This window comes from Petromyzon marinus, chromosome 69 (assembly GCF_048934315.1).
Source record: "Petromyzon marinus isolate PM22_M1 ecotype Great Lakes invasive population chromosome 69, UKy_Petmar_22M1.pri1.0, whole genome shotgun sequence".
In the NCBI taxonomy this organism is placed as follows: Eukaryota; Metazoa; Chordata; class Hyperoartia; order Petromyzontiformes; family Petromyzontidae; genus Petromyzon; species Petromyzon marinus.
This window is the reverse complement of record NC_133735.1, coordinates 1056188-1128276: the sequence shown is the minus strand read 5'-3', so window position 1 is coordinate 1128276 and position 72089 is coordinate 1056188. Positions and strand designations below refer to the sequence as shown.

General features: G+C 46.1%; 1 protein-coding gene across 3 annotated transcripts; it reads left to right on the top strand.

Moving 5' to 3' along the window:
• The first annotated feature begins 24175 nt into the window (after positions 1–24175).
• LOC116957061 (uncharacterized) lies at positions 24176–60258 on the top strand. Of its 3 annotated transcripts, none has more exons than XM_032978980.2 (5): positions 24177–24971; positions 35770–36013; positions 36402–36474; positions 52939–53034; positions 57552–60258. In XM_032978980.2, exons 1-5 carry the CDS (start codon positions 24812–24814, stop codon positions 57648–57650), a joined length of 672 nt encoding a protein of 223 aa, XP_032834871.1. In that variant the 5' UTR covers positions 24177–24811; the 3' UTR covers positions 57651–60258. The 3 variants fall into 3 exon arrangements, with proteins under 3 accessions (XP_075911078.1, XP_032834871.1, XP_032834872.1); XM_032978981.2 differs by having other exon boundaries at positions 24179–24971; positions 52939–53028; XM_076054963.1 differs by lacking the exons at positions 52939–53034; positions 57552–60258 and adding an exon at positions 48374–49823 and having other exon boundaries at positions 24176–24971.
• The last annotated feature ends 11831 nt before the right edge of the window (positions 60259–72089 follow it).

Below are 72089 nucleotides of genomic sequence, written 5' to 3'. Positions count from 1 at the left end.
TCTCCCCCAACTCGCTCTCTCCCCCCACTCGCTCTCTCCCCCCACTCGCTCTCTCCCCCCACTCGCTCTCTCCCCCCACTCGCTCTCTCCCCCAACTCGCTCTCTCCCCCCGCTCGCTCTCTCCCCCCGCTCGCTCTCTCCCCCCGCTCGCTCTCTCCCCCCGCTCGCTCTCTCCCCCCGCTCGCTCTCCCCCCCGTCGCTCTCTCCCCCCGCTCGCTCTCCCCCCGCTCGCTCTCTCCCCCCGCTCGCTCTCTCCCCCCGCTCGCTCTCTCCCCCCGCTCGCTCTCTCCCCCCGCTCGCTCTCTCCCCCCGCTCGCGCCCCCCCCCCCCGCTCGCTCTCCCCCCCCGCTCGCTCTCTCCCCCCGCTCGCTCTCCCCCCGCTCGCCCTCTCCCCCCGCTCGCCCTCTCCCCCCGCTCGCCCTCTCCCCCCGCTCACCCTCTCCCGGCTCGTTTGTGTGTGTATGCTGTGGTCGTATTAGAATCACACCGTACTCTTATGTATGTTATATGTGTACCGGAGGTCAGATATGCGACCGTGGGCGGGGGGGTGGGGTTCAGATTTGTAATTAATCAAATCGCTTATGGTAGTATTCGACGAAAACTATCCACAACTGGATGTATGTGCCATCTGAATGGAATCGAAAAACTGTATCCTGTATATTCTTTGGGTCTCTCGGTAACGTCACGGAGAACAATAAAAAATACCGAAAGACCCAGATAATGTGAATTCCTGCAGTCACGAAAGCTTTAAGACAAGATATATACAGTATTTAATACAACATCTACCACACGAACCAAATCAAAACGCGTGGAGCTGTTACTCGTTACAATTATTATAAATTATAGAAGAGCTGTTCCCATTCGTTTGGTATTCCGCTGCCACGAGTAATTTCCTATGAAAAAGTACAGTTCATTCACCTGCAGCAATAACGAGGATCAAACCGCCAACTTCGTCAACCACCTGACGCCCTTGAAGTGCAAATGCCTTGACCCACAGAGCAATGAAGGGCTTCTCGCCAGTGTATTTTAATTAGCAAATTAACACGATGCACGAAATTATGCAGAGAGATGCAAATTTTAATTCAAACGGAAGCGTACAACTATACAGTGAAATGTAAATACGCATTAAGGTATAAGTACAATGGCCAGATTAGGTAAGCTATGTTGCTAGATATGCAGATTGTAAATGTAAAACTTTACAATTGAATGCAAAGTTCATGATAGGCCAATTCGAGAACAAAGGATTTGGATGCAAGAAGGGAGTAATAAGGGGCTTAAAATCGGACCTCAAGACCATTTGGAGAGGATTTTACTGAGGATAGACGCTCGACTCATCGCTCTGCAGATTACCCTTCTCCTGCGAGACCCAGCCGAGCGAGCACGATTGCGTGGCGACTGGTTGTCGACTTGGATTCGGGAGAGTTAGTGGCGATCTCTTCAGACAGGTTACACGGACATCGATAAGCCCTGCATCACCAGGTAAAGTGTCTATGTTAGTGGATGAACTGGTAATCGCGTGTGTAGTCCGACTTACGGGACCTAATTTGTCTTAAATAGAATTGAGTGAGTTCGTCTGGCAATTAGTGAAAACACATCCAGAAACTCCAGACATCCACGCAGCTGATCAGTGTCATTTAACTCTCACAACGACTTTTACTCTGCTCTGAAGAATCAGTCACATGGAGAAAATACACTCTCGGCGCCACGTACACACGGGCGAGAAGCCGTTCAATTGCACGGTGTGTAGGAAAGCATTTGCACGGAAAGCAACTCTTTACCGTCACCAGAAAAAAACACACGGTCGAGAAGCCATTCATTTGCTCGGTGTGTGGGAAGGGGTTTGCATGGTCTTCAAATCTCCACCAAGACCAGAAAACACACACGGGCGAGAAGCCATTCAATTGCTCGGTGTGTGGGAAGGCATGTGCACGGAAATCAAATCTTCACACTGTGTTTGTGAAAAACTAGGAGTCGCCTGTGGATGCCGTTGGATTCTTCTTCTCCACACACTGGTAACTCACGACCCAAAAGTGTTCGATAATTTCAGGATTATAACAATTTTATATTTCGACAGATCGTTGGCGTCGTCTAGTAGCTGGTTTATTGGGGCTGTCTAATGTGTGGTGCGTATGGTAGAAGTGTTGTCATGTTCTCAAAGCTACTGACGTGGGTGTGCTGTCTTGTTTTAGAATGTGTGGTCCTATCGGATTACTTGTTGACGTGGTGTGATGCCCAGCAGTTGTGAGCACACATTTTTTTTTTAAGTTTTACTTTTTGTTATTATTTCAAAATAGAAAACTGCTTCAAATAATCGTTTGTAGTATGTTTGTTGATGTCGCGTTCGCTTTTTCCAACGTTTGTTGGCTTGGATTTCTGGACGAATTGCTTCAATCGATAAGGAAGTCAATGGCGAATCATAATTTGATGTTTCCGTTTTGATTTTTAAACTGATTTCGTGGAAGTGAAAGGCTTTGCCTGGAGCATGCCTAAATATGATTTGAAAGTGATACAAGTATGGGCACGATTCCTTCAACAAAGCTTCTAGGTTTTTATCTGCTCCAGATTATGAAAATGAGAGTATTAAAAAAAGGCAACACAAAGACCACTTTTGGGGAGGCAGATAAATTAAGACTCACACGGCAGGAACATGAACCAGTCATCAGCCAACCCACCACCAGCAGGAAGGACTGAACATCTGTCGGCGTGTGGAACAATCAAACCTAGTGCAGCAGGAGGGTGTGGTCCGCTGCTAGAATATAGAGGAACCACACCCACTGCTACAGGAGCCTCGTGCAGTGCCACCCCAGAAACTGCGAATGCCATACCCCGAGCTGAGTGTACTGTACGGAGAGGCATCGGAGCAGTGTGTCCACTGCTGGAGCGCGGGGACACGCCACGCCGAGGGCCACAGAGTCTCTTTTGGCTGCGAGTTGTGAGAAGGCCACGCCCTCTCTATCGTGACCACACTGAGGGGCAAAAGAGCCACATCCACTCGTGTCGCCTCGCAAACTCCCACTTTTATAGGTAAGACTCTAGATCAAGGGACGCTGTTACCAAAACCCCGAATAGGGTTCTGCAATGCACCTCACTCCCGATCAAGTGGCTAGTGTCAGGTGGCAAGAAATGCATGGCAGAAGCATACCGCTCCTTCACACAAAGGTGGATCTGGCCAGGCCAAACGCTATGGAACTGTGGGAGAAACCGCTCTGCCAACCTATCCCCCTCCCCCCACTAAAAGTAGGCACAAATTGGGTGTTCCCCTTCGACAAGCCCTAGATGGCACCCACTAAGAAAACGAGTTTAAATATACGCATGGAATATACGTCACTAATGAGAGGAGAGAAAAATTATCTAATTCCAACGGACTGCCCCAGGTGCCCATAAGGCACCGCCCCAAAATATATTTTCATGCCCCTTTTGGACATGTCCTGACATGGCAGAACCCTACGCAACCATCACTCGACGCGTTCACAGAGTCAGCAACACAAACTCTGTACCACCGCTCGACTCCTCCCTCCTGGGGCCAAAAAAAAACACCTTTTATTTCAAAGTCACACCCCACTTCAGGCCTTGAAACATCTCGACTTGGAAGGTCATACTGAACAATTGGAAGGACCCTAAAACATCGGTAACATTGGTTGTACACACTGGCCACAATGGAACATCTCGGTTATAAAGGGGACAGAATCGAAAACAATCTTGAAACCACTTCCTTTTCTGCCCAACCCAATCGAGCCCCTCTCCGGATGTACCACGGAGAAGGAGCCGAGACAGAGGAGAGCAGTAGTTCACACCGGGGCCCCCCGATATTGGCGCAGAGAGGGGGCGGTGTTGACGGGCAGCTGGCAGGCTCACGGCACCCTAACTCATCTAACACGTGGCAGCTAGTCCATAGCACCCTCCCCCCACTTACGCCTCCCAAATAATGTTGTTCTTCCTATGCTCCCTCTCACCCTCTCCCCCGTTAGAAAATGGCTCCCTCTCCATAAAGCCCTGCCCATATAATGGAACTGTAAACCCAGAAGACCCTGGCCGTTCAGCCCACCGCATGCACCCTCCGTGGAAGCCGTGTACTGTCAGTTGCGGACATGTAAAAATGCTCAATAAAAAATGTATACATGGAAAAAGTGCACGTAGCCTGGCAAAAAGCTCCGTGGTAACGTCACCACCACTCACTAGGGAATGTGCGTGAGTGTGTGTTTGGAGCGGTGGTTCACTGCACTATGAACCAGGCAGACCTGAGTTCGATTCTCGCTCACGACTACCACTATCAAGCCCATCAACGAGAATCTGAACCCGCTCCTAGACCGCCCATAGGTTGACTCAAATGAGTATCTGATACGATGTGTAAATATTTATGCTGGGGAGACAAAGGCGATCGGGCGTGGTGCCGGTCACGCACCCCCTCTCTTGCCGTGCCGGCCTTCATAGGTGCTCCTCATTAACAGCACTTGTCCCACATTGTGTGGGCTACACAGGGGAGCTTTGCATTTGTCTGTGTCTGGGTCTGCTTCAGTCCCGGATGTAATCGATATTTCCATTGATTTTTTTAAAACCAACTTCAACTTAGTTCAACTTACAACGCCAAACGGATTGTCAACATCATCAGACATCAGAAACATCAGCAGCAGCCTTATATACACTGAGAACAGCATCAACACATCAACAACATCATCATCACATGAACAATATCATCATCACCATCACATGAACAATATCATCAGGTGAAACTAAGTCCGCATCATCGCAAGAACTATCAATACAACAATCACCAACATCACCATCTGGACAGGTGAGCCATTGTGTTGTTAGTGGTTGCGATATCGATAATGATTAGCACGGTGGGCTACGTACTGGGCGAAAGAACGTCAAGATACTTAAATGCATGATGATACTGATGATGATGTTGTTTAACTGCGCTGATGATGCTGAAACAGACGTTGATGATGATACTGATTTTGTAGATTGAGGTTGTCGTTGCTACTGCAGTGCTTACGATGTCGATTGTGTTGATTATGATAATGTTGATATTAATGATGCTCATGATACTGCTGATAATGTTGCAGATGATGATGATGTTCGTCATGTTAGTCAAATAGAGCAATCATGAGTGCATTTGTGGAGAAAATAAGCAACACAGCAGTAGAAAAGCAATCGAATCACCTATTTTTATATTAATAGTATGTGTACACATCCCATCAGCCCAATGAGATTATATGAGTGCGTGTATTAGCAGCGTTTATTAAATTAGCGTAAAACTCTAGAGCGATATCTACAAACAGTGTATCAACGGCATCCAGGCTCTCTTGAATATGTGAATAAGTAGGTGGATGGATAGGTGAGTGGGCGAGTGAGTTGATAGATAGGTGAGTGAGTGAGTGGGTGAGTAAGTGGGTGGGTGACTGAGTGGGTGTGTGACTGAGTGGGTGGGTGACTGAGTGGGTAGGTGGCTGAGTGGGAGGGTGGCTGAATGAGTGAGTGGGTGAATAAGTAGGTTGGTGGGTGGAAGGGAGAGTGAGTAAGTGGGCGGGTGGTTGAGTGAGCGGTTGGGCAAGTGAGAGAGTGTGCGAGTGGATCGGTGAGTAAGTGGAGCTTGTGAGTGAGTGGGTGAGTGGGTGGGTGGATGAATGAGTAGGTGCGTGAGTGAATGAATGAATAAGTGAGTGGGTGGGTGAGTGTGTGAGTGTGTGATGCGCTTAGTGCAGTAATCATGATTAGCTTAGGTGCATGCCAGCTTGCTTGCATGCCTGCCTGCTGCTCTGCTTGCATGTTTGCTATGTTTTGCTACACATGCTGTCAAACGCTGCCGTTGCCTAGCCGTCATGGTTAAACAAGAAGCCGAGTGTGTAAGTCTTCCTTGCCAGTACAGAGCCTTCCCATCACCAAGACTCCTACTGTGCCTCCCCGTTGGCAGCCCATGGTTACTGGTGTACCGCGACACTAGGCCAAACCAGTAGGGGATCCCGGAGCTGCAGTGGTCCCCAGAGGCATCTACAACTTGCCAACCACTGCCCCACTGCCTTGTGGGCAAACTTTGGCTGGGGGAGAAAACCCCTGACTCCAAGTCTGTGGTGGGGACCTGCAATGGCGGTGCTCAACAAATCGGATTTCCGGCAGTCCCCTGCAGCTCTGGCCAGACGTCTGTTTGCTTTGAGCGAAGATGACAGGCGTAGGTACTGCACACCCCTAGCCTCACCTTAATCCACTCCTAGCGCAGGCTTCTTGCTCCAACCCCCCTTCCCCCCATTTTTTAAAGTCCTGCGGCAACAGCGAATGGCGGAAGGTGCAGGTCAAAGGATGTGACTGGGAGCATCTAGCGAAAACTCTGCAAGTAGGCGGCAATGGAGTGTAGGTCGCCGAGACATGGGATGGGACAGCGTCGAGTCTCCTCCGCAGCTTCCATCGTGTTTGAGCAACCCCTTCACTGCTCACACCTGATGTGGAAGGACCTAGAAGAGGTGGACTAAAAATTGTCTGTTCCATTCACTCCGGGTGGTTAGCTGCTACCACTGGAGTGTCCCATTCAGTGGCCGAAACTCAAGCAAATCCAAGACTGGTTTGCTCCTTCAAGTTGTTTATTGGAATTTCCGCACCCTCCTGAACTCTAACGAAAAAAACTGACATAACAGAAGGACAGCCCTCGTAGCCCATGAACTCAGGTAATACATCAACATTGCAGCACTCAGTGAAACTCGCTTTAATAGAGAAGACTCTCTCAAAGAGGTTGGTGAGGTCTACACCTTCTTCTGGAATGGTGTTCCAGGAGATGCTCGCCGCCTCCATGGAGTGGGTTTACTTGTGAAAACCTCAATTCTTCAATGTGTCACTGAATCCCCTGTTGGCATTAGTGAGCGGCTGATGATGTGGCACATTACCTTGGCTGGGGGGGGGGGGGGCGGGGGCACTTTGCCACGATCATCGGTGCTTATGCTCCTACACTGGACGCAGACAATTGCGCTAAGGAGGCTTTCTGTAAAGCTCTCGACGCTGCCATTTAAAAACACACCGCGTATCGACAAGCTACTCCTCGTGGGAGACTTCAATGCCGGAGTGGGCCCGGAACACCCGATCTGGGACCACGTACTAGGCCGCCACAGGGAGGGTAAGCAGGACAGCAACAGGCTGCGGCTACTCTCCCCATGCTCTGAACAACACCTAGTGATCTCCAACACCCTGCTTTAGATGAAGGATCAAACACAAGAACCCATGGTAACACCCCCGCTCAAAACACTGGCGCCTGCTAGATTAGATCATCGTCTATCAGTGCAACCAAAAGGAGGTGCTAGTGACCGGAGCCATGCGTTGGGTAGAATGTTGGGACTGATCATCGTATGATCAAAGCCAAGCTCCGCATTTATATCCATCCACGCCATCGAATGTAGGCCCCAGATAAGAGCCTCAACTGCAATGCCCTAAAAAATCCAGCTGTCATTAACAAGACTGCGGCATATCCCCACCAACAACATCCCGCAACCTCCCCAGACTCCGACCCCAACACCTGCATGGAATGAGTTGTGCATGGCCATCCTTGAGGCAGCCTTCGAATCGGTCAGGTACACCAAAAAAGGGTTACCAAGACTGGTTCTATGAGAACGCTGCTGACATCCACACACTGCTGCAGAACAAATGCCAAGCCAACAAAGCAGTTACTTTCCCACTCATACTCCCCTACTCTCCAGTCCTCCCTCTCCAAGGCCAAAGCAGAGTCCCAGCGTGCTCTCCGTGCCATGGAGGACACCTGGTGAGTCCAAAAGGCAGATTAGATCCAAAGCCTCGCAGACACAAACAACACCCAAGGGTTGATGCCATCAAAGCCCTCTATGGCCCCCCCAAAACAAGCCACCGCCCCAGTCAGGTCTGCTGATGGCAACACTATTTTCAAGGACTGCCAAAAGATATTTGAGAGATGTTCAAAGCACTTTGATAATCTCCTCAACCACACCAACCCCACAGACCTGCTCATACTCGACGCCCTCCATGATATCCCGCCCATTCATGAACTCAACACTGCACCACAATTTTCTGACATCCACCAGGCATTCACAGGCGATTGGGTGGATGAGTAAATTGGTGTGTGATTGGACGGTTTACTGGGTGAGTGAATGGGCGTGTGATTGAGTGTGTAAGTGAGCAATTGAGTGAGTTGTTGGGTGGATGAATGAGAAGGTAAGTGGATGAACGAGTGAATAAGTGATTGAGTGGGTAGGTTGGTAATTGGGTGCATGGGTGAATGAATGAGTGGGTGGCTTACTGGGTGAGTGAATGGGCATATGATTGAGTGGTTAAGTGAGGTGAGTGAGTTGGGGAGAGAGTCGTGGAATGAGTGTTTAAGCACGTGGGTCAGTAAGTAGGTGAGTAAGTGGGTAAGTTAGTGGGTGAGTGGGTGGATACATTATTGAGGGCGAGTGCATGAATGAGAAAGTGAGTCAGTGGGTGAATGAATAAATGAGTGCGGGAGTAGATGAGTGGATGAGTTGGTGAGTGTGTGAATCAGTGGATGATTGGGTGTGTGAGTGAGTGGGTGAGTGGGTGAGGGAGTGGGTGAGTGGGTGGGTGAGTGAATGGGTGAGTGACTGTGTGAGTGAGTGGGTGAGTGAGTGAGTGGGTGGGTGAGAGGGTGAGTGAGTGGGTGACAGGTTCAGTAACTGGATGGGTGGGTGGTGAGTGACAGTGGGTGGTTGTGTGGGTGAGTTACTGGGAGAGTGAGTTGGTGAGTGAGTGTGTGGGTGGGTCGGTGTGTTAGTGGGTATGTGGTTGAGTGAGTGAGAGAGTGAAGGAGTGGGTGGGTGATTGGGTGGATGGGTGAATGAGTGAGTGGGTGGTTTATTGAATGAGTTAATGGGCATGTTATTGAGTGCGTGGGTCGGTGAGTAAGCAAGTGGATGATTGGATGCGTGAATAAGTAGATTGGTGAATGAGTGAATGAGTGAGTGAATTAATGCGAGGGTGGGTGAGTGGGCAAGTCAGTGGGTGAGTAGAGTGAGCGAGTGATTGATCGTTTGAATGAGTGGATAAGTGAGTAATTTAGTGAGAGGGTGAATAGAGCAGATGGTAGGAGAGTGGGTGAATGAATACGTGAGTGAGTGTATAGGTGACTGAATGAGCGTGCGAGTGAGTGGATGGGGTGTTGGTGAGTGAGTGAATCAGTGATGTGTGGTTGGGCGGGTGAAATACTGGGACAGTGGGTGAGTGTGTAGGTGGGTTGGTCCGTGGGTGGGTGAGTGAGTGGATGGGTGAGTGAGTTGGTAAGTGAGTAAGCTAGTGCGTTGGTGGGTAGATGAATGAGTAGGTGGATGGGTGAATGAGTAAATAAGTTATTGAGTGGTGGTTGGCATGGTTGGTGAATGAATAAGTAAGTGGATGCGTGAGGTTGCGAGTGGATGAGTGAATGGGCGATTGACTGGGCGTGTGGAGTGTGACTGATTAAGTTATTGAGATGGTAGATGGATGAATGTGTAGGTGAATGAGTGAATACGTGAGAGAGTTGGTAGGTGACTAGGTGTGTGTGCAGCTGAGTGAGTGAGTGGGTGAATGAGTGAGATTGGGTGGCGAGGTAAGTAGTTGAGTAGGTGAGTAAGTGGGTGGGTGAGTTAATTGGTGAGAGTGGGTGGTTGGGTGGATGAGTTACTGGGAGAGTGAGTGGGTGATTTGGTAAGTGAGTGGGTGGGAGATTGAATTATTGGGTGGTCGAATGAGTGGGTGGATTAGTTTATGCATACGTGGATGAATGCGTGAATGGCTTAGTGAGTGGTTAGGTGATTTTATGGGTGGGTGGATAAATGAGTGAGTGGATGGGTCATTTCGTGGGTGAGTGAATTGGCACGTGAGCGAGTGTGAAATTTTGCAATTGAGTTAGTTATTTCGTGGATGAATGAGTAGTTAAGTGGGTGAATGTGTGCATACGTGATTGAGTCGGTGGGTAGGTGAGATGGTGCGTCGGTGAGTGTGTGAGTGAGTGAGCAAGTAAGCATCTGGCTGGGTGAGTTGTTGAGTGCATGCATGAGTGAGTTAATGGGTGATTAAGTGAGTCGGTGGGTGGATGGTGAGTGCGTGAGTGCGTGAGTTGGTGAGTGAATGGCCTTGTGAGTGAGTGGTTGAGTTCTTGGGTCACTGAGTAGGCAAGAAAGTGTGTGAGTAAGTGGGTGGGTAACTGGTGGGTTGGTGAATATGTGAATAGGTGGGTGGGTGGGTGAGTGAGTGAGTGAGTGGTTGAGTGAGTGGGTAGTGACTCAATTAGTGAGAGGGTAGGTGGATGAATGAGTAGGTGAGTGAGTGGGTGACCGAATTAACAAGTGAGTGAGAGGTTTGTTAGGTGAGTGGGTGAGTTGGTGAGTGTGTGAATGAGTGGGTGAGGGAGTTGTTGGGTGGGTAATTTGGTAAGTGAACGAGCGAGCGAATCAGTGGGTTCGTATCGGCGATTGAATTGACTATGTGAGTGACTGGGTACGTGAGTAAATTAGTGAGAGGTTGGATGGACGAAAGGGTAGGAAATTGGGTGAATGAGTGAATAATTTAGTGGATATGTGACCATGTAATTGCGTGAGTGAGTGGGTGAGAGAATGGTTTGGTGGCTAGATGAGTGACTGGTTTGGTGGGTGGAGGAGTGCATCGGTTGGTGAATTGAGTGTGTGAGTATGTGAGTGATTAGGTGGTTGTGTGGCTAGGTAAACGAGTGAGAGAGTGGGTGGGTTGTTTAGTGTGCGAGTGAATGAGGAATTACGTGGGTGGGTGAATGGGAATGTACGTAATTTGGTAGGTGAGTGAGTGTGCGTGGGTGGATGAATGCATAAGTAGGTGAGTGGGTAAGTTCGGGAATGGGTGCGTGAGTTAGTGCATAAGTGAGTGTGTGGGTTCGTGTGTGAGTGAGTGAGTGGATGGGTGAGCCTGAAAGTGCGTGGCTGAGTGAGTATGTGTGAGTAAATTGGTGAGTTGGTGAATGAGTGAGTTCATGGGTGAGTATGTAAGTAGGGTGGGTGAGTAACTGAGCTGGGAATTGGTTAAGTCATTGAGCAATGAGTGAGTGCGTGGGTTTATTAATGAGTAGTTGAGTGGGTGAATGAGTGAATAAGTGAGTGGATAAATGAGTGAGTTGGTAAATGGGTGAATGGTGAGTAGGTGAATGGGTGAATGAGTGAGTGAATGAGTGTGTGAATGCGTCAGTTGGTGAATGGCCTTCTCCGATGATCTCCACCTTGCCGTGGTGGAGCAGCTTGTGCATTCTTGAGATTACATCAGCGATGCCGTCTGGAGCTTAGCAACCAATATGGGCTTACGCTCCTGGTAGAGTCACCCATAGCGGTAATGTCAAGGGGGAAGTGTCCAGACAAAGACATAAAAGGTGGAGCAGGCAGACGATGACCTCAAGTCGACAACGGTTGTGAAGGCGGAGGAAGGCTGCAGCAGAGAAAGGTTGCCAATCGTTGTGGCCTCCATGCCATTGGACTCTGATCTATCTCTGTCAAGGACCATGTTTGTGGCTGCATGTGCATCTGTCTCCCCAGTTTATCAGATGTTACACGCAGGCGTCCTTTTGAAAGGGAACAAATCTTGCACATCTTGGATTCAAAGCCCTGCGGCGATCAGCAAAGGGTGACGAGAGCATGCTAGTGATAGACTTGCAGCTCCGAGCCAGGAACTGGCACACAGGCGGTGGGTGTTTGATTCAGTCGTCTTGCTTATGGACAGAGGCAGATAGAGCTTTGAGCGGCTGCACCCATGACTGAGCAGCCCTTTTTGAGATCGGCTTTGCTCACCTCAGTAGGGGAAGGGTTCTGGAAAAGTGCCCTAAAAACAGGCTGCCTCAAAATTCCCGACTGGATTACCACGTCCAGTGGGATTACCTCTTTGTGGTCAGAAACAAAGAAAACATAAATTTGGAGCCTGGAATGTGTGAACCGTGATGAAAATTTCAACCAGTGATCGACTTGAAAGACGAATTGTGATAATCGTAAGAGAACTGAGAAGATTTGTGATTGACCTCTCTGCACCCTTCTGAAACCCGACTCGCATATGATGGGGAACGTAAGGAGGAGAAAGGCGTTTACACCTTCTTCTGAAAACGTAAACCAGCTGACGAACCCAGAAACCATGGAGTTGGTTTCGTTATTAAGAAACTCCAGTATGCAGATGACAATGCCATCATTGCCCAATCAGAAGAAGACCTGCAGTGCATCCTGGATGTCTTCACAAAGGCATACAAGCTCCTGGATCTGGCCCTAAACATGATAAAACTCAAATTCTCCACCAAGCACCACCTGACGAGACACTGGCCCCAGCAATACATTCTGACAATGTCACCCTCAAAAATATGGATCACTTTTCCTACGTTGGCAGCCTTCTCTCCTTTAAAGCACGCATCGACACGAAAATACACCACCGCCTAAACTGTGCCAGTGGAGCCTTTTCCTGACTGAGGAAAAGTCTTTGAAGATCATGGTATCTAGGTCAAACCTAAACTTATTCTCTACAAAGCCGTACTTCTTCCCACCCTACTGTATGGGAATGAAATATGGACCACGTACAGTAGGCACGTTAAAGCCCTGGAGTTGCACGAACAAAGGTGTCTCCACAAAATCGTGAGGATCATTTGGAAAGACAGGCACACCAACGCCAGTGTTTTGGAGGAAGCAAACATTAACAGCATCACCACTACCATCACCCACCATCGGTTCAGATGGACTCGCCACGTTGTTAGAATGCCCAACTCCGACCTCCCAAAACAGGTCCTGTACTCCCAGCTAAACAAAGGATAGCAGGTCCCCAACTGGGAGGACATTGCAAAGGACAGAACCACGTGGAGGAAGACCGTCCACGAGGGGGTCGCACTCAATGAAAAAGACATTTGCCGTGCCACAGAGGACAACCGATAACAATATAAGGAGAGGCTTACTATCAAAAAGGCCCAACCATCATTCACCACCACCATCACATACCCTTGCACACATTGCAGCAGAATCTTGGATCGTCCTCTTCAACCATCTGAATATCCACAAACAGGACCCACCAGAAGGACAATCATGCTCGACCCCGAGTGATTGCCAATGATGGCTGAATGGCTGAATGAGTGAGTGAGTCAGTGAAAAGGTGAATGAGTGAGTGGGCAATTGAGTAAACATGTTCTTCAGGACAAAGAGCGCTACAACGAGTCACAGCATTCTACGCTAAGCGAGGACTGCCTGTACTCTGACAACTTTGCAGAACCCTCGTGAAAAAAAAGTTTTGACACTCAGCGAGGCTTTTCTGGGTAAATAACAGGATATAATAAGCATTCTGTGTACCACCCCACACTCCTTTCCACCCTCTCCAGGCATCTCTAACACACCGCTATCCTAGTTCCGGTCGTATCTCTATTTACGATCTTCCTCTGTTTATTTCAACTACTCTACCTCACCCTCCCCCCTGCCCCATGACTATTGGCGCCCCTCCTCAAGGATCTGGCCTAAGAATCTTCTTCTTCCTTTCATTTGTCCCAATCACTTTTTCGCTGACGAAATCCAGATTCGTTGTCCTTTCCCTCCCTTACTCCTGACCTGCCCTTGCTTTTTTTCTGACTGCTTAACCACTGGCCAGTCCTGTATGTCATGCCACTACCTCTCCATAAATCCTCATAAAAATGAAATCGTTTTCTTCTCTCCGCTACCGTCCACCCTGTCCTACCTTCTAATTTCCTCCCTTCTCCCTCACCCCTATCCCCTCTGCTCGCAACCTCGTGGTAATCTTCAACTCCACCCTCTCCCACCACATCTCTGCGACTACCCACACTTGCCGCTTTCACCTATTCAATATTTGCAAAATCCATCCCCTCATCTCACTATCAGCTCCTAAACTACTGATTCACTCCCTCGTTCTCTCTCACCTTGACTACTGCAACTCTTTTTCTACATCTTCCTTCCTACTCCTTTACTCCTCTCCAATAACATCATCCCGGATCAGTTTAACCTTCCCCACAATTCGCTGACGTCTACTCTACTTTCCCAACTTCATTGGCTCCCTGTCGACTTTCACTGTTTTAACGTCTCACTCTCGTCTGTAAATCCCTCCATTGGCTTGCCCCACTAAATATTACTTATTGTATATCTTACTACTCCGTCCCATCCCGTCCTCTACTCTTACAGTTTCTACCGTCCCTCTCTGTGCTTCCCTCGCCGATCTTGTTCCAGTTCCTGCTCCCCTTCACGAGAACCAACTCACACTGCAACACACGAAGCAATGATCTTCACCATAACAACCTGCAGCTTCCCTTCCTCCCTTTAAAATAACCCCCATCTCTTCTTCCCTTGCCCATCACTCTGCCATCCCGTGCTTCTGATACTCCCTGTCCCCACCCCCCAGATACGACCATGCCTACCCCATCCCCTATCACTACCCCTATCGCAAAACCTATCACTACTCCAACCCCTCCTTAACCACCCCACCTGTCCTAACTGTCACCATAACTACACCACCAATTTTAATAACAACCTCACTCTTTATTTTAATTACTATGATATCGTGTACAATTTCACAATTATTGTAAAGCACCTTGTACTAAGGACATTTACAAATATCTCACAAAAAATGTATACGTTTTATTATTAAGTGTACACGTATTTTAAAATTATCCTTTTGTTTTCCTTAGCGGAGCTGCATCGGCCATTATGCACCTCACCACACTCTTGGCCATGTACCTCACTGTGGCATGGCACGTGGTCGCCTCCTCTGACGTCACGGGGTCACCCCAGGCTGCCGCCTCTGACGTCACATCGGACGCGGAAGTCGTCTGGGAGAACATGAGGGATGAGGCCGTGGCGTTTTGGCGGGAAAACCGATGTGAATTCCCGCAAAAGGAATTTTATCCCAGGCAAGGCCCCACTGCAATATACAGTCGTGCCTCGCTTAACGAGCGTTTTGTGTTTGTTTTGTTACCATAAAACGCCATCACAAGCTATTGAACTTCGCTCAATTTGTTCGCAAAACGAGTGGTTGGCACTCAGGCCTGACCCAGAGTGCCATCCAGCAGAACCTCCAATTTTTCTGGATTAAGCAGCATTTTGTGTATCAGAAGAATATTGATTGCAATAGATGTCATACCATGAGATGAAATTGGTGATTTGAGAAACGTATATTGAAAATAGGAAGGGCCTGAGGATGTTTACCTGTGGTGTGCCAAGTAGGCATGGCAAAGACAATGGCTGTTCGTAACCCAGTTTGACGATCTGTAATCGACCAATCCACCCCGGTACCCTAACAGATACACAGAACCTTGACCATAGCCACCAAATACGTGTCTCATGATCGATGGTGTCAAAGGTGGTTGAAAATTTTAGGCCAACCAACGCTGATCTTGTAGAGGTCATCAATAATCTTTAGTAGAACCGCCTCGGTGATATGGAACTTCTGATATGCCGACAGCAGTGTTGAATCTGCGCATCGCAGCAACGCTATATGACCTTTGGAATCTTACTCGGGTATCTATGCATGTTGAACTTATTTCGTACTGTACGAAACCAACCACGCTAATTGGAGGTGTAGGGAAAGGACAATAAGGTATTCGTGCAATTTTGAACCAGTCTCAGAAACGGCCCTCGCTGAATGAAAGATTTGTCAGGTGGACAATCAGCAGTGCAAGCACGTCCGAGCATGAATTGAGAATCCACGTGTGGATTAATTATTAGTTGGCAGTCATGTGATGAAAATCGACACTTCTGCCACCGGTGTTGGTGCTCGGGTCTCGATTTTTGCGTTGGTTTCAGGCTTATCAAACTCAGATCGCATACCAAGTGAATGGATTTCGTTCAAGTTAGAAACTGCCATCTTGATCGTTGCCATTTTATTGGCAAAGAATGTCGCAAGTACTCTGCAGAGACCTGGTTGACAAGTTAATGGGTGGTTGGAGTGCAGCAAAGCCATCCCGACGCCCCACAGTGCATGGGGGTCCTGAGCTGACTCATTGAAGTGCAGAGCATAGAATGATCTGCGAAATTGAATAATACGTCGTTTGTCAGATCTGCATGTGGCTCTGTAAGCGAATCAGAGAGTCTCGAAACCAGTTTTCTAACAAAGACGCTCCACCCTGTTCTGCATCGCAGTGATCGCCTCTGGTAACAGCCAGTTCCAGCATTATTTTCCCATTATCTTTGTGCTTAATACGGATGGTCTAGTCGTTTCCAAGTTGCACGTCACAAGACTCTGATCTGAAATACCTACGTCTTCAATTACAACTTCGATGACAGTTGCAGCATCAACGGATGTGAAGATGTGATCAAGGATATTTCCCAAGAGACATGTTGCACTGTTGATTTTTCAGGTGAAACTGTAACTGTCGATAATGTTGGCGAGATCGATACTGATTTAACCACAAGAACCAGTCGTTTCGGTACAGTTCTGGTCACCACAGATAATGAAGTGAGAGCCAAATGACCCACAGTCTGGCAAACCGGAAAGCTTGGAAAATTATTCTGACAGCGGCGATGATGGCTGTCGATAGATGACAGCGATCGTTATTTTCACAAGCAGCAGCTCGATTGACGTGATTGTTAATGAGTCATTCAGAACTTTAACGCAGATGCCTTTATGGTGAATCAGTGCGATCCCACCACCATGCAGGCTGCCAGTGCCAGGCTTCCCGAAGATGATGCACATTTGCAATAGCGTATCCATTACGTGGAGCCTCACACTTAATTATGCCTCGTGAGTCGCCATATACCCAGGTTTCGGTAATGGCCAATATGTCCAGTCCACAATCATTGATCAGATCCTGAATCAGTGTCGTCGTGTTGTATATGATGCGTGCATTGACCTATCCAAAGTTGAGGATACCCGACATCAGCAGCAGTATGATGAGGTGAGTGCTCTGTCGTGATCATGTGGATGTAGGGTAGAAGAAGAAGTGACCAGATCTGCAGTACAACCATGTAATGTGACTAACTCGGAGATGGTAAGACTTGGAAGGACTTCTTTATCAGCGAGCACCATCGGGATTAACCCATGCAATATTTAGTCTGTCTATTATCAGCAACGCTACTCAGTCAGGACAGTTGGTAGGCTGTCTTACTGACGGCGCCCCGACATGGTAGAGATGGAGACGACAACGAGAAGAACGGCGACGATGGACTTCAGCAGCACGACGGGGATCCCACTCCAACAACAGCCCCGAGGTCCCCCACAGGGGCCTCTCTCATACTGTCAGCTTGGCCTCGCTCCGCCCTGGCCACGCCCTCTTTCTGGAGCATACTTTCGGGTTACTGGTGTGCCCCTTCTGTGACCTTTCCCCGCGATGCCCCTCTCGTGTATATCCTGGCTTGCTGACGTCAGGACTGCCGTACGCCGCAGATCCCCTTTTCTTCCAGTAGCCAGCACTATGCCACTACACATGTATGAGGCATTGTAACAAGTGACGAATACGGTCAGGTAGGGGTCGGCATGCTCACAGCAGATCATAGGACGAACGGTGTGGAATCTCAATGGTTTGAACTGAAGAGCTCGCCGATCAGTGCTTCCTTTTGCACGTAAGATGCTGAGCCGAGTATGGTGGAGAGTGCCACCTCGGTATCAGCGACGTTTGGATGAGATTAGTATTGGTTTGTCGATCAAAGTCAAGAGAAGTTCCAGGTATGGCCCTCCGTTATCATTGGAATAGGGGATGCATTCCTTAACCAGACCCCTTGGCTCGCTCAGCCGGAGTCCAGCGAGAGATGGGCCCAGCCGCAAATAGCCAGGCAGCAACAACAGAAGCAGAAGTCGCAGGATCGCCATTGTAAGGTGTTGTTGTTGCATCTGTTGTTGCTATTGTTGTTGCTGCTGTTGTTTTTGTTGCTGTTGTTTTTGGTGCTACTATTCTCGTTGAGGTTGTTGCTTGTGTTACCAGTGTAAACGCAGCATGCTCGCGTCCCTTGATGGTGTAACGCCTTTGAATGCCTGTAAATCGACGCCTTTGCTTAACGCCTTTAATTGATGCCTTTATATCAACACCTTTGATCGATACCTTCAAATTGACGCCTTTGATCCACTCTAACACTGTAAACTCTCACACTGTAAACTCTAACAGTATAACCTATAAACGATACCACTATAAATGATCACACTATTAACTATAACACTATAAACTAAAGTGATATAAACTTTTTATATTTCTACCTACGTCGATTTAACGAAAGACCCAAAGAGTATGGATTCCTGCAGTCACGAAAGCTTCAAATCAAGATTGATATAAACTATAACACTATAAACTATACCACTATAAACTAAAATACGATGACACAGTGCTCGTATTGGAATCGCATTGTGATCACATTAGAATCGCACTGTGCTCATTACAGGAGTTTTATTTTTGACTCAAACATCTCCATTTTCTTCTAACATTCGCTTTATGTGCAAGACTGCTTATTTTCATCTCCGTAAAATTTCTTGTATCCATAACTGTCTCTCTTATACGGCTGTGCATAAACAATAATTCATGCATTTGTTATCTCCAGGCAGGACTATTGCACTTTTCTGTTATATGTTATTTCCTTGTCTCTCATCTAGCGTGTACAATATGTGCAAAATGCAGCTGCAAGAGTACTCCCTCATACCCAAAAGCGTCATCATGTTGCGCCCATTATACGATCCCTCCACTGGCTACCTATTCAGTCTAAAATCACTTTCAAGATTAGACTTAAAATTATTAATGGGCTAGCCCCTGCCTATCTTCCCCCCTCTCATTTCAAATTATTCCTGCACCTCGGGTTCTCCACTATGCTTCAATCGAGGTTTGCTGTCCACTCCAAAAAAATAACACAAATCGATTGGTGGACGAGCGGTCACATGTGCAGCCTCCACAGTCTGGAACACTATCCCCGCTACACATCCGACAAATCAAATAAATTAACTTATTCAAATCGAAACTGAAGAGCTATTTATTTGTCCAAGAATACGCTAGAAAGTAGGCATTTATATTTTGGTTCAACTGGCTCACAACTCCTTTGGCCACTCGATCACCCCCTCTTGCGAAGGTTCTCCAAAATCTGGCGAAATGTTGGGATTGTGGTCAGGAGTTTTGAGACTGAACGGATTTATTTATTTATTTTCTCTGTGATTATATTTTCTTGTTACATGTATTTATTTATCAATATTTATGTATCTATTTTTAGTTTTTGATTCGCTAAGTAGTGGGGTTTTGTTTTTTTGTATTATCTTTGCAAGGGACTGGTTAATTGATGTGCAGTGTTGATGGGATACAATGGCATTAATTACGCTATTTCAATGCTAAATTCTATGCTAATTCCTTTGTCAAGGGGTGCCTTTGCGGATGTGTATGCTTTAACTTTAACATAGCCATTTCTGTGACCAGTCACAAGCTAATCACTCAGCCATTTCAATGCTAAATGATATGCTAATTCCTTTGTCAAGGGGTGCCTCTGCGGATGTGTATGCTTTAACTTAGCTATTTCAATGCTAAATTCTATGCTAATTCCTTTGTCAAGGCGCTTTGTTTTTTCTCACACAGCTTAAAGGTCGTGATCTCAGTGTGGCTTTCTCACTCCAGCGCTGTCCTCCAGACAGTCTCGTCCCCTTCACCTGATGAAGGCCGCTTGTGTTGTGACCGAAACGTCGTGAGAATATTATTGTGTTATTTTATTTTATCAATGTATTATTTTATTCTCATTCTACGTGACTTTACCGAAAGAACCAAAGAAGATGAATCCTTGCAGTCACGAAAGCTTTAAATCGAAATTTACGCTATATAAATTACAATATTCTTACTTGTCATCTGTGAAAAGAGCTAAATATCTAATCAGATTACTTAGAAATCTGGAAACGGAAAGAGACACCTAGATATACATTGAAATATATAGATATTCATAGAGACCCACAGAGATGCATAGAGACCCATAGAGATACATAGAGGGCCATAGACATACACAGAGACCCATAGATGTATATATCTAAACACAGACAGGCTCACAGAGACTCGTAGAAATACATAGCGACTCCCAGAGACCCATGGAAACCCGTAGATGTACAGGCTTATAGAGATGTAACTTACTGAACTGCCTCTTCTGGATGTCTGCGAACAAAAAGATTCACAGCTCATCGGATTCATCCAGTCTAAATAAAAATTCTGAAAATTAAGATTCTGATATCTGGATGAGACCAACTGAGTATTCTTACAAATTAGACTATCCTGGGAACTGAGTTTTAAAAGAGTTCCAGAAAACGCTTCTCTTTGGTATTGTGTGAGAGTGTATGACGTGCGTGAACGTTTACAATGTTGCTGTGTGACTTTACTCTGTGTGTATGTGTGAGTTTCAGAGGGGGGAGCATATATACAACGGTCAGTGGGCTGTGCTATGAACCCGGCAATCTTAGTTCAATTCCCGCTTACGACCACCAACATCAGTGACGGTTATCTGAACCGGTCTTGACCCTCCCCTAGGCTGACTCAGCCTCAAATGAGTAGCTTGTGCGACGTGAAAACATCGCTACTGGGGAGGCAATGTCGGTCAGGCGTAGTGCTGGCCACCCAGCCCCTCGTGTACCGTGCAGGCCTTTATGGCTGCTACTCACTGACTGACTTTGTCTTTGTCTGTGTCTATAGGTTTGACGTCTGCTCACGTGTCTACGTCCCAGGAAACCAGGTCATGTCGCTGTGCCGTGCTCTCTTTAACATAACACGCGCACTCTGCCACCCGCAAAGTGCCAACTCGGATCTTCTGGACACGTTGCTGCACATTGAGGACCTGGTGGGCCAGGAAAACACAACGCAGGTGGCTATGGTCTCTGTGATGAGTCTATGGGTCTCTGTATGTGCCTCTATGGGTCTCTGTTTGTGCTTCAATGGGTCTCTGTATGTGAGTCTATGGGTATCTGTGTGTGGGAGTCTGTGGTTCACTGTGTGAGTCTGTCGGTCTCTGAGTGGTGAGTCTATGGATCTCTGTGTGATAAGTCTATGCGTATCTGTGTGGTGAGTCTATGGGTTTATGTACGAGTTTGTGGATCTCTGTGTGATAAGGCTATGCGAATCTGTGTGGTGGGTCTATGGTTTTATTATGAGTTTGTGGATTTCTGTGTGATAAGTCTATGCGTATCTGTGTGGTGGGTCTATGGGTTTATGTATGAGTTTGTGGATCTCTGTGTGATAAGTCTATGTGTATCTGTGTGGTGGGTCTATGGGTTTAAGTATGTGTTTGTGGATCTCTGTGTGATAAGTCTATGTGTATCTGTGTGGTGGGTCTATGGGTTTATGTATGAGTTTGTGGATCTCTGTGTGATAAGTCTATGTGTATCTGTGTTTGTGGATCTCTGTGTGATAAGTCTATGTGTATCTGTGTGGTGGGTCTATGGGTTTATGTATGAGTTTGTGGATCTCTGTGTGATAAGTCTATGTGTATCTGTGTGGTGGGTCTATGGGTTTATGTATGAGTTTGTGGATCTCTGTGTGATAAGTCTATGTGTATCTGTGTGGTGGGTCTATGGGTTTATGTATGAGTTTGTGGATCTGTGTGATAAGTCTATGTGTATCTGTGTGATGGGTCTATGGGTTTATGTATGAGTTTGTGGATCTCCGTGTGATAAGTCTATGTGTATCTGTGTGGTGGGTCTATGGGTTTATGTATGAGTTTGTGGATCTCTGTGTGATAAGTCTATGTGTATCTGTGTGGTGGGTCTATGGGTTTATGTATGAGTTTGTGGATCTCTGTGTGATACGTCTATGTGTATCTGTGTGGTGGGTCTATGGGTTTATGTATGAGTTTGTGGATCTATGGGAGAGAGTGGTGTTCATTCAGTTTGTTGCGCCAGCCGAGCCAGGATTAATAAAATAAAACTTCGCACACTTTTCACCCATGCAAACGGAGAATAGCACAGACTAATTGTGTTACTAATCTAACATGCAAATGAACACAATAACATATTTCAGAATAACAATTAAGGGATAAACAACATTATATGTAGGCTCTTTAAAAGAACGATTTTTTTTTAGTTCTTAAAATGCCATTCATTGATTGGGAGGGAGCGGTGTCCCAGCTAAGGTTGTGGTGGGTTCGCCATCCAAACTTTGCGTCAAAGTGGATTTTCAAAAATACCTCTCCGTATGTGAAGCACCCACTCACAAACCCACTCATCCACTCACCAACACAAGACAAAGGTCTACCATATAGCCTTAACTGACTGTTTAGGCAAGTGCTATTAACCAGCACCTATGAAGGCTAGCACAGCACACAGGGTGTGGGTGGCCAGCAACACGCCCAACCGCCTTTGTCTCGCAAGTGGCAATGTTTACACACCGCGCCTGGTACTCATTTGAGGCCGAGTCGACCTAGGTGAGGCCTAGGACCGGTTCAGATAATTGTATCTGATTGGTGTCCCTGAACAGGAATCCAATCAGGGTCACTGGATTCGTAGTGCAGCACGCTAACCACTACACTACCGCTCCCTACACACCGACTCACTCATCCACTAAACTGATTAATTCCCCCCATCAGCCATCCACTCACTCTCCCACCCTCCCACCGACTCACCCACCCAACTCACCAACCCACTCATTGCAGGCATGTATGTTGAACTTCTTTCACACAATGTGTATACAATCATGCTAATCGAAGGTATGGGGAAAGGATAACAATCTAACACACAAAAAGCATTTCTGAGGAAATTCGTTTGTAATCTAGATTATTTAAAAGTGTGACAGCTCCAGTCGCTTTCTAATGTCGTAAGGAAGAGCGTTCAAGACGGCCGCAGAAGCGCATCCGAACATGCGAGATGCAGTGACCGTCTTTTGTTTGACGGCGAGCCAAAAGCCGCTGCGAGGATGATCGAAGGTGGCGTGATGATTTATGCTCCTTAACGATATTTGGCAGCTATTGTGGTTCTTTTGTGGCGAGCACTTTATGTATAATGACTGGCACCTTATTATGCAATAATTCGGCAACTCGAAGCCAACACAGGTCAGCGAGCCCTGTACAGACGTGCCCAGATCTTGTAGTACCCGTCATGACAGATGTCAAAGAATTGTGTATACGCTGCGGCTAGGTAAGCACATCGGACAGGAGATCATAAAGGACATCTGACTCATCAGCCGTGTCTGCAACCGCCACTGATGTTCATCTTCAGTGGGGGCGTAAGCCAACATCACAACCATCGCTCCCCTCCTGTTGATGGGGAGGCTCGCCCACAAAAGCCTGGGACTCACGGATTCTACACATCGCCTCTATGCTCCTACGCCCCTTCATTAATTTTTTTTAAAAGTGCCACTTCCTGTTGTTTGGCAGTTTCTTGCCCTGAGTGAAGAATTGTTTTGACTGGAGCCAAAACCATTCCACCAAACCTCCTGTATATCACGTAAGTCCAAGCGGTACTAGTCCAGCTCTAGACAGAGGAAAGGAAGTCTCTCCTTTGCAGTGAGTGTACAGATATTACCTCTGGCCGACCTCAGCCTTTTCCAAACCCCGAGGGGATCGGTACAGTCTGGCTCCGTCAAGTGTGGTTTTGAAAGACGGCGTCATGCCTTTCCTCCCTGGGGACTCCAGCACAAGTTTAAGTGGATGTTTCCATCATGGCTACTGGTATGAATTAGTGCTAAAATGGGGGAATTTCCGACTCCTGGTACACACTGATCTTGGTACACAAATACATACAGACATATGCATGTCCTACTCACACTCAATTCAGCATCACCTTCGCCTAAATGCACTCACTCACCGCAACTCACTCAGGTCTGCCTCACCGTATTTACCCTCTCACTGCACTCTCACATATATTGACTGTACTTTAGACCGAACCAAGCCACTACACTCTATACCACACACACACCAAGTTACACCAAATATGTATCAAACACTACGGTAAACTATTCCACCCACTCACCAAACCAGTCACTCATCTACCAATCCACCCAATCGTACACCAACCCACACACCCACTAAATTACTCACTCACGAACTAATTAACTCACCCACTCACTGACTTACCCACCCACTCACTCAATCGCTCTCCCAAATCCGTATTTAACCATTCACGCACACAGCCACCATATCACTCATTGAAAAATCACTACATCACTCACTCACCAACCAATTACGTGACTCACCCACTCAATCACTCACATACTCACCCACTTGCATACTTACTCAGAAACTCACCCACTCATTAATTCACTCACCTACTCATTCACCCACACACACTCACTCACCCACTGAATCATCAACTCACCTAGTAACTCACCCACTCACACACATTCACTCATCCACACAATCACTCATCCACACAATCACTCATCCACACAATCATTCATCCACCCAATCACTCAACCATCCACTCACTCAGCCAGCCACCCACCTAATGAAAAAAAGAATCCCCGTATAGCCGTAACAGACTGATAGTGCTGTTAGTGTGCACATATGAATATTGATCTGGCACACGACGGAGTGGGTGGCCAGCACCATGCCCGGCCGCCTTTGTCTCCCTAGTGGCAATGCTTACACACTGCACCAGGTACTTATCTAAGGCTCAGTCGATATAGGGGAGGCCCAGGACTGATTTAGATAATCATCTCTGGTGTTGGCCGTGACCAGGAATTGAACTCAGTTTGCCGGGTTGGAAACACAGTGTGATAACTGCTACACTACCGCTCACCTCACCCACTCACGTGCTCACCCACCCACTCGCTCACCAACTAATCAACTCACTCACTCACGCATCCACCCACTTACCCACAACTCCTCTCACCCTCCCACCCACCCACTCTCTCACCCACCGTCTCACCCACCCACTCTCTCACCCACCCACTCAACCCTGTCTGCTCACTACCCCCACCCCATTCGAGGTCTGCTCGGCTCTGGAGCGGCTGGACTCGATGGGCGTCATCCCGCAGGGCGAAGCTTGGTTCGTTCCTCTGAGGGCGGTGCTCACGCACAGAGCCATCTGCTCCAAGTTCTGCGCCTTTGGGCAGGCAAGGCCTCTCTGCGTCTCTCTACACCTGGCCTACAACTTCATCGCACAGGAGGGCTGGCCCGGTAAGGTTCTGATGGCCTGAGCCACACACCCACACACACACCTATTCATTCACCGACTAACTCACCCACACACTCACCCACCCACTCATCTACTCACACGGTCGCTCATCCAGTCACTCACCCACCCACTCACCCATTCACTCACCTACCCACTCTCTCACTCACCCCCTCACTCACCCACTCACCCACTCCTTCCACTCACTCACTCACGAGGTCCTCATCCAGTCACTCACTCACCCATTCACTCACTCACCCATTCACTCACTCACCCATTCACTCACTCATCCAGTCACTCACTCACCCACTCACTCACCCACCCACTCACTAACTCACCCACCCACTCACTAACTCACCCACCCACTCACTAACTCACCCACGCACTCACTAACGCACTCACCCAGCCACTCAAACACTCACCCACCCACCCACTTACTCACCCACCCACCCACTTACTCACCTACTTAGCCACCCACCCACTTACCCAGCCACCCACTCACACAGTCACTCATCCAGTCACTTACCCACCCACTCACTAACTCACCTACCCACTAACTCACCCACCCACTCACTAACTCATTCACTCAATCACCCACTCATCCACTCACCCACTCAATGACGTACTCACACTCGCCCAGCCACTCACCCACCCACTCACACAGTCAATCATCCAGTCACTTACCCACCCACTCACCCAACAACTCACCCAACAACTCACTCACCCACTCAACCACTGAATCACTCACTCACTCACTCATACAATAACTCACCCAACCAGTCACCCACTCACTCGCTCACCAAGTTACCCAACCAGTGATCCACTCATCCACTCACCCACTCACTCACCCACACACTCAATCAACCACTCACTCACACACTCATCCAGTAACTCATCCACTCATTCATCCACCCACTCAATCATTCCCTCACCCACTTAACTTACGCACCCAGTCACCCATTCCCCCACCCAGTCAACCAGTCACCCACTCATTCACCCAATCACCCAAACACTCACTCACCTAATCACCTAGTTACCCACTCAGTCACCCATTCACATACCTATTAAGACACTCACCCACTCACACAGTCACTCATCTAGTCACTTACCGACTCGGTCACTCACCGATTCAGTCACTCACCCACCCATTCACCCACCCACCCATTCACTCACCCAGTCTCTCACCCACCCAGTCTCTCACCAACCCAGTCTCTCACCCACCCAGTCTCTCACCCACCCAGTCTCTCACCCACTCACCCACCCACTCACCCACCCACCCACTCACCCACCCACTCACTCACTCACCCACCCACCCACCCACTCACTCACTCACCCACCCACCCACCCACTCACTCACTCACTCACCCACCCACCCACTCACCCACCCACACCTCCACACACCCACCCACTCACCCACACATGCACTCACCCACACACGCACTCACCCACACACGCACTCACCCACACACCCATTCACCCACACACCCACTCACACACCCACTCACTCACACACCCACTCACTCACAAACCCACTCACTCGCACACCCACTCACTCACCCCCTCAATCACACAGTCACGCATCCAGTCACTCACCTACCCACTCACTCACCCACCCACTTACTCACTAACTCACCCACCCACTCACTAACTCTCTCACTCACCGACTCACCCACTCACCCACTCAATAATCCACTCACTAACTCTCTCACTCACCGACTCACACACTCAATCACCCACTCAATCACTCACTCAAACACAAAAACAACCGCCATTCGCCACTAAGTGGCAGTGACAATACCACGACGCTTGTGCTAGGATATGTGCACGTTGATGCCACCTGAAGTATCGAACGCCCACTGACAGGAGGTCACGGGGCAGACCCATGTGCCACGGGTCGACTGACTGAGATGACAGGCTGATGCACCACCTGTGCCCCCTACTGTGCCAACTTCCTGTGCTTTAGACACCCGGCGCTCCGCTCATTGTTGTGAGCGTCGCTCCTCCACGCTCCGTTGTTGTTGGAGGGCGACTGCCTCCAACTGCCAAGTAGCGTCCTTCATGAGCCTCCTCCATAGAAGCCGATCTTGACACCACTGGTACCAGTCATTGGCAAGTCCTATCAACTCCACATCCTCCTGTACCACATCACTCCATCTTTTCTCTTGTCTGTGCCGTGCCCGTTTAGCCCCCTCTATCCAGCCGAACAAAAGCTGTTTAGGCATGCGGTCGTTGGGCATGTGGGCTACATGACCCAGCCAATGCAACCTTGCCCACTGGATGAGCTCACCAATGGGACTTTTTCCAGATATTTCAAGGATTTGTAAGCTCCTCACACAATCCAACCTGGTAAAACTCAGGATGGATCGTAGGCAGTTCAGCCTAAATGTTTCTAACCGGCGAAGATGTTCCATTTGGGGGGGTCCACGTTTCGGAAGCAGAGAGAATGTAGGGAATGACTGTGGCCGAGAAGACCTGAAGCTTCGTGTGGAGCGACAGACCAGGTTGCTTGCACACAGCGTTACGCAGCCGATGAAAAAATAATACTGCTCGACTGATTCGGAGTGAGACTTCTGCTGTTAAACCGGAGCCGGTCATGAACACACTGCCAAGGTATGGGAAACTCTCCACTCTCGCCACAACTGCCCTATTACCAATTGGGAGTTGTGTGGGTGGAGTGTCCGATGGTGCAAAATACCCAGGCAGGTGCTTAATTTTGGTGGGGCTAATGGTAAGGCCCCACCTCTTGGTGGCAAGCTCCAGGTTCAGCAGCAGCGCCTCCAACTCCTCCTCACTCACTCACCCACTCATCCACTAACCCACTCACTCTCTCACTCTCTCATCCACTCACTCAATTAGTCACTCATCCAGTTACTCATCCACCCACTCACCCACCCAGTCACTCACTCACTCACCCACTCACTCACCCTTTAACTCACCTACGCACTCACTCACCCACTGACACAATCACTCATTCAGTCACTCACCCACCCAGTTACTTACCCAGTTACTCACCCAGTTACTCACCCAGTCAACCACTCACTCACCCACTCACTCATTCAACCACTCACTCAATAACACAGTCACTCATACAGCCACTCACCCACCCACTCCTCCAACTCCTCCTCATCCACTAACCCACTCACCCAATCACTCTCTCATCCAATCACGCAATTGCAGTTACTCATCCAGTTACTCACCCACCCACTCACCCACCCAGTTACTCACCTACTCACTCACTCACCCACTAACTCCCCTACCCACTCACTCACCCACTGACACAATCACTCATCCAGTCACTCACCCACCCAGTCACTCACTCACCCACTCACTCACCCACTTTGAACAATGCAAATTTAACCCCTATGAAGCTTGTGAAAGATCCAAAGCAGAAGATCCCTGGTTTTGATCTTCCACGAAGTTCATGGTACACCCTAAATCGCATCCGCACAAACCATGGCAGACGCAAATACCTGATACACAAATGGTAAATTATAAAAACCCCACTCCAGTGTGCGACTGTGGTCATCCAGAGCAGACCATACAACACAACGACACAATGCCCAATCCACAAAATACGAAGGAGACATCACAGCGACGATGATGCACTCCGCTGCTCCTGACGCGGTCGTCTGGCTTGACCAACTGAATTGTGAAATTGTAGTTGTTGCTCTGCATCTACATCAGCCGTACAAAAGAGGAAGTAAGTTACATCACTATGAGCCTGTATATATTTTCATGGGTCTCCATGGATCTCTCTGAGTCTTTATGTATCTCATGTGTCTTTACAAGTCTCTTGGTGTTTCTATGTATTTCTAGGTGGATATATGTATCTTTACATCTACATCAGCCGTACAAAAGAGGAAGTAAGTTACATCACTATGAGCCTGTATATATTTTCATGGGTCTCCATGGATCTCTCTGAGTCTTTATGTATCTCATGTGTCTTTACAAGTCTCTTGGTGTTTCTATGTATTTCTAGGTGGATATATGTATCTTTACATCTACATCAGCCGTACAAAAGAGGAAGTAAGTTACATCACTATGAGCCTGTATATATTTTCATGGGTCTCCATGGATCTCTCTGAGTCTTTATGTATCTCACGTGTCTTTACAAGTCTCTTAGTGTTTCTATGTATTTCTAGGTGGATATATGTAGCTTTCTGGGTCTGTATGTATATTTATGGGTCACTATGTATCTCTATTTTCGTGTGTCGCTGTGCAATTCTATGGCTATATATGTCTCTATCAGTGTCTACATATCTCAGAATCAGAATCTGCATTTGAATTGGATGAGGAGGAATCCGATGAGCTATAAAGCTCCATTGTTTTTCTATTTACATATTTCCAGTTGGGGATGGGTGGTGAGCAAGTTACAACAACAATGCAAAACATCTATAGGAGTGCAAAATAGAGGAAAGGTAGCACGTAACTACAAAGGAATAATTATAAATCAAGTATATCAGATACAAATTGCACAAGTACATTAATTTATGCCGTTTTATCAACACTAACTGCAAGTTTGGGGAAATGCATGAAAACAATCCCGGGTCTGTCGATTGGGCCATAGATTGCTGCAGTCAACTTATGTCTGCTGGGGGGGGGGGGGGGGGGTGAACTCCTTCCCCCTGTTCTATAGAGGTGAGAGTAAATAAAATGGAGCTTGTATTTTTTTCCCCCTGTTTTGCAGAGTGAGAGATGGGGGGTTTGCATGATTTCATCTGAACCAGCCCTGAGCCTTCCCAAGGTCAACTCAGCCTCAAAAATGATACCTAGTGCAATGTATATATTGCCACTGGGGAGACAAAGGTGGCTGGGCATAGTGCTGGCCACCCACCCCCTCGTGTGCCTTCATAGATGCTACTCACGAGCCGTACTTGCCCCAATAATTTGTTAATGCTGTGTGGGGGATCTTTGTTTTTGTCTTTTTGTATTTGCTAATACCGTGAAAGGCAATGGTTTGCTGTACTTGTACGTTCTAATATAAACAGAAACACCTCGATATACTTTTCGATTTAAAGCTTTCGTGACTGCAAGGATTCATCTTCTTTGGTTCTTTCGGTAAAGTCACGTAGAATGAAAATAAAATAACACAATAATATACGTTCCTGGAGCTTTGTTCATATATTGAAATTTCGTATCTTCTATATAAAGACCTTAACCTGTATCTCAAAAACCTCGAGTGTACTTACCCACAAGGTAGAAAGATGACATTTGCTACATAGTCTTTGGGTCTTTCGGTAAAACCACGTAGATAGAAAAATAATCAAATTAATAACAATATCACGACGTTTTGATCACAACACAATCAATCGTCATCATGCGAAAAATATAGCGGGAGAGCTGCTGAGGCAGGAAAGAATGTCGGGAGCGCTGCTAAGGCAGGGTGTTATAAAGATTTGAGCTGGGTGTAGCCCAATGGTCAGTAGACAGGGCTAGAGATGGCATTTTCATGTAAATGTAAGATCGGGTAAATCTTGACAAACGAAGCTGTAGGGGTGGCCATTGTATTGTGAGAGATTAGCATGTTAATGTAAGAAATTTCATAATAAAGGTTTTTGAGTTAGATCGTGTTATTTATAAATGTGTCGTAACCCTCCTCCACCCGACACGGCCAATCAGCAAAAAAGTGTCACGTTGACAAAAGACAAATAGTTCACTACTTTAGCCCACCGGTGTGTTGAAGAGTGAATCCACAACATTTACAGTTTGAGTACGACGTTTCGCTGGTAATTACATCCAGCATCATCGGGCAATTTGCCAGAATGGTAAAGCCCTCACTTGCTCCCGGTCTTAAATAGAGCAGCAGGGTGACGTCATCATTTAACTGATTCAACTCATTCAGTTGCAGTGATTTGAGGCGGACGGGGGTATTGTAATTATATTATCGATTGGTAATCAGTCAATGGTTATGATTAGTAATGAGTTGCAGATTAGTAATTAGTCTGAATGTGTGTTATTGTGATTATATGCTACGTTAGTAATCCGTTAATTAGTATGTGTTTCCCCTATAAGGAATTGTAATATGTATTATTTAATAATACGCTTCCAAGCCGCACTAAGCCTGTAGCTGTCAGAGCGATTAAAGTTATTTATATTTCTCTCAATTTCAATGGATTCTCTAATTAGTCTTTGCCAGTAATAATTAGTTTTACACAACACTTCAACGTTATCAAATCACTTGAGTGTTCTTGTTGACAAGCATGTTCTGCCACTGCCGACAGTTGTGTTTGAGATCATTTAATATTTCTTTGGTGTTCTTTTAGTCTTATGCTGATGTTACGTCCCGTCTGTCCAATATAGCATCTGCCACATAAACAATAATCCGATATACACCTTCTGTTGATAATTTATGTAATTCGTTTTTAGTGCAAGATACTACATTTTGATTTAAAGCTTTCGTGACTGCAGTATTCATATTCTTAGCTCTTTCGGTAAAGTCACGTTTACCAAAAGAGCTAAGATTATGCAAGATACTAGTTTTTTTTTATTTTGTGTACTGTACCAAATCTTACTGTAATGTTTTGCTTTTGCAAAACACGGGGTAATTTGTAAGTTACTCCTGAGATATATGGAATTTTAATTGTTTTAACAATCTGATCGCTTTCAGCAGTGTTGCTTTGCGATTGTGATTTGGCATTCAGTGCTCTGTTAATTTGAGTATTAGTGTAGCCATTTAGCCTGATGTATGAGCGTCTTGATAAGAGAGGATTTCTGAGCTGGATTTTGATGCGAATCTGCATTCAGATAGGCATCAGTGTGCGTTTGCTTTCTGTAAACGCTGTGTGTTATTTTACCGTTTAGACCATGTCCAAGCAAAATATCTAGGAACGGGAGTGTGTTATTCACCTCCATTTCCATGGTGAACTGGATGGCCGGGTTTTTGTGCATTGAGATGATTTAGAAAATAATTAAGTGTATCTTTACCATGTGGCCAGACAACCAAAGTGTCATCCACATATCTAAACCAAAAAGATGGTTTTAACGTGCTCGAGGCAAGTGCAGATTTGCTATAGCAGGAGATGAAGGAGAGCCCATTGCTGCTCCTTCCTTTTGTTTAAAGAAATCTCCTCACCATAAGAAGTGAGTGTTATTTAAACAATGGTCAGCAAGTTTCGGAATATCTTTTGGTAAACCTGTATTCTTTTCTAGTGTATCAAGTAATTTAAGCGATGCGTTCACTGGAACCTTAGTGAATAGAGAAATCGCATCAAAACCTACCAGAATATCATTAGGATTAAGTTTAATATCTTTAATCACATTCACAAGATGTTCTGAATTTCTTATGAATGACGATGTCCTACCGATGTAGGGCTGTATTTGTTTAGTTATATATTTTGCTAATTTATATGTGGCAGAGCCAATTGTACTGACTATGGGTCGTAATGGGATGCCGATTTTATGAATCTTTGGTAGCCCATACGTCTAGGTGGGTTTGAGGCCCTTGGTTTAATTTGGTATTTCTCATTCTTAGGGATTAATGAATTTGCAATTATTGCAGTAGTATTGCGTTCTAAAGTATTAGTTGAATCTCGTTTAATTTTAATGTAGGTACTTTCCTCTAGTAAATTTCTAATTTTATTATCGTAATTAGCTCATGACATCACTACAGTAGTGCGGCCTTTATCAGCTGCCAGGATTTGGATATCTTTATTTACACGGAGCTCTCTTAAGGCTTTTGCTTCGTCAGAGCTAATATTAACTTTTGGAACTTTGCTATTCTCAATTATTTTGGCAACCTCGTGTCTAGTCATCTCTGCCTCATTATGTGGAAGGAGTCTTACTGCTGATTCTACCTCAGCAATTATCTCATCCACTGGAATTGTGCGTGGGGTAACGGCAAATATAAGGCCTTTAGAAAGGACAGAGATCATGTCACTGGTTAAAACAGTGTTAGTCAAGTTCATTACGGTTTTGTTTTTAAATTGTTCGTTTTTAGTATGGATTTGTTTATTATGAAGTCTAAAAAATGTATTCATTCGGTTAGTTTTTGTTAGACTAAACACATTATCAGCAGATTGTTGTGTTATGGTATCGATTATATTCCAATAATGCATGGATACATTATTGCTCATATCTAAGTGTAACTGCTTTAGCGATTCCGAAATGTAAGATAATTCACTCCTGTTGTGCTGTATTCTCTCTATTAATAATAATTCGCTGGCTTTGTGTAGTATTTGGTTAGCTTTAGAAGACTTTATGTGATGTGTTATTTTAACTGCGTTTGGTATTACCTTTGAATCTCTGCACCTTTTGAGGAACGCCAGTGAAGATATCAATTTAATCCGCTTAATGCGGAGCTTCTCCAACTTTCTGGTTTTAAGAAAAGTATCCTCCCCATAGAGGTTAGTCAGTTTAACACGTAGGCTTTCGCGACCAATATTATTCATAATAAAGGTTTTTGCTTTAGATCGCCTTATTTATAAATGTGTCATAACCCTCCACCACTCGACACGGCCAATCAGCAAAAAAGTGTCACGTTGACAAAAGACAAATAGTTCACTACTTTAGCCCACCGGCGTGTTGAAGAGTGAATCCACAACATTTACAGTTTGAGTAAGAAATTTGCTTGTAAATGTAAGCTCGGAGAGAGCTCGGAAAGAGCCATCGCCACATGGAGATGGAAAGGGATGGCCAGCCATCACTTACTAACACAGATAACGGTGGCTGTGTTAGTGAATGTAACTCAGAGTCAAAAATAACTGCTAACATAGGTAGGTAGGAAGGGAACAACACAACCAGTTATGACCTAAGCTGGTAGATAACGTCCTTCCAATGATTTCTCAGCTTGTACCCATCTTCTCGATTGAAATTGTCTCCGTGTTTATATATCTGGATGGCTTCATGAACAAATCTTTGCTGATAGCCAGTGGGTTTGCAGAGTACCTTCGTCGTAGAAAAATTGGTGCATCGGTAGCTTTTAGGACAAAAACAATCTGAAAATCCGAGATTTTTTTTCAAGGCACCCAGATCTCGATTTTTAGTGCTCCATAAACATGTTTGTGCGTATCATTAGCAAACCTGTGAAAACTATGAGATTTAGTTTTTTTTGGGTTGATAGAGCATTAAACGGCTAACAATATTAAAGCGAGAACCATTGTATTATCTTTTATTGTTTTGAAATATTTCGGATTCAAGCAGTTTCGAACGAACAATACGCATGTTTGATGTTTAAATCATAATAATTCGAAAACGGTAAAAGAAAGGAGCTTCCTCTCAAAGTATTAAGTCCATTAATTTGTGTTATTTCTGATGATTTAAATCGAGCAGTTTCCAATGGGTACGGCTTTAAATCAGATGAGTTTTTTGTTTGGATTAGATCGTGTAAATATATAAATGTGTCGTTTAAAACGTGCCATCACCCGACACAGCCAACTAGTAAGGGTTGTCACGTAAACAAAACATGCCAATTCGTCACTAGTACAGCACTAGTGTATAGTGCAGTGTATAGTGGCCTGTGTAGCAGTGTATAGTGTACAGCACACCAGTGTGTTGGAGAGCCAAACCACAATATTTACAATCTGAGTGCGACGTTTATATATTTACGCGATCTAACCCCCAAAACAAACTCTTATGGATGATATTGGTCGCGAAAGCCTACGTGTTAAATAAGAAGTTGAATTAAGTCGTCAATAATAAATAAATAAAATTGCGTACAAATGAATAAATTTGGAGTAGTTGTTAGTGTCTGATCGTGCATACAAAAATTTGTCAAAAATAATATTAGGTCATATTTCTTGAAAACGTTTGCCTGGCGAAGACAGGCTTCATGAACTAGTATTTAATAATTATTGGTTCTTTCGGTAAAGTCACGAAGAAGGGAAACAATACAATTCTAAAAATATAAAACACCTGATGATGATTGCTTGTGTTGCAGTCGAAACGTCGTGAGAATTTTATTGTTTTATATTTTTACTATTGTATTTTTTTCCCTTCTACGTGACTTTACCGAAAGAACCAAGAATATGAATCCATGCAGTCACGAAAGCTTTAAATCAAAATTTAGTATTTAAACAGTTATAACATTAGTATTCTGAGGATGCATTCCCAGCCTCTGTAACATACCATTAATTCATAAAAAACTTCATAACTTACCATTCACATTGTAAACAAATGCAATTTTATATTGAAAATAATATTTTATTTCATACAGCACACCATTACAATGAAAAATTATACAAATAAAATAAACATAGTGCACTATAAAGTATATTCACACTTACCAGCGTAGTCTTGTAAGTGTGAATATGCATTGCTGGCCGAGACGACTATCAACACTCTGACCTTCGCGATCCGCAACGCTCAAGAAACCATATCTTATTCTAATTTAATTATATATAGTACCGTAGATTGGTTATTTATTATTGATTGATTTCAGTGTATTTATGTATTACTTTACTTTAATATTTTACCGTTCAAAAATGGTAATACATCGAAAGTTCGCTCCAATGAAACTTCACGCATCAAATATTCGCACATCAAGGTGTTACTATATATACGTTATTCATGATTTTATAAATCTATTTATTTTTTCGTGACGTGGTTACCTTTTCTCTATGTTTATTCCTATCGTTTTTTGTTGTTGTTGTAACATGCTGAACCGTCCCCTACTGAATATCTGTGAAAAAGAGCTTCACAGCTCATCGGATTTCTCCTCCAGTCTAAATGCTCGTTTCTGATTCTGACATCACCAGCACTTGCACGCCAAAATCCCCGATGTCAAAGGCTATGGCAGGACGTGTCTGAATTTGTTGATATTAAGATTTAAAATCAATGATCACTCTGCCCTCCCCCCTCTTTCCCTAGCTGAATATGGACTCAATCACGCCGCAGTGAAAGTCACCGAACAGCCGCTCCTCAACCCATCGGATCCGAACTTTGAAGAGGAACTCATAGACATGGTCATTGACGAGGTGGAGGTAGCACAAGAAGAACTAGGCACCTCTTCTGCCCTATCGTCAACATCATCACAGTCTTCACCACCACGACCATCATCATCGTCATCTTATGTGTCTGCGCAGGATTCTACAGTCATGAACGCTGATGTCAAGTACGCACTGTGGGCTCGATCCCCTGCACATTGATCAGCACTGCCCATTGACTCAACATTGCATATAGACTCAGACTCCACACTGCCCATAGACTCAACAACGTTGCACATAGACGAAACACTGCACTATTGACTCAACGCTACCCATAGACTAAGCACTGCCCATAGACTCAACAACACCGATCATAGACTCACCAGTGCCCATATACTAACACTGCCCATAGACTCAATGCTGCATACAGACTCAACGCTGCCCATATACTCAACATAAAGTGGGTGTGCAATTGGGTGAGTGGGTATGTGGGTGAGTTGATGAGTGAGTGGGTTGGTTTAATGTGAGTTTTTTTTTTACCTTGTGTGTGTGTGCGCCGTGTCAACCCCTCCACAGAGAGCTCGCCAAGATCGTGGGAGAGCCTCCAAAGCAATCTCTCCGTGGCACTCACATTGAAACCTCCAATCAGGTTTGTTCATCAAAACCTTGCCCATCGCGGTTTTTCCCATCGCGGATTTTGCCGTTTGTGACAATTTTATTGAGGTGCAGTTCACAGATCACGCTCCTTTGGCTCGTACGTGTACGTATGTTGAACTTCTTTCACCGCCATACGTAGCCAACGTGGTTGACCACGAGATTCCTGCACCGTAATGGATCGTAAATAAATACTGGGCAGTTACTCTATCTGTACTGCTCGCGGTAACGCTGCTATGGAAGAATACACGAACTATCTTGTCTCCAATTTCGATTTAAAGCTTTCGTGACTGCAATGATTCATCTTCTTTGGTTCTTTCGGTAAAGTCACGTAGAATGAGAATAAAATAATAAATTGATAAAATAAAATAACACAATAATATTCTCACGACATTTCGGCCACAACACAAGCGGCCTTCATCAGGTGAAGGGACGAGACTATCTGGAGGACAGCGAATATTATTGTGTTATTTTATTTTATCAATTTATTATTTTATTCTCATTCTACGTGACTTTACCGAAAGAACCAAAGAAGATGTATCTTGCCTCCGTCTTTTCTCCCCAGCGGTCAATCACAGTTCCCAGGTCAAGTGGTATTCCCAACCTCCATTGAGGCCGCCCGTGACTTTTCAGATTGTTTGTATTTCACATATTGTGTCTTATATACTGTGTGCCTGGGTATTTTGTACCATCGAAAACTCCACCCCCATAACTCCCAATTGGTGATGGGGAAGTTGTGGCGAGAGTGGAGAGTTTATCATACCTGAGCAGTGTGCTCATGATTGTCTCCAGTATTACAGCAGAGGTCTCACTCCGAATCAGTTGAGCGGCATTATCTTATCATCGGCTGCGTAATACTGTGTGGAAGCTACCTGGTCTGTCGCTCCACACAAAGCTCCAGGTCTTCTCTTCCATAGTAATCCCTTCCCTTCTCTATGCTTGCGAAACGTAGACCACCGTAATGGAACATCTTCGCCAGTTATACACATTTTGGCTGGCCTACCTACGATCCATCCTGGGTTTAACCAGGCTGGTTTGTTTGAGTAGCTTACAAATTATTGAAAGATGTGAGACAAAGTCCCATTGGTAAGCTCCTCCGGCAGGAAAGGCTGCATTGGCTGGGTCATGGAGCCTGCATGCCATGCCATCAAAAGCCTAAACAGCTTTTGTTCATATACTGTTCAGCCAGATAGAGGGGGCTAAACGGGCACGGCACGAGCTAGAGAAGAGATGGAGTGATGTGGTACAGGAGGATGTGGAGCTGAGTGGACTGTCAAGATCGGCCTCTGTGAAGGAGGTTCGTGAAGGATGCTACTGGCAGTTGGAGGCAGTCGCCCTCCAACAACAACGGAGGGTGGATGAGCGATGCTCACTACAGTGAACGGAGCCTCGGGTGGCTAAAGTACAGCAAGTTGGCACAGTAGGGAGCACAGGTGGTGCATGAGCCAGTCATCTCAGTCAGTCAACCCGTGGCACCTGGGTCTGCCCCGTGGCCTTCTGCCAGCGGGCATTCAACACTGCACCTGGCCTCAACGTGTACATAGCCTGGCACAAGGACCGTGGTGACATTACCGCTACTCAGTGGCGAATCACGGATGTTGTTGTTGTTGCTACTTGGTGGTAAAGGCTGTTTAATTGGAGCAGTCTATGTGTGCGTGTCGGCCATGGTGGTGAGAGTAAAGGGAATGTATGTAGCTAGAACAGTGTGTGCAAGAGGCTGGTAACCCTTCCATCTGGTACTTATTCTAAAAGGCACCACAGTAGAAATACCAAAATAAGCTCGTGCAGGAGGCTGCAGGTGGACAGGCGTTTATGATGCCTTCTGGCCAAGCTGCATCTGGCCAAGACAGACTAAACCCCTCCCCTTGGGGTTCCTCTAGGAATAGGATACTACTGCGATTAGCCATGTTGGGACTATCATTGCGGAGAAGAGGCTACCACTCATGTGTCGGGAGATGGACCGATCCGAACCTGGACCTTTGTGGAATACAGGATGTCTGACAGTTCGGTTATGGCTCCAGTCATCACGCGTGGTGGACAGTTCTCTATACGGGACAGGAAACTGCTAAAGAACAGAGAGTGGCACTTATTTTTAACAAAGAAGAAAGGAGGTGTGAGAGCATGGCAGTGTGGTATGGAAATCTTTAAGTCCCAGGCTACTGTAGGTTCACCTCCATATCAATAAGAGGCAATTAATGGTGGTGGTTGCTTATGCTTCCACCGAAAATGAACGTCAATGGAGGGAAGTAGACAAGACCGATGAGTCAGATGCCTTCCTTAACCTCCTGTCTCAGGTTCTAGCAAAGTGCCCCCCACGGCATAGTCATCCTGTTGGGTGACTTTAACAATGGAGTGGGTCATGATGCAGACACCTGAGCTACAGTGATCAGAAGACATGGGGCAGATCAGGTAAATAAAACGGCAGGAGGCCTGCTATGCTTCTGTGCAGCCCATGTGCTTGTAGTTACCGACACGGTGTTCCGGCGTCGGCGCAACCACACCACATCGTGGAAGCACACCGGGTCCAAGCAAAAAACATCTGTTGGACTAAATAGTAAGGGCCTGGTGTATGAGGATCCATGTCCTTGACACCAGGACTTACCGTTGAGCTGATCTGCCCACTGTCGATCGGCTTGTTATCTCTAAGATGTGCCTGCCATTCTTCAACTCCGGTGGTTGGTGTCCATCTTGTACCCCATTCAAATCCACGGTGGCCTGGTCTCAGCTAGCTGAGGACAGTTGCAAGCAGACATTTCAACATCAATTACAGCTGCTGAGGGTGGCATCGTCCTCCTCTTGATGCTGAGGGGAAATGGGTGAGTTTCAGGACTGCGAATCATACAGCTGCAATGGCCGGATTATGTATGCAGTCCAGACATCCCCAAGACACGGACTGAATGAGATTTTCCCGTTGGTTGAGAAAAAATAACAGTCCAATTCCCATCTTCTACAACATCCAACATCGGAAAATGGGGAGACTTACCGCAGCCTTCGCTCGGAGGTCTGGAGATCCGTGCATTGCTGCCAGGGGAGTAGTGGACGTGCGTTGCTGTGGAGATGCAATCTACCTTAGTAGCCCGCAATAACAAATTACTCTTTAATTCCATTTAAAAGTAACGTGGAGCACCTCACCTACACCATCCTTAAGTAAGAGAACGGCAGTCCAATCCTGGACCTCTAGGAAACTGGTCTGCAGGGCAGCAGAGCATTTTTATGAGGTCTTAAAAAAGGGGAATTCCCTCAGTCCAGAAAATCCTGCTCGGGCTGCTTTGCCTCAAATATTGGCAGGAGTAACCATCCCTTCTCAGTGGCTGGCTGAGGTGCCATATGTGGAGGATTACGTGGGGCGATCCAGAGTCTGAGACAAGAAAAAGTGCCGGGCAGAGATTATCTCTCAAGCTAAATGCTGAGGAAGGGTGGCATCTGTGTGAAGACTGCCCTACATGACATCAATACAACTCTCTGGACCACAGGACGGGTGGCACATGATTGGAAGGATGCCCTGGTGGTCCCATCTCTTGACAACTACAGTGTGCTGGGAAAAGTCTTGGCAAGGATTATTCAACATCGCCTTGCCAGGCACGCTGAGGAGAGACTTGCAAAGCCCCAATGTGGTTTTATACAGGGGAATCCCTGCGCGGATGCCATATTCTCTGTCCGTCTGCTACAGCAGAGGTACAGGGAATTCCAACAAGACATATATCCCTGCTTTATTGACCTGGTTAAGGCATATGATACCATCAACAGGCCAGGGCTCTGGGCTGTTTTTCGTGCTATCGGAGTCCCTGACTTTCTGCTCAAAATAATTAAGGACCTTTTTGATGGTGGGCAGGCCCAGGTACTGCGACACGGCCAGGAGTCGGAGCCATTCCCTGTTCACCTTGGGGTGCGACAGGTATGTCCTCTGGCTCCCACATTATTTAACATCTATTTCGACCAGTCATGCCGTCATTTCTGTATGCTTGTGAAACCTGAACCCCTCTGATGGAACATCTGCACCGGATATAAACATTCAGGCTGGCCTGCCCTGCCCTGCCCACGATCGATCCTGGTTTTAACCAGGCTGGAATGTGTGAGAAGCTCACAAATCCTTTAAAGATCGGGAAACATTCCCATCAGTGAGCTCCTCCGACAGGCAAAGCTATGTTGGCTGGGTCATGGAGCCTGCATGCTCAACTACTGCATGCCCAAGCAACTTCTGTTTGGTTGGATAGAGGGGTCTAAGCGAACACGACACGGGCTGGAGATGAGATGGACTGATGTCATGGGGAGGATGTTGAGCTCTGTGGACTTGCTAAAGACTGGTACTAGCAGTATCAGGCCCATCCTCTGTGGTAGAGGCTAATGAAGGATGCTCTTGGGCAGTTGGAGACATTCTCCCTCCAACAACAATGGAGGGCAGGGGAGTTACACAACAACAGTGCAGCTGGTGTATCTTCCAGTCATCTCAGTCAATCCATGGCACCTGAGTCTGTCCTGTGACCTCCTACCAGTGGCCTCAAAGTGCACCTGGCCTGGCACAGCAAAGGTGGTAACGTCACTGTCACGTAGTGGTGAATGGCGGGTGTTGGTATTTGTTGTACACAGGTACTCACTAACAGCAGTTGCCATAAAAGTATGTTCAGGCTACATTGGGGGTGTTTGTCTTTCTTATACACATTCTGCACAGCCAAGTGAGCCTGAGCTGGTAAGGTGAGGAATCGTGTTATACTTTATTTATATTATGAGACGTCCTTTGCCAGTAGCAAGATATAGTAATAGGTTTTTACCCTTTTATCTGGCACCAAAACTGACACCTTTATACAAGGGATCATGTTTGCAATAACCACAACACAAGCAGTCAAAATGCAAACATTTTGCATTTTGACTGCTTGTGTTGTGGTTATTGCAAACATGAAAGGGAGTGCTCCTAATCTCAGCTTGTTACCTGTATAAAAGGCACCTGTCCACAGAAGCAATCAATCAGATTCCAAACTCTCCACCATGGCCAAGACCAAAGAGCTCTCCAAGGATGTCAGGGACAAGATAGAGACCTACACAAGGCTGGAATGGGCTACAAGACCATTGCCAAGCAGCTTGGTGAGAAGGTGACAACATTTGGTGCGATTATTTGCAAATGGAAGAAACACAAAATAACTGTCAATCTCCCTCGGTCTGGGGCTCCACTCAAAATCTCACCTCTTGGAGTTGAAATGATCATGAGAACGGTGAGGAATCAGCGAAGAACCACACGGGAGGATCTTGTCAATGATCTCAAGGCAGCTGGGACCATAGTCACCAAGAAAACAATTGGTAACACACTACGCCGTGAAGGACTGAAATCCTGTAGTGCCCGCAAGGTCCACTGCTCAAGAAATCACATATACATGCCCGTCTGAAGTTTGCCAATGAACATCTGAATGATTCAGAGAACAACTGGGTGAAAGTGTTGTGGTCAGATGAGACCAAAATGGAGCTCTTTGGCATCAACTCAACTCGCCGTGTTTGGGGGAGGAGGAGGAATGCTGCCTATGACCCCAAGAACACCATCCCCACCGTCAAACATGGAGGTGGAAACATGCTTTGGGGGTGTTTTTCTGCTAAGGGGACAGGACAACTTCACCGCATCAAAGGGACGATGGACGGGGCCATGTACCGTCAAATCTTGGGTGAGAACCTTCTTCCCTCAGCCAGGGCATTGAAAATGGGTCGTGGATGGGTATTCCAGCATGACAATGACCCAAAACACACGGCCAAGGCAACAAAAGAGTGGCTCAAGAAGAAGCACATTAAGGTCCTGGAGTAGACTAGCCAGTCTCCAGACCTTAATCCCATAGAAAATCTGTGGAGGGAGCTGAAGGTTCGAGTTGCCAAACGTCAGCCTCGAAACCTTAATGACTTGGAGAAGATCTGCAAAGAGGAGTGGGACAAAATCCCTCCTGAGATGTGTGCAAATCTGGTGGCCAACTACAAGAAACGTCTGATCTCTGTAATTGCCAACAAGGGTTTTGCCACCAAGTACTAAGTCATGTTTTGCAGAGGGGTCAAATACTTATTTCCGTCATTAAAATGCAAATCAATTTTAACATTTTTAACATATTTTTTCTGGATTTTGTTGTTGTTATTCTGTCTCTCACTGTTCAAATAAACCTACCATTAAAATTATAACTGATCATTTCTTTGTCAGTGGGCAAACGTACAAAATCAACAGGGGATCAAATACTTTTTTCCCTCACTGTGTATTGGTATATAGTTGATCGTGTTATAGTTTATAATAGTTTTGTTTATAGGTTATAGTTTTTAGGTCATAGTGTTAGAGTTTACAGTTTTAGAGTTGATATACGGCGTCGATCAAAGGCGTTTGCTCAAAGGCATGTATTAAAGACACTGATCAAAGGCATCTTTCAAAGATATTGATCAAAGCGGTGATCAAAGCTGTTTTCCCATCATGGAACACCAGCCACGCTGCGTGTATAACAGCAGCAAAAGTAAGAACGGCAGCAGCAACTGCATCAACAACAATAGCAACAACTGCAGCAACAGCACCTTGCGATGGTGACGCTGCAACTTCTGCTGCTACTGCCTGGCCGTTTGTGGCCAGGGCCTGCTCTCGCGGGATTCTGACTGAGTGAGTTGATTGGTCTGGTCAAGCAATGCCTCCTCTCTTCCTTGAAGAATAAAGGGCCATTCACGAAACTTCTCTTGACCTGGATTGAAAAACTAAATCCGTCTCATTCAAACGTGACCGACACTGCAGTGGGACTCACCAGCATCCAACGTGAAGAAGGGAATGCTGATCAGCCGAATTTTCGCTTCAAACTACTCGAGTTCAGAACCCACTGTGCTATGATCTACTGTGGAAACGCTGAGCTCTACCCGATTGTATTCGTCACTTGTTACAATGCCTCAGTTGTTATTATGATGCCCTGCATTTACACGATCATGGAAGAGTTGTTTCATCGCCATGCAGTTTGTTGTCGGGTATTGAGCCAAACTATGGAAGAGGGCTCCTCTTTGGATTGATCAATGCACACTCCATAGTCAACAAGACTGCGCTGATCCATGATCTGATCGACGATTGTGGACTCGACACACCAGCCATTGCTGAAACATGGGTACGTTACGACTCACCAGGTGTAAATAAGCATGTAACTGCACCTAAAGGATCACTTTTGTACATCAGTACCATCATGTGAAACCTGCACCGGCAACCCGCATGGTGGTGGGATCGCACTCATTCACCCTGAAGACATCTGCGTGAAAGATCTGACCGGCACATTAACAATCGCGTAATTTGCGCTGCTGCTTGTGAAAGTAACGAACAGCATGTAGGTGTAATCTTACTTCCTCTTCAACGTGACTTTACCGAAAGAACTAAGAATATGAATTACTGCAGTCACGAAAGCTTTAAATCAAAAGCATGTAGGTGCTTACGATTGCTGTCATTTATCGACCACCATCTTTACCGGTCGAAATTCTTCTCTAAGATTTACATTCTGCTAGACTGGTTGTCACTTGGTTCTCGCTACATCATCAGTGGTGACCTGAACTATCAGTGGTGACCTGAACTATCAGGGGCCGACTGGTTTTTGTGATAAAATCAACAGTTATCTCAATGATATACTGAATCACATCTTCATTTCTGCTAATGCCGTAACTGTGACCGACATTGCAATTTAATACAGTGGTATTTCAGATTGCAAGTCTCGTGACGTACAAAGTTTGATTCCCGATTATTTGCCCACCTGTTAAGACGATATCATGTAGAGACTTGAAAAAAACTGGACCACGTTGCTTTCTGCAGAAAATAATTGGTGTCTCTAAAGCCTGCATCAATAGATGATTCATTTGCAGCCCGTTTAGAAAATGACATCACTGCTGTTCTTGATTAACTCTTGCCCGTTCGAACAAGCAAAAAGAAGAATCGGGAAAGCACGCAGTAACTGGCTGTCACCAGAGGCAATCACTGCAAAGCAGACGTGGAGGATGCTGGAGTCCGACGCGCTAACAGAGCCACCTACAGATCTGCTAACCGACTCAATGAGTCTCGCAGATCGTGCTATGCTCTGCGAATCCATGAGTCAGCTCACGACCCCAGTGCTCTGTGGCAGGTCATGAATTGTGAATTTCACTCCAACCACCTATAAACTAGTCCAGGGGTCGTGATTTGTGGCTCGCGTGCTGCATGCGGCTCTTTAAGGACTGCTCCGTTATTATTTTTAAAGCCGTCTCGTATTAACATGCATTTCACCTATTGAAATATAGTTTCTTATGGAATTCTAATATAATTGCTCCTGTTATTTTGGTTGTCGACCCCTGAACTAGTCGATGAGGTCTGTGCACAGTACTTCCGACGTTCTTGGACAATGAAATAGTGATGATCAAGACGGCAGCTTCGAACATGAAGGCAACGCATTCTCCCGGTCTGCCATCTGAGTTTGATCAACCTGGAACTGATGCGAAACTCGAGACCGCTGGCATCAACGTCGGTCGCAGAGCATGTCGATGTTTATCGCACTGCTGCCAAATTAGATATCACAGCTCGACTCCATCTACACGTCCATTCTCGATTCATGCTCAGATGTGCTTGTGCTGCTGAGCAAATATTTTGTCTGTTTCCCAGACTCGCTCAAAATGGCACAGGTAACATCGGTCATGAAGAAAAGTTTGTTCGAGTCACAGTGACCCAACAAACTATCGCCCAAATTCAACCCCGAGTACAATTTAAGGCCACGGTTAGGTGTATCAGACACGGTACTGGGGTGCATAGAGTCATACCTACATGGCCGATCACAGTTCGTCAAGCTGGGTGATGAACATTCGTCACGTAAGCTGTACCTAGTCGGCGTACCACAGTGGTCTGTCATTGGGCTCTTCCTATTTTAAACATACATCTCTCTGAACGCTGATGTCATCTCATCACGTGACATAAAGTTCCAATAATATGCTGATGATGCACAATTTCACTCTGCAGTGAAGGCAAAGTTAGACGTGGAGAGCCTCGGTAACCTCAAAGATCGCATGTTAACGATGCACTCAGGCTCGGGTAAAAAACATTTGTAGGAGGATCAGGTGTGGCACTAGCAGACTCCAGCATTAAGTTTTATAATAAAAAAACCTTTGCTCTATATTTGACCAGACTGTCGTTTGATCACCATGTGCAACATATAGCCAGGTCCTGCATTTTTTATATCAGGGCTCTACGATACATTCAATCACTATAGAGTCATGACATAGCCAACACGTTGGCATGTTGCATAGTATCAGCAAGGCTCGGTTATTTCAACTCGCTACTCTCCGGGACGTCTGGCAAAAAAAGCTGAGCAAGTTGTAACGTTTACAAAATTCTCTGGCACATGTCACAATGGGTGTTGCAAGATCCCTCCAGTCCTCGCCGAGCTGCATTGGCTTCTGGTTGCTGAACGAATACATCATGAGGTCGCACTTATTATCCACAAATTCTTGCCACAAATGAACCACAAGATCTTGCTGATCTCATCAAGGAGCATAAACCATCAAGGGACATCCGGCCATCCTCGTAGCGACTTTTGGTTAGCCATTGCACAAAGACGGTCACTGCATAGCGCAGTTTCAGATGCACTTCTCCGGCCTTCTGGAACGCTCTTTATTCTATTATTGGGAATCCACTGTGGTTATGGCTGTTTTACGTCTAGATTGAAAACTAATTTATTTATAACTGCATTTTGTGTTTAGTTTGTTGTCCTCACCCGCACCTCTGATTAACATTGTTGGCTACATACGGTGTAAAAGAACTAGAACACTAGAACATGTTTATTATATTTTACATTCAAAATACTTCACGTTTGGGTTGATTTTTGGTAACATAAAACCAAAAGAGGGGTGGGTGTCGTATTACAAACCATAAACCAAACCCTTGTTTTCCCCTTTTGCCTTGGTATATTGAACTTCAACATTATCAAAATCAATTGAGTGTTCTTCTTGCCACACATGTTCTGCTTCTGCTGACAGTTGCATTTGGGAGAATTTAAATTTATCTGATGTTCTTTTAGTCTCGTGCTGATCATTCGTCATGTTTGCCCAACATACCATTTTCCACAAGCGCAGTTAATCCTGGACACACCGTATGTTTATAGCTTCGGTAAATCAAATAACAAGAGCATTGTAACTGCCCAAGTAATTAAAATGATCAAAATAACGTACATTGCGGGAGTAACTGATCAACTCGACAGATGTTTGGAAAAACAAAACATCCGAGTAAGATTTGGCACGGTACATAAAATACAGAAATTAATATCTGGTACAAAGATGTATTACCAAAGTGTCCAAGCATCGGATCCAACTTACCACCAGGTGATGATCAGTTGACAGCTCTGCCCCTCTCTACACCCGAGTGTCCAGAAAATACGACCTAAGCTACAATGAAACATTGACCTTTGGCCCAAGGTGTTCTGGTACCAAGTACACAAGAACTTCCTTGTGTTCAAACATGGCGTTTGTTATTGACATTCCGTTACTAGCACAAAATTCAAATAACATCTCACCATTCGGTTTCAGAGCAGGGGGGGGGGGGGGGGCATTCCTGCCAATCACGCCTCTCCAGGGTCTCTCCATCATATACCACGTGAGAATTGAAGTCGCTCAGTAAGACTATGGAGTCGGTAGGTGGCACTCTGTCGAGCACTGCACCCAACATCTCCACGAAGGCCGAAAACTCTGAACTGCTGTTTGGTGCATTGGCCCAGACAGTTTTTTTCTGAGACCAGAAGTCTAATTGAGGTGACCCTCTCGTCCACTGGGACAAACTCCAAATGAACCGCACCCAACCATGGGCTTGTAAGTGTAATGGGTTCCGGAAACACTTTGTATAGGTAACTTCTTTATTACAATACAGCACGCCGTGCAGTCCTGATACACTGTACAGCCAAGGGACACAGCCTACTCCTAGCGTGCCGTGACACTGGCTACGCTCTCGGGTTCTCCGCTATAACTACCCTAGGGGAGGCTACCCTGACCCGACCCAGCCAAGGTGCGGGTCTAGACTCTGGCTTCCTCGGACCTCACCCTTACAAGGGGGTGGGGTCGGGAGTCCCAGACTCTCACCACTGGCCCGAACAGCGTCCCGGCCCTTACAAGGACAGCGGGGCGAGGGGGTCCAGGGTCCTATCTAGCTGCTGGTCTTCGTTCATCGGCTGTGACTACTCCAGATCGGCTGGGGAGGTCCCTTTTTTATGCCCCTTGCCCATTGAGGGGTGGGGCTGCGAGGGATCCTAGATACCCCGCAGCCCTTCCCCTGTTGGGGGCACTGAGGGGCTTAGCTGTCTGGGGGTCCTGAGCCCCCAGCAGCCCCTCCCCTCTTGGGCTGGCACTGCAGCCCCTCCTCTGACGGTATGAGGTACCGTTCCATCTATGGTGCTACATATGTATCCCCACACCCGCCTGGGGCCTCTCACCAGGGGTGGCTCCAGAATAGGAGAGACCATCCCCCAATCGAGAAGTTTGTTTCCAGTGCCAATGCTGTTTGTGGAGGTGAGACTGACGAAATGTAATCGGTAACTTTCCACCTCCTCCACCAGCTCTGGCTCCCCCCCCCCCAACCCCAGAATCGTGTCATTCCACGTCCCAACAGCGAGTTTCCATTGCCAAGATCTAGTCCATCTAAGACCATCCCTCCCCCTGCCATACTGGCATCGCACCAGCCCCTCACCAGTCGTCCTGAGAATGGTGGGCCCACAGATTGGCGTCACGTAACCATTTCGGTCGGGCTGGGCTCGACCGGGTTACTTTGGTCACCCGGCCACCAGGCATTTGCCAGTGGACACCTGGTTGCAGCAGGGGTTTCCGGAATACCTTGTCTAGGCGATGTTCTCTGATTTTTGTATTTAACCATTCATGAGGGGCTTTTTTATTGTTATTTGTCTGGAACCTCCCCCCAGACCTATGCGCCAAGGGAGGCCCTACCAAAAGCACAAGACTCCAGGGGTCATTGGAACATGCAAACCCCACCATCACGATAAGACTATGCAATACTATATATATCTATTGCCGTTAATTATCTTTCGGGTTCAGCGCTTCAACACGAAATTCCACAATTCCATCATTATCATAGTCAAGTTTCAGATGCTTAACCCAGACTTTATGGAAATTATGTATGAATAACAGTGATTGTTAATGGGAATATGTTAAATAGTAATTGAAACCTTTTCATCCTGAGCTGCATCATCAAATAACAACACATCCGAATTGTTACATGGCACCAATAAGTAGCAAGGCAGAATAGAATGGAGGGTGGGGTCCACCTTTCATCGGGAAAACGGGTGATTGAAAATTAGAAAACACCTCCAGCAAACATGGTGTCAATCATCGTTAGTGTGGCCGGCTTCCAAAAAATACGGACTACCCCACCCCCACCAGAGTATAGCTGAGGGTGAATGGTTGGAGATCCCAGCTATCTCTGCTCTCGAGCTCCAGCCAGCAGGGAACAGGAGCGGTTCTGGAAACATCCAAGCGTCCAGCTTGGACACCCGGTGGGGAGCAGGGATGGGCAGAAGAGGAGTGCAGGGAAGCTGCCTCTGATGCTACCCTATTGTGGAGAGAAGCCAGCAGGCGCCGGGCTCTCTTCATCAGACGATGGTGGTAGCCTGGCATTGGCCCATAGCGAGCAACGTCGAGTGTCGCCTCGAAATCTGGTTTCTTTGTAGCCCCAAAGTGGTTGTTGAACGCTATCGAAGGCTATAAACGTGCCTTAACGGTGTGTTTGTTCGGGAAAGCGTGGGGACAAAAGGGGTCGTCCTGTTGTATACTTTAAGCGCACCTAGTTGTCCAGATATACGCTACGGTGTGAAAGCAGGCAAGGGGAGCTTATCAACAAATTAAAGACAAACCAACCCTCTTAAATTGCCTCAGTTTTGGTATTCATTGCTCTCTCACTAGACTCGACCCACATACACGGGCGACTTGGCAGACCAAAAATATAAGTGGTGGCAGTAAAGGTGAGCCTTGAGGTAGGCTAGCACCAAAAGCACCACACTATCATAAACGTTCACGTTTCATGTCGTATTTAAGAATATTCATATGCGGTGGTTGTCATTATAAACATCGACTCTGAAACACCAATACTTGTAAATAGTGAATAGCTCAGATGCTTAGTGTGCCTTGCAAGAGGCACTGCTAAAGCAACAGGGGTGCGCCTCTGGCCTAGCTATGGATGTATCTCGCCTTTTCGTCCATTGTCTTTAGTTGGTCCCTTTGATTAAAAGCCTCTTTGGTCAACTTTTCATTCTAATGTTAATTGGTTTGCCCCTTATGTGGTTACCTTCAACCCTTGGAATTAAATCAACCCATGTACTGTATGTGTGTACACATCTATGACATTCGAAATAGACTGACGGTGGGTCAACTAATAATGGCATCACAAATGTAATTAAGTCCACCACGAGGACGTATGGTGTGGGGATGTTGGTGATTGTTGGGTGGCAAGGGCACAATAATCCAAGGCTTACACATGTTTAGGGGTTAGAGCTCTTTATTTTGCACTCGCATTATACTATGGGAAGTGTGGTTGTGGAGATTTAGCCACACCCCCAGCAATGAAACACAGAAACCCTGCCTTAATGCCACAACATCCACGGCCTTCAGCACCACCGTACTTAAAGTACATCAATACGAGTATATGTGATTACGCCATATACTACTCACAGCTATATAATATGCACCCAGCCCACACACACATTCTGCAACCACAGCAAACGCTGCTACACAGCCTCAGGCCGATGCCAAGTTGAAGGAGGTTGAGAGCCAGGGTTTATCTCCCAGATTACATATCTTTCCTGGTCCTCCCAACACCTGCTTTCCTGCTGTGCAGTCGCACTGTTGCTGTTCTGCACCTTGTTCCACCCGGGACCGCTGCAAGCCACGTGAGACAGATACGGAGAAACCCCCATGTTAAGTCTCTGTGCACATGGTTTCACCACATGATTTAGGCAAAGTACACCTCTACTGAATGTGTACCATACTCACAGCTGCGAGATAAGCCTCCCCTCTCGCTAATTCTGCTTGTGCGCTGGTAGAGGGCTGTCAAATTGCTGCTTTCTGCCACCTCCTCGACCAACTGAGCTGCCTTTTATAGGGAGTCCATAACCCACCCAGACTGGTTTTCCCCTCTATAACTGGTTTCCTCTGAACCACTGGACTGAAAATGTATAAAACACATCCACTACCTGCGTGACATAGACAATATCACTTTAAAGTTCGTTTTTGGAAAATACATATATACAACACCGCACACATGATGATATCATCGCAGAGGCTGATGTCATCATCACCAGCCCCATGTGGGAATTCATAGCAGCAGCCAAATAATCAAAAGGCTTGTTTATTAGCGTGGTTATTCCAGCGTGCATGGCTGGGGGAGTTTTGGTCTTTGTGTGTGTGTGTGTGAGAGTGTAGATGTAGCCCACATATGCAGCCAGTGCATGCTCAAACAACTTCTGTTTGGTCGGATAGAGGGCGCTAAACAGGCGTGGAGTGGGCCGGAGAAGAGATGGACTTGTGCAGTGCAGGAAGATGTGGAGCTGAGTGGAATTGCTGATGAATGGTACCAGTAATGTCAAGATTGGCCTTTGTGGAGGAGGTTCTTGAAAGATGTTGGAGGCAATCGCCCTCCAACAACAATGGGAGGACAGATGATTGCGGGCCCTTCGTGCGCCACCATCGCGAGTCTCTGCTAGAAATTCCTCCGGGGGTGCATCGCGTGGCCCTCTGCCATGCTGCCGGGCCCTCCTGGGGGTACTATAACCCCCCTTCCTCCGAGTGCACCAGCGTACGGCACAGGTTCGTCATCAGACATCTCGTCTGGGCAACTATCCACACCTCAAGGCCTCACATGAGGGTTCATTTTCCAACCCCCACCCACACCCCGAATTGTTGAATTCGGAGGTGCCCTTCCAATCGGCGGTTTATATGTGCGCCTTTATGTAGGTGATTATCTCTATACGTGTATGTGTATGTCGCTGCATATATATATAAATAACCAGCAACTTGCTTAGTTTCCTGCCAGCAAGCTTTCGACAATTCACTAGGCCCTTAAGGTGCACCTAGCCTGGCACAAGCGTCGAGGTACCATCACTGCCACTAAGTGGTGAATGGTAGCTGTTGTTGGGGTATATGGAAATCTTAACCATTATTTGCTTGTGGGCATGTATATGTGTGTATCGCTACAGGGGTGGGCGGGTGTCCTTATGAGTGCAGTGAGATTACTGCCTAAAGTAGGTTCCTTGCACCACACCCACGGGAAGTCTGTATTTCCCCCCTTTCGCGGCCGTTCCTGGTCTCGCCTGAAAGAGGCAAACAGTTACATGATGGTGGTCCTTCAGCAGGTGACGTAAGCACACCCGAAAGTTGTCCTCTTTCCCCACACACACACACCCGGATACTCCCTGCACCCGAGGCTATAGGCCCTTCCCACGGCTCAGGGAGACGGTTCCTTGGAATGAGGACCCTTTTGCATGCCTCGCTGATGGCAGGGAAGGTTGCTTTAAACTGAGGGCCTCCCGTTCGGGCTGAGACCTCTCATAGAGTTAGCTACCTGCCTAACACCAGCACTAACTCACGCACACACACACAGCGCATCATAAACGATATAAAGGCAACAATGGCACAGACTGTGGAACGTTTATTATCTCACCTCGGGTTTGGCTGGGCTTAGAGGAGCTTTCTGGGGTACCTCGACCTGGTGAGCCCGGCACGGAGGCACTCGAACTCAAAAGGTGTGTGTGTTCCAGAGGAAAACAATGCCTTGATATCCTCCACACACATCCACTCTCCAGCACACCCTCCACCAGACTCCCTTTTCCAACCCCAATACCTCCCGCTTCCTGATTTCTGCCCTAGCTCCCTGATTTGCCACTTATCGGGGAGGGGTCTTGCGGGTTTTTCTTTTAATAACTAGCACGAATTACGTAATCTCACTCCTCCCTTCCTCCCTCAACCGCCCCCTAACTACGAATTAGCTTTTAAATTACTTCCAGTGAGAAGTGTCGGTCCCACTGGCTTTGCCCGATGTATGGGGAATGGTGGTCTTGACATTAATCAAGTGGCAGAGAGAGAGAGAGAGCGATAAACAACAGCATGTGTATTCCATTTCCATATCGTGCTTGTGCCTGCATAGCCGACAAATGAACCCCCAGATGAAGGTTCATTTTTTTTGCTTATCATTACTTGCATGGCTGCTTTGGCACGTATGTTTGTGTGTGATGATAGTATTTGGGGGTTGTGTGCCTCCTGTGAGGGCGCCCGCCCCACCGAAATTCGCAAGGTAAACGTGCAGGGCTTAGCAAAGGGCATTCATTTCTCGGTGGTCTATGGCTCTACAGTAGAATTCTGTGGTCCACCCAACCTGCCGTGTGCCGTGCTGCCCTTCATAATTGATGCTACTCGCTAAACGCACATGCCCTGACCGTCTGTTGTGGCTAGACGGGGGATCTTTGTTTTATCTGTGCAGATTCCCAACGTGGGGATGTTGGCTGCAGTTTGTTGCTCCGCACTCTGCCTGGGTCTTCTCGTGCTGTGGATACTGAGCTCCCGACGCCAGGTGAGGGTAAGTGTGTGTCATAGTGAGTGGTGTACTGATTAGCGCGCTGCAATACGAACCTGGCGACCCGAGTTCGATTCCTACGAATGACCAACACCAGTGCCAATTACACGGATCTACAGCCAAAATGCTTCCAAAATAATTGTAGTCCAACTTTACAAATTCTAGGTCATTGAGAATGACAATTATGCTTAAAATTGTTGATTTGCTCTCGTTTTCAAGATATGCTACGGGGTCACTATATACGACCCTTGACTTGGGAATGGCGGAGTATAAGTGAGTTATAAAGGGAGGCTAACCTCCCTGTTCCTGATGATGACCACTTGTGTTGCAATCGAATCGTCGTGATATTTTATTATTTTGTATTCACTTTATTTTGTATTATTTTACAGTTGTTATTTTTCTATCTATGTGACTTTACCGAAAGAACCATAAAATGTAGCACATTTCATCTTCGATGCAGACGACGTCTTAAAAATTATAGACCAGTGTTATCAGAGGTAACGCATTCCATAGTCTTGGAGCTGCATTGACAAAGAATAGGTCCTTGCCCTCGGAATTCTAAGTAGGAGATACAAAAATATCTCAAGGACTTAATTGGTGTTAGTAATGCTGGGCTAACCCATTGACAGCCTTGTTGGTCAATAGCAGCACCTTACAATCAATTCGATATTTGATTGGTAGCCAATGCAAGAACAAGATAAATTGTATGATGTGCTCGTGAAATGTTCTTCGTGTAAGCATTCTAGCAGTAGCATCCTGAACGAGCTGAACTCTACCAAGCACCTTATTCGGAATCCCAATCAGTAATGCGTTGCAACAGTCGTTAGGATAACACAAATGCATGGACCAAACTCTGTAAATCATCAGGTGAGAGGAATTGACGCAGCCAGGCAATATTTCTGAGGTGGAAAAATATTGTTCTGACTGCTCGATACATGTGCCTCAAATGGCAATGGATGATCAAATTCTACACCAAAACTTCTGACCTCCCGTGATGAACATATATTATAACAATCTATAGACAAAAATAGTTAACTGATTTTAGATAACTTAATTTGAACTTTGGTCTTGTCTGCATTTAATAAGAGAAAATTATTCTGACCCAAGATCTCACCAGAGATAATGATGCAGACAATGAAGAGATTTCCCTTGCACAATTGGAACTTATGCGGCCATGCATTTGTGTGTCATCAGCATAGAAGTAATATGGAAAGCCCAGATGTCATAGCAGTGTGCCTGGAGGTGCCATATCGGCATTGAATAGAGGGGAGCCAAGTACTGATCATTGTGGAACATTGCATTGAACCAATATAATTGGAGATTTTTCACCATCAATTGTAAAATAATGTTCGCGATTCTACAAATAGGAGTGAAAAGACTGTAATGCAAGACCAGAAATCCCCATTGAGTGTTCCAATCATTCAAGAAGGATCCCATGGTCAATGATGTCAAACGCAGCACTAAGGGCTATCAGGACAATAACCCTTGCTTACCCCTGACTGCTTGCAGCAATTAATCGTTGATCACCCTCACAAGAGCTGTCTCAATGCTGTGTACAGCCCTGAAATCTGATTGAAAGAGGTCGGATAAGTTGTGCATGGCAAGATGCTGATATAATTGAGAGGCAACAGCACATTCCAGGATCTTAGAGAAGGAAGTTGGGAAAAATGTTTGGTAAGCTTGTAGTCAAGACCTGGCTTTTTTAACAGAGGGGTGACTGCCGCCATTTTAAAAGTACCAGAAACTATATCAGTCTCAAAAGACTTTTTGAAAAGGCCAAGAACACAGGGGACCAATGTGGAAAAGTTATCCCATAGCAGTCTGTAAGGGAAAGGATCCAGTGGACAACAGGTTGATCGAGAACCAACAATCAAAGAGGTGAGTTTGGCAGTTATAATAGTGGGCTTGGGGTAAATCAGATAGAAGGAGAACGGGGGGGGGGCAGATATTCATTGGGAACAGATAGTGGAAATGTCTACCTCGAAGGAATGCTAAAAAGAAGTACAGTGGTCTGTGGAACAAGGAAAATTAAAATGTTTGTCCTTATGCAAAAAATGATTGATGGTCGGAAATAAGGTTTGTGCATTACCCTTGCTCACTGCAATGCAACTGGAACTATATGATGCTTTAGCAATTTAAATGTTGACCAAATAGGCATGGGTCTGTACTTTAAAAGCTGGTGATGTATGGTGAGACCAGGCTTCCTCCATGTACGTCAGCATGAAAAACAATGGCTTTTTGTATCCTCATATTAGCATTGCACCATGGAGAATGTTTCCTAGAAGAGATCCACGAGATTGGAGAGGTACTAAATGGTCAAACATAAGTGGCAGTGCAGAGTTATGTAATTGAGCAGACGCCTTGAGAGGGAGATAACATTTCTGAGTGAGGGGAGAGCGGGAGAGGGCCTCCATAAGAAAAGTTGAGGTAATGGACGTAATGTTACGAAATGAAGTTGTGTCTCTAGTTGGTGAACCACGAGGGGAAAAGGGACATTAAAGATAACCATTGAATGATCAGAATTTCCTGGATCCCAAGAGAAGACACAATTTCTAAGGTCTATCCACCAGAGTGAGTGGGCTTTTGAATATTCTGAGCGAAGCCAAAACTATTTAGAATGGCCAAAACATATTGAGCTGGTTGTTTAGGTGATGCATCAAAATGTGGGTTGAAGTCACCAAGAATCAGAATGCGCTCAATGCAAGTACACACCGTGGACAGGAACTCAGATAATCCAAAAAATAAAGTGAGGGTCAGCGTGGGAGGGCGGTACAACGACATTAACATTGGCTGGTCCCAACTAGGTTTCCAGACCAATGCCAGGTGCTCAAATGGCCAAAATATTGGTATTGACATAGGACTAAGGTTTGTTGATTTGGCGTGAATTAGTGCCAGACCACCACCGCCCCCCCCCTCCCCGGTCAGAAAACTGGGGCTTCTCATGAAACCTGAAGGGGTGGCCTTATTAAGATAAACATAATAAAGAGGCCTATGCCAGGTCTTCGTCAAAAAAGAAGGTCCAAACAATAATAATAAGTCAAATGTATAATGCGCATCCCATCCCAGGATCCCAATGTGAAACAATGATTGCATATGATTGCTAATGAGTTAATTCACTGCCAACGCCTGACTGGAAAGTAAACACACATTGAGCAGTACTAGTTCGATAGTCTTGCTTGCGGGTGCCTTTAAAGCGAATGTCTGGTTGGTCACAAAGAGGTCTTATGCATGAGTTAAGAGATAATCGTGTTACGACCCGCCCCATAATGGATGTAGGGCAATCTCCTAAGGAGACCCAATGTACTACAGGGGCCAGACAGTAAATCACCAGGAGAACGACTATTAAAATGTAAACTAAGAAACACTCAACGCGAATAAACAATCATTATGAAAAGTCAACTGCAGCTTGGCAAGCCACAACATCGCCGTGCCACATTGACGATGTGGTCACTCGGCAAGAAAGCCGCCCTGCGATGTAGATGCGGTTGTTTGGCAAGGAAGCCTCCCACAATGACAATGTGATTACTCGGTGACGAAGTTGTCCCGTGACGGCGATGTGTTTTGCACGAGGAGGAAGTCGTCCCACCATGACGACATCGCCACGTCAGAGCTCGTCACAGACAGCCCTTATCAGGGCACCAGCAGGGGGGTAGTGCAGGACGTCTCGGAGCTCGCTGCAAAGCAGGAAAACTCCCCCAGCCAGCGCCCGTAGCTTCTGACGCTTCGCATCTTGATCAGGCCAGGTGGAAACAACAGCAGCCCGAGGACCAGGTCAGGCCAAGGTAGAGATGGCAGCAGCCTGCAGACTGGTAGCAGACCGGATAGAGATGGCGGCAGCCCAGTGGCACGGAACACGACAGCAGCACGTTGGCAGCACGCTGGCAGCGACCAGGGGACAGCCTGGTGAGCAGATGGGGGAGGCTGACAGCAGGCGGCAGGGACAGGGAAGCCCAGAGTGCTGCAATCGCATAGCCAGGCCAGACCCGCGTATATAAAATAATAAAACAACGAGAAATAAAAATAAAAGCTCCTAAAAATGTAAGACATTCACACAGAAGGGCAAGAATAATGAGGATACGAGAACAAAATGAAAGCAAACAGACAGAGAGCTAAATGAGAGGAGATGAAAGGCAGAAGGAGGCGGGAGTTACGAGAGGCGAGACGAGACGAGACACCAGCATTTCCTGCCAACCAAGGTGTGTAACGTGATGAAGGTTGCAGGAAGGAATTGTATCATAGCTTGCAAATGAGTTGGCATCGTCCCCCCCCCTTCTCCTCACCTTGTGAGGGGAATAGCTGAGTTTAAAGACAGTGACTCATGCAGCTGTTATGGCTGGCATTTTTACAATCCGGTGAATGTTGGGCGTACAACTAGGCCGCTATTTAAACCCGCGGCAACCTTGCCTCAAGCTGCTGCTGAATTTCTCCCTGCGTGTCTCCTTTCCCTCCGCCCGTGTCTCATATCCTCCCCATATCTCCGCCCGGTGTCTCATTCCACGCGTCCAAACGTTTATCTGCAGGTACAAAGCGTTGCAAACCGCCTGGGCTTGGTCCGAATTCCACGTTTCAAGTCGGGGCTGGGCGAGTACACGCAACTCAACAAGGGGCAGGCCGACTGAGAGTCCCCGCACCTCCCACTCTATCACGCCTACTGAATACAACGCACTCACCCACTCAGTCACCCACTCACTCACATTCTCGCCCAACCACTCACTCTTTCACCCACTTATTCACTCAATAATTCGCACGCTCACTCACTCATTCATCCGCACACTGACTCACTCATTAATTCACTCACCAATTTACCCATCCACTCACTTATTCACCCACCCGCTCATTCACCCACCCACTCACTCATTAACCCATCCACTCACTCATTCACCCACCCACTCATTAATTCAATAACCTGTGTCCTCATGAATTCATTCACCCACCCACTAATTAAGTCACCCGCCCACCCTCTAATTAAGTCACCCGCCCACCTACTCACCTACTCACACACCCACCCACTCACTCATTCACCCGCCCACGTAGTCATTCACCCACCCACCCATTCACCCACCCATCCACTCATTTACCCACTCATTCACTCATCTACCAACTCACGCACTCATCTACCAACTCACTCACTCATCTACCACCTCACTCAACCACCCACTCACTCAACTATCCACTCATTCATCCACACACCTAGCCTGGCATATGCGCTGTGGTAATGTCCCTCATTTATCCACCCACTCTCTAACCCAATCACCCACCCATTCATGCATCAATCCACTTGCTCACACACCAAGTCACTCATGTATTCAATCACCCACTCACTCATGAATTCATTCACCCACTCATTTAGTCACCCACCTAACCACTCAATCACCTATCCACTCACGTCCACTCACTCATCCACCAACTCACTCAACCACCCACTCACTCACTCAAACAACAACGCTCCCACTCACCCATCCACTCATTCACCTACGCACCTGGCCTGTCATATGCGCCGTGGTAATGTCCCTAATTTACTCACCCACTAACTCATTAACCCACCCAATAAATCATTAAATTACTCACAAACGCCCTCATTTTCAACCCATTAACCACTCAGTCACCCAACCACTTATTCATTCACCCACTCATTCTCTGACTCATTCGTCCATCCACTCACTCATTCACGCATTAAACCACTCAATCATTCATCCACTCACCCACCCACTCACCCACCTATTAACCAACTCACTAATTCACCCACTCACCACTCATTCATTCACTCATCCATCCACTCATTCAACCACCCACTGACTGATTAACCCACAAACTCACTCATTTACTCACCTACTTACTTACTCACCCACCCACTCATTCACCCACTCACTCATCCATCCACCCATTAACTCACTCATCTACTCACCCACTGACTCATTTACTCACCCACTTACGCACGCACCAATCCAATCACCCACGCACCAACTTAGTCATTCACCCACCCACTCACAATACACGGACACACGTGTGTGTGTGTGTTTGTTTGTTTAAACACACACGCACCTAGCCTGCACCACCACTTAGTGGTGAACGGGTAGAGAGATAATACTCATGTAGATATGCATGGACATACTTAGAGATACACATTCACATTTATACACCTTTATAAATTTCTACATGATAAGCCACTTCGTTCAGCTATCATTTTGTGACAGGTCGCTTCTGAAAAGAGATATATAACTCAGATGGCCTTACCTGGTAAAACATGTTTTAGTATAGTTTACACATATATCTAAAGACACAAAGACAAAGATCCCTCTATAGTATTAAATCACGTTTGGGGCAAGTGCTGTTAGCAGACAGCAGCAACGCTTGTGAAGGTAGGCACGGAACACGAGAGGGTGAGTGGCCAACTGCACGTCCGGCTTGCCTTTGTCTCCCCAGTTGTGATGTTTACCAAACACCACAACAGGTACTCAATTGAGGCTGAGTTCAGTTAATTGTCACTGATGTTGGTCGTGAGCGGGATTCGAACTCGGGTCGCCGGGTTTTTCCCTGCTACGCCAATGCTCTCCACATGCACATTAATAGACAATCAAATTCAATTACCCACTTATCAACTTGGTTAGTCACCAATTTACTCCCTCACCCAGGCACTCATTCAGCCACTAAAGCACTCATTCACATAATCAGACGATTATTCTAGAACCCAGCTACTCACACACCCACACACTCAATCAGACCTCCACTCACTCACCCACTCAACCACCCATCCACTCACTAATTCACCCACTCACCCACTATTAATGCTTTGCTATTTGTATTGTCATTGTACTGTTCGCCATTTAGTATTGTTCTCTGGTATAAAACTAGTGAGACAAGGCAATAAAAGAGGCTGTAGTTCTGGTGTAGGTCAATCACTAGCAAGGATAATGCATGCATTATAGTATTAATTGTCAAAGTCTATTTGCGTGTTTTTTTATAAAAAAAAAGCACCCCGTGTCGTGAATGCAGACTCGATGCCTTGCCAAAATGGGTGTATTTTGTGCATGGATGTCTTACCACCTCCTGCATTATTGATGGAATTGTTACAGCCTATTCTTTTTCATCATCTTTTGAACGGCAGCAAAGCATCCCATGTTATTATTAAACGGTATATTAAATCGCAATAAATTCACCATAAGCAACACATTTTCCGTAGAGACATAAACACGCTATCAAATAAATACAACGCAAATGAATTACAAATGGTCGGCACATTTTGCTTTTTATTCACTCAGAAGTGTGGAGACAGCACGGAAGGGACGGATCGGAGGGGGACAGTCTGGAGGGGGGGGGGGGCAAAACAAATACAGATTTAGCCCCCGTGGTAGCCTTTAACGAACTGTTGAGGCAAGCGCTGTTAGCGAGCACCACCCATGAAGGCCAGCACAGCACACTGCAGGTTGGGATAGTGATGTTTACACACCGCTGCGGGTACACGGTTGAGGCTGATTTGACCTAGGGGAGGCCCATGACCAGCTTAGATAACCGTGGCCGTGATCGGGAATCGAACTCGGGTCCCTGCTGGGTTTCTAGCGCAGTGCTGCGTCCCTTTAGTAAGGGTTGTCACGTAAACAGAACGTGGGCAATTCGCCACTAGTACAGCACACCGGTGTGTTGGAGAGCGACACCACAACATTTACAATCTGAGTACTTGTGGCTTGGCTCTCCAACACACCGGTGTGATGTACTAGTGACGAATTGGCCCACGTTCTGTTTACGTGACAACCCTTACAAGTTGGCTGTGTCGGGTGGTGGTGGTGGACTTTAACGACACCTTTTATATTCTTGATTCTTTCGGTAAAGTCACGAAGGGAAACTAAATAATAAAAATATTTAAAAAAAAATCTCACGACGTTTCGATTGCAACACAGGAAATCATCATCAGGTGTTAAAACCACAACAAGAAAATTTGAAAACTTTTTTCAAATTTGAAAACTTTTTTCAATTTTTCTTGCTGTGGTTTTCACACCTGATGATGATTGCTTGTGTTGCAGTAGAAACGTCGTGAGAATTTTATTGTTTTATATTCTTATTATTTTATTGTTTCCCTTCTACGTAACTTTACCGAAAGAACCAAGAATATGAATCCCTGCAGTCACGAAAGCTTTAAATCAAGACACCTTTTATATTTACGCGATCTCACAAAAAAAACGCTTATGGATGATATTGGTCGCATAACCTACGTGTTAAACAGGCTTGGTGGCTTGGGCTGATAACCAGCGACACAGACCTCTGCAATTTCTTCCTTGAGACAACAAAGGCCATAGGGAGGCCGAAGGAGTGCGTACCCCTGCGGTTTCAGCTGTGTTCATTACAGGAGGCGCTCAGCATCTGGGCAGTTAATTGCTCACAATCCTTGCCTTGGGAAGTTGAAATGCCCACCACCAGCACAGGATATTCAAACATTATGGTATTAAACGTTAACTTGATGATTGGATGTACTGTTATATGACCATACAGCGCAGGTAAAAAGGTATAATATGACTATTTTGCATGTTCTTATTGACAATTACTGGTACGACATACGGTCTGGGTTAAGCATGTAAAACTGAATGATAATGGAGCTATTGAAGCTCAGGTTAAAGCATTGAATCTAAGGATCATTCAGGACAAAAATAATTATTTTTATAGATATATATTATGATTGTCAATTCTATTCGACCAATATCTTGTCTTCAAGGGGTACAACCAAAGCCACACCCGACCACCTTTGTCTTCCCAGCAGCGATATTTACATGCCAGACCAGGAATTAATATTAAGGCTGAGCTGACCTAGGGGGAGAATTATAACCAGAGCAGATAACTGCCACTGTATATTATTGAGTGAGAGAAGGCCGTTCCCACGCCACATGGATAATCTAGAGGCGATCTCTTACAAGCCAAAAGCCATTCCAAGGGGTAATGAATCACATCTGTGTCCACACAAGTCTTGGGATGACCTCCTGGAGGAAGCGGGGATGTATAGCCGAGCTAACAACCCTGGCGTAAGGGTGTCCAGTGTTGAATATATTGTGATTTAAAAAAAAGAATGAAATATTAAAACTAAATTAAAATTTTAAAAAATGTGAAAATGTACGTAAAATATGATAATAGATGTGTAGTGCCGTGAATTTACTCGGACGACAACCGCCTCTCTTCCACCGCCACTTTTATTTCCATCGTTCCGCACACACTATAATCCTCCTCTTCACACTCCGCCAACTCGGACACTCCGATTCACCTCAGCACCGTCCACTCATCCTCCTTCCACACACAGTGGTTCTCCCTCTATCTCCGCACACACAGTGACTTGCCTGTCTATTCACACACAGTGACTCTGTCTATCTCCGCACACACAGCGACTCTATCTGTAACTCTCCCTGTACCTATCTCCCCCGTAACTACGTCTCTCCTAACGCTAACTCTCCCTATCGCTATTTACTGTCCTTTGGGTTCGGCTCTCATTCTATTCTTCCCTAACATTTGCCAGCTCTCCTCTTCGTATCTCTCCACCTCTCGCCAACAACAACTCAACTCCCCGTTCAAATCACCTAGCGTTTTATCCCCTTTCCAATTAGCCTTAATTAATTGCCACGTGGCTCTCTGGCATTTTCCCGCCAGCTCGCACCTGTCCAACGGTCAGACTTCGCGACGCCGCCACTTAACGCTAACAGCCTCTCGACCAATCACAGCCCTCGTGCCATGACTCCTTTAATTGCTTCGGTTTGTTTACGCCACCCGTGACTCGACCACCTGCTCGACCTTATGTGACCCACTCTGCTTGTATGTCTGTATGTACTGTATGTGGCCAATTTACCTATGCGTATCGTTTACTCCACTACAGATGTAAATTAATGTTAATGTAATTAAATGTGTGTTAATTGTAAGGAAGAATGTGTGTTAAAAAGTAATGAATTCTGATTAAGAATGTGTGTCATTAATAATGATTGCGATTGTGTATGTGACTATTATTGGCTCTCTCGTTGTCTAGCGGTATGTATTATCACTCGTGATAATACAAATGATTCTGACATCATTTACTAATTCTCGCTTTAACAATTATGCGTGTAATTATGTCAGGTCTCAGGATGCAGATCTCACCGCAGGATACAGTTATTGTAATTAAGACAATGCATGAGCTCGGAATGAAGCATTTGGAAACCTGTTTGATCTAAGAAACTTGAAAATCAACTTACTATAATATCCAAAAACACTTATTATCAGAATAGCAACAACAATACCCATACGTACTCACCAATCCGTACTGAATGATCATAAAAGCATCAATGGTCAAATCTCACGATCACGTGATTAAAACAAAGCAATAGGCAAACGCCTCAAAATGGCAAAAGATTAGGACAGAAAATGCGTGCTCATAAAATGCGTGTCAAATGGTTAGAAAGCATCAATGATCGGATCTCACGATCTCGTGATTAAAATAAAACAATAGCCTAATGTCTCATCGTAACGTGACAATACAGAATTAGTTTGTTATGGTGTGTGATGCATGCAAGCTGAGATTCGTCTTGGCCCACAACCTTGTATGCACAAGGTACAGTGAAAAATGGTGAGTGAGTATAAAGTTAATGATCCACCCTGTCTTCTTTATTCCACGAAAAATATCTCTAGTCCCACAATGATGTGTAGAATGGCAGGCTTAGTCCACAGCGCAAGTACTCTGTAGCCTCGCTGCTTGTTCGCAGTGTTTCTGTGCATCATGTTCGATCGATATTTAGTGGCTGCTGGTGAAAAAGGGGATCTGTGCTGTACAGCAGTATTAATGTCAACAGACCATGATAGACACGATAGGGGGACATCGAGGATAAAGGTCACTGAAGGGGCCCATCGGCAAGCCTCGGGAACCCGCAAGTAGGTTCCAGAAAGGGGGCGTGGCCGGGGCGGAGCAAGGCCACGCTGAGAGTATAAGAAGAGCCCCTGTGGGGGACCTCGTGGCTGTTTTTGGAAATGGGATGATCCCTGTCGTACTGCTCAAGTTCATCGTCACCATTCTTCTCGTCATCTTCATCATTCTTGTCATCGTCACCATTCTTCTCGTCATCGTCCCGGGGTGCCGCCAGTCAGACAGCCTACCAATTCGTCTAAGTAAAGCCGCCGACAATAGTCTTAATATTAAGTGGCATTATCCCGATGGTGCTCGCCAAATAAAGAAGTGCCTCCAAGTCTTTTCGTCTCCGAGTCAGTCACGACACATAGATGGAGCCTGCTTACGGCTCTCAAGTCAGCACGCCACCAGTCAGCCATTAGCTGCCGCGCCACACCCTCGCAGGTTGTGGTTTGAATACCATGCTCGAATTTCTGCAGCTGGAGCATGCCGCGGCTAGGCTGGCTCAGCACGCTGCTGGGAGACTGGTGATAGATGCAACAGTGACATTTATGGCGAAGTAGAACCATCAGATGCCAAGAAATCGTGTTTGGCATCGCATGTGAAATGATTGCAGTCGATCCAACTCAGCTTGAAGCAATGTCCAGGCCTCCACACCATAAAACACATCTGACAAAACACAGCACTGGTAGGCTCTCAATTTGTTGCCAATGCTTAAACGTTTCTGGGACCAAATGTGGTTCGGATCATTAATGATCCATAATCTTGACTTAAAGCTGTCATGACTGCAGGAATTCATATTCTTTGGGTCTTTCGGTAAAGCCACGTAAATAGAAAAATAATAAAATTAATCAAAATAATAACAATATCACGATGTTTCAATCGCAACACAAGCAATCATCATCAGGTGAAAAATATATAGTGGGAGAGCTGCTGAGGCAGGAAAGAATATATGTCAGGAGCACTGCTAAGGTAGGGTGTTATAAAGATTTGAGATGGGTGTAGCCCAAGGGTCAGTGGGCAGGGCTAGAGATGAAATTTTCATGTAAATGTAAGATCGGATAAATCTTGACAAACGAAGCTGTGGGGGTGGCCATTGTATTGTGAGAGATTAGTATGTCAATGTAAGGAATTTTCATGTAAATGTAAGCTCGGAGAGAGCTCGGAAAGAGGTATCGCCACATGGAGGTGGAAAAGGATGGCAAGCAGCCATTTACTAATCGAGCTGCAGACATGGCAAAAGATGCCGCGACAATAAGGTAATACCGATTGCCTTTACACTGACATCTGCTGCTGGCACTTCTAATGCTAAACGGATCTTGTTCAGGGCCGGCCTAGCCCTGATCTCAGAGAGAATATTAATGCTCCGAATTGAACTAGGCAATTTAGACAAGAATCTCTTGAAATCACACTTAACATTGACAGAAAAAATGTCTACATCTAATTGGGACCATGTAGATAACATGACAGCCTCTTCAGCCACCTCAGTGTCAGCTAAGTGCAAAGATAACCTGATTTCCAAGTTTAACCTCCTTGCCAAGAAGAAGCCAGATCCACACGTTAAAAAGTTAGATGGTGACAAGATTGTTATCAATCAGAGTAACAGCCCAATTTCCGACAGCCTAAAATCTGTTCTAGCTAAAAGGTTGAATTTCGCAGTCACCCCTAAACACATCCCAGTTGATTATATCATTACCCACGTCGACGTAGCCCTTAAGGGTTTGGGAAACATTCCTGCAGACGTGGCAAGATCAGAAATCGCTGAAATCCTCAAAAACGCTAAGACACTAGGAACATCAACAAAGATGAGCGCATTGAGCTTTCACAACTAAAAGAGAGAGATGGCATAGTCATCCTCTCAGCTGACAAGGGCAATGCCACTGTCATCATGGACAAAACCACATACAATAACAAAATTCAGGACCTACCTAATGATGGCAGCTATACCAAAATCAATAGAGATCCTACCAACCGTCTGGTTACGAAAACAAACAATATCATCACCGATTCGACATCTTTAATCGAACCAACCAAGCGGCTTTCCTTAAAACCCTCTGCTGCTAGACCACCCAGATTTTATGGCTTACCAAAAATACATAGAGACGGTACACCACTCCATCCTTTCGTCTCCACCATTAGCTCACCCACCCACAAACTGCCCCAATATGTCTGATACCGAGAAACCATTCAATGAAAAGACCACCTCAGCTGTACTTAACTGAGCTCACTTGATATCTTCAATTAAGAACATCTCACTATCTCCAGGTGATTTGCTTGTCAGTTTTGACGTGATATATTTTTTTACCAAAGTTCCTGTGCCTGAAAACCTTGCAATCATTAAAGATTTTAAACCAACACGGACTGAATGTTGATGTACGGCCCTGGTTAGACACTGCCTCACCAACACTTACCTTACCTGGAACGGAACGTTCTACAAACCAGTTGAAGGTATACTTTTTGGTTCTTTCGGTACAGTCGCGTAGTTAGAAATAACCAAAGAGTATGGATCCCTGCAGTCATGAAAGCTTCAAATCAAGTTGAAAGTACCCCAATGGGTTCTCCCTTATCTCCAGTTATTACCAATGTTTCCATCGAGGAATTTGAGACAGATGCCATCTAGACATCCACCCTACGTCCTTCCTTGTGGAAGAGATATGGAGATGATACGTTCATCATCTGGCCACATGGCTTACCAGCTCTGGACCATTTTTTCAACCACATCAATTCCATACACCCAGCCATCAAATTCACCATGGAGGTTGAAAAGGATGGCAAGTTACCATTCTTTGATATATTTTTTTTATCTAAAAGAGACCTGATGGCTCAATGGGTCACTGTCTACAGGAAAGCCACCCATACGGATGCCTACCTAAAACCTGACTCCCACTACCATCCATCCCAGAAGAATTCCCTTATCAAAACTCTATACCATAGAACTCATATTTCCGACCATGACCACCTAGCCAGTGAACTGGAGCACGTACACCAAGCCCTCAAGAAGAATGGATATTCTGACTACATAATCCGTAAAGCTATCACTCCAACCGTTGGGAAAGAACCATCTGAGGACCCAATCAAAACCATCACCTTGTCATGCGTAGCAAGGGTCACCAAAAATATTTTCAAAATCATGAGATCCAGGTACGATTCAACACAGTACATAAAATTTGTGATTTGATCACATCTGTAAAGGATGTGATCCCTGACATGCAATACCACGGTGTCTACAAACTAAGCTGTGTCTGTGACAGCAGTTACATTGGGGAAACTAGGCGACATGTCTCGGACCGAGTTCGTGAACATAAGGCAGATCTGAAGCACGGTAGAACCAATACCTCAGCTATGGCTGATCATTATTCTAACGCTGTGGGCACATGCGAAATTTATTTTGCCACGACGAAGGTACTCTGCAAACCCACTGGCTATCAGCAAAGATTCGTTCACGAAGCCATCCAGATATATAAACACAGACACAATTTTAACCGAGAAGATGGGTACAAACTGAGCAATCATTGGAAGGACGTTATTAACCAGCTTAGGTCATAACTGGTTGTGTTGTTCCCTTCCTACCTACCTATGTGAGCAGTTATTTTAGACTCTCTGAGTTACATTCACTAACACAGCCACCGTTAGCTGTGTTAGTAAATGGCGGCTTGCCATCCTTTTCCACCTCCACGTGGCAATGGCTCGTTCCGAGCTCTCTCTGAGCTTACATTAAGAAGCACATTTCTTATATTGACATGCTAATCTCTCATAATACGTTTTACTACCCCCACAGCTTTGTTTGTCAAGATTTTCCCGATCTTACATTTACATGCAAATTTCATCTCTAGCCCTGGCCACTGACCCTTGGGCCACACCCATCTCAAATTTGTAGTACTCCCTGCCTTAGCAGCGCTCCCGACATATATTATTTCCTGCCTCAGCAGATAACGATTGCTTGTGCTGCGATTGACATGTCGTGATATTGTTATTATTTTATTTCTTTTTTTATTTTTCTATCTACGTGGCTTTACTGAAAGACCCAAACAATAAAATTATTCCTCCACCGCTTTGATAGCATTGTTGTTGATTACGCAAGGTGCTTCTGGAAGTCCAGAAGCACCTTGGGTTCTTGACTTTTGTTTTCTACCAAAAAACATTGTCACATTTTTCTTGCATTGTTGTGGCAATTTTGGAGGACTGGTGTGAATGTTTCAGGCGTCTCAACAAACAAGGCTGCATCATCAACGTAGTCGAGGTCAGTGAAGTGGTGCCAGTCAATCCTGACTCCAAGGTAATGGATCATAGTTTTCAAAGATCCAGTCGATCGACTGACACAAGAGCACCGGTGTGAGGACGCATCCTTAATTACTCCAGATGTGGTCTCGAATCGTGGCAAAAGTACAAACCTGACACGAACCCTTGGCCCTTGTGCCTGCATGCAGATCTTTTACAAGGCCCAGCAGGATGCCAGGGACCCCAATTCTTCTCAAGGCAAACCAGAGAGCAGATCGATCTGGAGTCAAAAGCCGTCTAAAAAGCAATGTTAAGTGACATGTAATGGGCGATCGAACTGGCGGTGCAGGTCTGCAAGTAGGCGAATTGCAAGCACAACATCCATCGTAGGTCGACCAGCTGTGAATCCTGATTGCTGTCGGCTACGGTGTTTTCTCAGAAGTTTTTTGCGCCTGCCCAGAAGTAACTGTCCACAAACCTTTGCCATTACTGAAAGTAGGGATATCGGTCTATAATTGCTGCATGCCTTACATAATCCTTTCACGTTGTACAGAGAAATTTTCATACTGTCTCTCCAATCAGCAAGTACCTTGCCGGACATCCAGACCTTGAAGAACAGCTGATGTAACCCTCTGCTGACAGAATACAGATAACCTTTCAACAATTCTGGGGAAATATCATCTAGCCCAGCTGTTTTTCCGTTTTAAGCATCATGATGACATGCCGAACTTCCTCTGATGTAGGAGGGTCTGTGTTGGTTTGACAGTCCGAGTCAGTATTGCTTGCAGCTGCAGTGTCTGCCAATTCTGGACAAGCGTCTGCTGGTGAGTGGTGCAGCGTTGCTGCATAATGCTCAATCCAGAGTGTGAGGACTTCCTCCGCCGATGAGCAAGGAGAGCCATCCGATTTAATGACATGAGCCATGGCAGTGTGTCCACTACCTGCTCTGAGACATTTTATAGAGAAAGCAGAATCGGAATATGTATTTATATTGGAGGAATCCGATGAGCTATGAAGCTCTTATTCGCAGATGTCCAGTAGTGGTGGGTAAGAACATATAATTAAGTCATCCCCATCCTACCAGTCAAAAGCCTACTGAGGTATTAACTTATTTTTCAGAAGCGACCTGACCACAAATGATAGCTCAACAAAGTATCTTATCATTTAGACATTTATAGCAGCATTAAGCTCTAAATAATCTCAAGGCATGTTTCTAAATGTGGAGGGAAAAACTGGAGGGCCTAGAGAAAAAAAAATCCAAGCGACCAAGGGGAGAACATGCAAACTCCAAATATGTAATAGAGGTTTTTTTTTTGGGTTAAATATATAAATGTGTCGTTAAAACCCGCCACCACCAGACACAGCCAACTAGTAAGGGTTGTCGCATAAACAAAACGTGCCAATTCGTCAATAGTACAGCGCACTTGTGTGTTGGAGAGCCAAGCCACAACATTTACAATCTGAGATCGACGTTTCACCAGTAATTAAAACTAGCTTCATCAGGCGACAGACAGATTTGTGGCGGGTTTTAATTATACATTTATATGTTTATGCGATCGAACAAAAAAAACTATTATGGATAATATTGGTTGCGAAAGCCTACTTGTCAAACTTCAAATATGTAGGCGCCAGGGTCCGGATCGTGATCGAACGAGCGACCTCCTGCATTTCAGGCGAGGAATATAACATCACATCACCGTGGTGCCCCTTAAGTAAATAGGTAACGTATAATACTTAAAATTGTATCATCAATTCCCAAGCTTCGGAAAGCCAGTAAAACTGTGGTGGCTGGGTTGGCCACGGTCGCCACTACTCGTAGCCGGCAGTACTAGCTGAGGCCAGTAGAGAGCGGAAGGGAGGCCGAATCGGTTCAACAATAATGATGGGCCGTTGGCCCTGGGCAATCCCTGGGGGGGAAGCACCGGGACCAACGGTTGGGACCCCAGGCCCCCGGAAGGGGGCTGGGGGATGAGGTCATTATCCAGGACCTTCGAGAGGGTGCTGGAAGGGAGGCGTGGTCAGGGGCGGAATGAGCCAGGACCCTGTATATAAGTCAGGGCTCTGAACGGCTCGAGTCAGCATCATCCGCCTGAAGACCGAAAACCGACCTGGAGCCCTGAAGAGAGAAGAGCCCTGTGGGCAAAGCCGAACCCCCGGTGAGGCTGGAGCTGCACAAGTGAAGCTCCGAGATTATAACCAGTGAAGATGTCGGTGAAGACTCAAGCCCTGGCAGGGTAGTGTTGTATATGAGCCTTTTCCAAAATTGATATTAACAATAATATTTGCCGTTATATATATCATATTTTTTTTAACAAACGAAACAAAATAATTAATAAAACCCGTAAGCCAGGCACACAAAAAACCAGGTGTCGGTCATAAACAGGCTATTAATAAATAAAGAAAGAATAAAACTCTCGAGGCGAGGATGTTAGCAGCTATCTGCGAAGATCTCCAGATGAACAAGAGTTTGATGTGCCCTAAGGGAGGTCAAGCAGAGGGAAGCCCTCCCGCAAGCCAGAAATGAGGACGCCCACGGGTTAAACTATTTTTTTTTTAAACAACGGTTCAAATTTAAAATGCAATAACAAGAATGAGCTAAAGTTAGCGGTCCTCGCGCTCACTCCAATCAAGACCAGGCCACCAGATACATCAGTGAATTATTATCCAATAATTAATTCGCTATCAAATGATTTTCACCTTTAATACTTTTACTGTTAAAACAAAGCTTGGAGACAAAATACCGAGTCACATCAAAGGTTATCGAGAAGGAATGAGGCGAACGGGCAAACTTACGAAAGAGTTTAAACAATATCCCAAGCAACCCCGACCATCTTTGTCTCTCTCACAGCGCGGAGAAGCAGGAATTACACCTTATCACAAGGGGCCATCTGGAAAAGCCAGCCGGGTTTGATGAGGAAACACACCCCACCCCACACACGGCAACCAGACAAACAAGTTTTAAAGAAATTGCAAAATAACATTAATAATAATGTGTTAACCTTAAACGATATTCCATTATAGAACCTTACAGAACCAAGGGATATGGATTCCAACAATCTGGAAACGGACCTCTTAAACTCAGGATGAAAATTATTTTTCTTTTTAATAATTCCATCATAACATTTCGAACCTCGGTAAACCGAGAGGTGTCGGGAGGACGTAGTTACAAACACGAGTCGTGGCGAACATGGGACCAAATGGTATTTGAGAAATATAAGTCGAAAGTATAAAGAGATAGGTGCTCCCGACCACCTTTGTCTCTCCCGAAGAGCGCGAGAGAGGAATTTCACGCCAGGGCAAACAGATCGTTATCGCAGGAGCCATCTGTACATACACACACGAACTCACACACACAGACCCCGCCCCCCCCCCTTTTCCACTGCACAGAGAGAATTGTCTTTGAATATAACGGTCAGCCGCATTTTTCAAAAGTCAGTGAAGTTAAGTCAAGACGTCCACAGGACGAGCAGTCGCATGGAGCGGCTGGCTCCGAGCCTCGCTGAGTAGCGAGGATCGCTGAGTCGCGATGTATCAACAAAAGTGAGTCATACAGCAGTGGAGGAAACTGCTATCAGCGAATCAGCGCTGAGAGCGCTCGAGCATCTCCACAAAGAAAGCACGTGCAACGTGGCTCAACCAGCAGCGGAAAAACTTGAGAGCCGCCAACAACCTCAACAAAGAGAGCGCGTGCGACTCGGCTCACTCAGCAGAAGAAAAACTTGACCTGTCGCTCGCGAGCGCAGCGTCAGATACTACAGCAGCGGAAAGAGCGCGCGCCGGCGTAGCTCATCCAGCAGTGGAGGAAACTGCTGTCAGCGAATCAGCACGGGCGCGTTCGCGCATCTTCAAGGAGAAAGAGCGCGGCCAGCAACGCCAAGCAAGAGCGTACAGCAGCTCAGCCAGCAGTGGAGAGAAACTGCTATCAGCGAATCAGCACGGGCGCGTTCGCGCATCTTCAAGGAGAGGGAGCGCGCGCCACCAGCGTGCCATCAGC

What these genes read in the sequence shown, in the direction of transcription:
- LOC116957061 (XM_032978980.2), top strand. Translation starts at nt 24,812, where the DNA reads ATGGGCGTCATCCCGCAGGGCGAAGCTTGGTTCGTTCCTCTGAGGGCG. An exon ending in CGCACAGGAGGGCTGGCCCG is followed by an intron (nt 24,972 to 35,769) that starts GTAAGGTTCTGA and finishes CTCTTTCCCTAG; the next exon opens with CTGAATATGGACTCAATCAC. An exon ending in GCTCCCGACGCCAGGTGAGG is followed by an intron (nt 53,035 to 57,551) that starts GTAAGTGTGTGT and finishes GTTTATCTGCAG; the next exon opens with GTACAAAGCGTTGCAAACCG.